We start from the raw sequence: 72089 nt of genomic DNA on the forward strand, positions 1-72089 counted from the left end.
TTAAACCTTTGTTTTAATATCTTGTAACTTGATTCAATCAAGGGATTGAATCAAGGGGTTAAGGTTTGTTGGTGAGCCAAAGGGAAAACCAACGGTAATAGGTTTGTTGGTGAGCCTAGGTTGAAACCAACGGTGTAAGGGTTCGATTGTGATCCCGGAAAAACAATCGGGGTGGTTCTAGTCGGTGAGCCTGGGAAAACCGACCGAGTTCGTTGTGCGCTCGTAAAACAACAAGTTGGGTTGTGAGCTTGTAAAACAACCGGCTGTAATCTATAGGATTATAGTGAAATTCCCAAGAGGTCTTGGGGAGTGGATGTAGGTGCTGGGGTGCACCGAACCACTATATGTTTGTTGTGTTTGTAATGCTTCTTGTTATTGTCTAACGTACACACTTACTCACTTAGATAAATTGCATGCTTAACTATTATCCGTGAATTCTTTAGTAGCAAGCATATTCAATCAAGTCACATTCTATACAACAAACTGTTGCTAAGTTTAACTTTCACTGTGCATCTATACAACTTAGCATAATTAATCAAAAACTTTTAGAAGTAGGTTAAAAGTTTTTAAAAGACCCAATTCACCCCCCCTCTTGGCTTGTATCTACTGGGCAACACAAATCTTCCAACCATATTTTTTATTACTAAAGCATACTTAAGAATTTTTTGAGCAAGATAGAATATCTTGTAAACCTAAGTGATTACCCGTTAATACAGCTTGTCTCACATAAATATGACAAACATCGATTAGGATATGACTAGCATATAACCTACATGATACATGGGGTATGATTTTTTATCTTTTTTTCCAAATGCAATATAATAGTGTAACAAATTATAATAACCAGAATACTTCATTAATTTAATTTATGTTGCACATAAAGTAATAAATTTGAACTCCAGCATTAATACCAACATCGTTAATGCCAGATGGAGAACTCTGTACACGCTAAGGGCTCGTTTGGTTCGCAGGAAAAGAAAGGAGAAAAGTGTGGTCAACGGAAAAGTAATGAGATGCCTTTTGTTTGGTTGGAGTTTTCAAAGGAGAGAGATGGAAAAGTTGTATTCCCATGGGAATATGATTCCCACATTCCATGAGAAAGTCTTTCTCATTAAAAACATGAAAAAATTACTTTCCCATAAGGTGGGAATCACTTTATTTTTATTTTTTCCCAAAAAAACCTTTCAGCATTAAAAAAGCATTAAAGAAATATTAAAGACCTAATTTTTATTAAGGACATAATAGAAATTATACATAACTTTCCTAGGAAAGTGGATGGCCAACCAAACATAAGCACTTTGAAAATTTGTCACTTTCCCATGGTCAACCAAACATGCCAAAAATACTTTCTTAGGCATCCTCTTCCTAGGAATTTGTTTCCCAGAAATCATATTCCTAGAAGGAAAAATACTTCTTGCGAACCAAACGAGCCCTAAGTCTCCATGTAAAATTTTTTATTAATGTTATTAATATCACTCCCGCATGATAGCGGGATATATATTTTCTCTTTCTTTTAAAACTATTTTTAAAAGACAATGTGACAATGCAATAAATTATAATATATAGAAAGTTTCAATAACTTTTATTGCATATTTAGCAATAAATTATGTATTAAAACTAATACCATTAACATATATTATATATTAAGTAATGAACTTTAATGATACAAGTATATTAATATTAGTGTTATTAATATAGGTGCCACGACGTGAATGGAGGGCTCTACCATTATGATACCCCCATTTTAGATATAAATAAAAAATAATAGAATAGATTGGTCAAAGTCCAACATACACAGTAGAAAGCATCTTATGTACACAAGGGAGGTCATATGTGAGGTGGTAAATTCAAGCTCCAAAATGTTAAACTTCATCCTAAAATTAATTCTTCTATACAAAAATAAAAATTTAAAAATACATTGACGATCAACATGACATGATTTGGAAAACAAAATACTAATTGAAAAAAAAAAAATTGCCCTCACAACCTCCAGCCATCATTTTGGAAACAAGCTTTCTTTTAGGGCGCGAAGTCAATAAATAATTCTCCTTGTACTGCCTGATACAACAACCTTTTCTCAGGTCAGAATCCAGCTTTCTCGGCGCGCGTCCAAGTTCCTAGGAAGTTCTGGTCAGTGATTTCAATGACCATAGGTGTATCTTAACCGAGCTTGCACGAACTTGATTTCAACTATCTTATTGCGTTCGGAATGCTATGGGTTTTTTTTTTCCTCCTATGCTTCAAAAGAATACATGTTTTCTCTAACGGCTCGTTTGGTTTGCGAGAAAAGAAGGGAAGAAAGTATGGTCAATGAGAAAGTAATGAGATGCCTCTTGTTTGGTTGGAGTTTTCAAAGAAGAAAAAATGAAAAATTGTATTCCCATGCGAATATAATTTCCATATTTTGGGCTCGTTTGGTTTGCGGAAAAAGTTGGGGGAAAGTGTAGTTAACGGGAAAGTAATGAGATGCCTTTTATTTGGTTAGAGTTTTCAAAGAAGAGAGATGGAAAAGTTGTATTCACATGGGAATATGATCCCCACATTTTATGAAAAATGTGGGAAAGTTACTTTCTAATGAGTCGGAAATTACTCCATTTTTATTTTTTCCTAAAAAAGCCCTTCAGCATTAAAGAGATATTAAATATCTAATTTTTATTAAAGATATAATAGGAATTATACATAACTGTTTTAGGAAAGTGGATGGTCAACCAAACATAAGCACTATGGAAATCTGTCACTTTTTTATGGTCAACCAAACATACCAAAAGTATTTTTCCAAGCATCCTTTTTTTAGAAATCTGCTTCCCAGAAATTATATTTCTAAAAAGAAAAATGCTTGCAGCTCTCCTTTCTTTTGATAAGAGGTTTTCACAATTTTGTCCGTATCATGTTCTTGGTAAATCATCTGACTTGTATTTAGGTTAAGCTTTATTATTAGTTCACCTGTTTGTCTCAAATTTAATTATTTTTCATTTTTCAAATTTTTCAAATTTTTCAAATTTTTCATTGTGTTTATTGCGGTCACTATGTTATCTTTATGCATGACTTACAGAAACATCTACTATCGTACTCTGATGTTAGAGGCATAATGAGGCGCAAGCTGGCTGCATGTCAATTATCATCTTTCCTTTTGAGTGCCCTAAACCAATGCCTTGACCCTACATGAATTGCACTACACCTAATTTATCCAAGAGCTAAGCCTGAAATCGGATCAGATATGGATTTGATACTAGTATATCCATATCCATATTTATTTTGTTTGACGAATACAGGTACGGATATAGATGTTAGTCGGATGCAAAAATTTCTATCCATATTTCTTTTAAACAGATATGGATATAAATGATACCGAAAGTATAGCTATCAATATGGAATAAATCAGATAAAAATTTTATGACTACAAAATTAAAGATATTACTAAGTGGATTATAAATCAAGTTAATAGTATGTTAGCATAGTTACTTATTTTTTAAAAAAATATTTATGAGTGCCATATAAAATTAAATAGGGTTACAAATAAAATCAAATAATTGGATAGAGATTGAATAGTTATCTATTTATATCCATTTTTCTTTAACGGATATAGATACATATATGAATATTAATCGGATGCTCAAATTTCTATTTATATTCGAATAAATTCGGATATAAAAATAGATCTAAACGAATATTATCTGATCCACTTTCATCCCTACTCAGAGCGGTAGCATCTTGTTTATATCATCGCTACCATGGCATTAACATGCTCTTTTGACCTGCACAAGCAGCGGTATAAGTGTTAATAGGAGGAGGACCTGATCTCCATTACAACCTAGTACCAGTTTGAGAATTGCCGAACACTCTAAATATTATGAGGCCCATATGTCCACATGTGCCATCGTTTGGTGGCTGGCATGGCCATCACTTCGCATGCAAGCTGCATGGGATCTTCTAAACTGGTACCGTTAGCCCAGTTATTGGACATTACCTCAATAAACAAACTGATAATATTGTCTCATCCGAATACCCCATCCTATGTCTTTTTTTTTTTTGGCTTAAGGAAAAAAAAAAGAAAGAAAGGGTGAGAAGAACCATGCTCGCGTAGCAACCCACACTGGGCCCTCTCTTCATTGGAGAGTGTTCGATGCAGATAGAACATTTTTTACTCATATTCTTCTCATCCGTGGCAGAGCCCCGCCAGCATGACAGTCCTATTCTCGTATGTGTATGTCACATCAGCACCACGTAAGTAACAGTATACCAAATATTTACTCCAACGAGCAAACCAGACGGAGATATCCGATTCCCACATTTAATCGACGCACGTTTCGAACCTGGGCCACTTAAGTGGACTCAAAGCCCCGTTCCCACCGTGCTACCACCTCGATGTTCCCCATCCTATGTATTCAATCCAAACAAATTGCTCCGAATTCAATTACATCAAGACCATTGCAACAGTGAGCCCATGTGGCATCCATCAGATGGCCTATCAGCAGTCGACGTGCATTGCAGACCGTCCAATCCTTGTTGTCTTCCTCCTCCATCCATAGAATCAGATCTCCCAACAATTTGTTACCACTTGTTTTCTATAAATCCGATAATTGGAACATTAGATTTTGACCGTGGAGTAAACTGTAACTGTCTTTTTCGAAAAAAAGAAAACGAGGTTCGGTGTGCGAGGATTCCCGCCACTGGGAGCCTTGTCCGCGTGCCGAGAGGTCGTTTCCGTGGCTCCGGTTGTATTTATTGCAGCATGGTTTAATAAATTCGGTTTACCAAAAATAAAAAAAACACTGAATCTTGCTGCCGGATTCACAAAGACATATTTGAGAAGTTTCAAAAGTATAATCCCTTCTCCATCTTTTATTCGCGCCCTTCAGGTGGGTTTTTTTCCTTCATTTTTTCCCAATAGCTGTTTTTAGGGTTTTGACAAATTATCGGGCTCAAAAGATACGGTTTTTTAATTCAGATAAGTGGAGCTCGTGATTGGTTTGCTTCGGTTGTTTCAGATCTTCCGCCGCCTTTTGTTTTCTCTTCTTGGGAGGAGAAAACATTTGAGGTATGGTTCTATTTCTTGATTTTTGGTATTTTTGAGTTCAATAAAGGAGAGATATTGATGAAATCGTTTGTTTTGGATCTGAATGCTATGAATTTTTAGCGGATATGCTGCGATTTGTGCTTTGCGGTTCTATTCCTTTTATTGGTTTTAAATGTGATTTTATGTCGTTCAATCTGAAGGCAAAATATTTTTTTCTGTATTGAATTTGGATGATCTGAGTGAAGGTTAGAAGAAACTAGATTGAGAATTGGACGAAAAGCTTGATGGACAATATTTTTCTTTGTAGAGAAACAGTGGCGGGGTGGGATGGTGACCTGTAATCTGGTCTTTGATTATTTTTTTTATCATTATTTGATACAGCAAACTAGATCATTTTTTTTGTGTATTTATGAGGATTTTATATCAGCCTGATGGATTTTCTGGGCCTCACCCATTTTGGGTGGTTTCTGCGATGCATTCGGTCTAGCACAGTGTGCTAGGCCTAGCTTCTCTATTGCTCTGGGGCTGTGCAGATCTTCTTGAGCATTTGAACCATTATGATTTGTATGTGGGCCTCATTTCTAACAAATTTGAAGAAATTTGCAATTATATATTTTTTAGCAATTCCATAAACAGGAAGCTTGCCACTGGAGGACATGTTTACTAGGGCTTGTTAGGGCAGGTTAAGCCTGGGCCATTGACAGCATTAAATTTGGATTCTTGTGCCACCATTTTACATACCTGTAGAATTTAATAGGAATTCAAGGAAAAATAATATTTGACAGCAAGAAGAGATCTTGCAGATGTCGCCGTACAGCTAAGTGAGAGTAACATAGAAAGCCAATAATAGTATTATAGTAGTCATCTTAATAGAACCTTTCAAGCTTTTCACTGCAATGATGCTGTCAATCTCGTCCTGAATTCAGTCCTCCAAGCCTCTCCATTCCAGCAACATGATGCTCCTTGAAAATCCTCACAAGATCTTGTGCATGCTCGCACCGGAGAAGGTCGTATTAAAGTTTCAATCAGTTAATAACATAGTAATTGCCCCTGCCAGTACTGGAAGTGATATAAGACTAGGATTGCTGTCACTAGAATGAACCACACAAAAAGGGATCCTTCTTTTTTATCAGACATGTCTCCACTGGCTGTGTGTACCCGCACATTCACAAGTCACAAACACAAAAATATGTACATGAGCACACAAGGAGAGAGATACATACACAGAGAGAGAGAGAGAGAGGAGGGGGTGAGGGAGAGAATCAAAACCAATCAAATTTGGGAGAAAAAAGGCTAAAACCACTTAAATTAGTTCAAACTGACTGAAACTGAGCAGGACTCTGAAACTAGGTGTGTTTCAAATTGGTCGTGATCAAACCTTAGAACCTTGTACACATGCAGCAAATTTCAGTGAAAAGCAATTTGTATTGTAGATCCATGACTTATCTGACCCTTGAGACTAACATAGCTTAGTGCGATAGCTATCTTATTATGTTAGTATTTGCATGAGTTTCTCAATTTTAACTACAGTAAGAAGTCAAAAAACTTATTGAGTACTTTTAGATCCGTTTTAGTTGTTATACTGTGAAAAACAATCTTTCCTCGATTGAGTGTAGAATTGCTTACAGAATAAAATTCTATTTACACAGGACTTGCCTTATTACACATTGTTGAGCTTGTTTGACAACCACACTTAGTAATTCATTGGAAAAAAATGATATAGATAAAATCTCCCAAAGGCAACAGAAATTGACCACTACCAACAATCCTCTTGATCAAATGCTTGTTATTCTTTAGATCTAATTCCTTCTTCATCAAGCACCCATACCCGGATGTCCCTTGCCAGTTTTGCAGAACATGATCCATTTATCATGGGACATCAGGGTTGGTTGGACTATCTTGAGTTGTCTTCAATGAAAAGAGACATTTTGACACAGGTTATGGTTCAAACCATTGGATTTGATGTCTAGAGTTATGTAAAACATCAAAACTAAAGTAACAATAAAGTACCATAAAAAAGCTATGTGTTGGCAAATTTCTTATACTGTGGGACGGCTTTCTTATTTCTGCTAGAAAATAATTGAATTTGATGAATCATACAACACAAGATACAAAAATCGAAGAAGGAGCCAGGTAGTAAATGATGATATGGATGTCATTCAAGATCTTAACCATGACGAGGATGACCTAATCAGCCACATATCCAGAGCTCCAAGGACTCTATGCAGAACATAATTTCCATATGAAAGGATACATTTTCTTTCAACTTTTCCACACCACTACCAAACCTCCTTGTTCTGGTTTAAGATTTACAGGAGAGCATAAATTTCTCCTGTATATTCTTTCTGTGGAAAGCAGAGTTGAGGTGTTAACATTTTGTTTTCTGCTCATCAGCCAGCACGTTTTCTTTCTTTCTAGGTTTCATTGGCAAACATTCTAAAATGTTTAATACCCTGCTCACCATGAATTTTTATCATGTTAATGAATCTTCTTACTGCATTCTATTTTTTAAATGCAAAGCCTGTTAACTATCTCGTATGCAGTAAAATTGACATGAGCTTTTATTTAGTCTGTAGAATTGAAAGACATCTCATATTGTAATAATTGGAACTTTTTGGGGCATTGTTTACCTGTCTCTGTAGATTTTGCTGTCCCTGCATTTTATGGTGCATTTAACTGTTCATTTCACCCCGAAAAAAAAAAGGAAAATCAATTTCAATGAATTTTTGATAATTTTCTCTATATGTTAGTTTCACTCTATGAGCCAATTTGTTACTCATGCAGTTTATAGCATGAAAAATATGAATGCAGCTATCATATACTTGTCCTGGAAAAGACTTATTTTCTTATATCTTTCAGATTCCTGGTGCGTATGTGCTCAAACACAGACAAGTTAATAGAAATAAGTTTTGCTTAGAGACTACTGTGAGGTGGTTCTAATTGAAGCTAAGATTTTAGAGATGAAGAGGAGACACAGATTTAGGAAATTCTTTTCTTCCATATTTGGGACCCGCATTGCTGCTAGAAAGTCAGAAATATTGAAGAACAAGAAAGGTACTGCTTCTGCATAAGGTCTGCATACTACATTCTTAATCCTTTGAAAGAAATCCTTTTTTTTTTTTTTTGCTGAGATTGATCAAAAAGATGCCTGGCTATGTTTCCAGCTTCTCTCTTGAGTAATCTCTGATATAAGGGTTGGAATCACTACTTTTCCTACAAGCTTAAGCTTATAGGATGAGATAGATTTATTTATATATATTATATTTTCTTACACTCTTCCTCACATGTGGGCCGGACTTCTTTTTAAAGAATGAGCCCAACATATGAAATTTTTTAATAATGGGATCAAAGAGTGCGGAGACAGGGTTCGAACTCAGGACCTCTGCTCTGATACCATGTTGAAATCGCCACTTATCCTAAAAGCTTAAGATCATAAGACGAGGTTGATTTATTTATATATTTTATATTTTCTTACAATAAGTGCGAGTATTTGTTGTCATTTTTTAAAAATTTATTAACTACAATCTACAAGACTGTTGCTGTCATATGGTTATTTCCATTATCAGTTTGTCCAGTTTTGACATGTAAACATATTCCAATTGTTCCAGAGTCTGGTATTGTATATTTCAGTTAACCTGGGGTTCTTTCCCATGCAATTGCACCTTTTTTTTTCAAAAAAACAAGTGTGAGTAGAACAGTTATATTTTTCATGTTGCAGACATTGAGAAGAATATGGAGAAAATAATGAAGCTGATAAGTGAGAAGGGGAGTTATGCATCTGCAAATTCATTTAACAAGTCTGGACTAGCTTCCCTTATCAAGGATTTTCACAATGGCTACCAAACTCTCTTTGAACATTACGACAGTTTGTCTACGAAGTTAAAGAAGAAAGTTCATCATGAAAGTGGCAAAGAAAGCTTTTCATCTACTTTTGGTTCTTCTGAATCAGACTCAGCAGATTTGGGACCGGATGAAATTTCTAATTCAAGCAAGATTCAAGAAGGGAATGTGGAAGTGCAGACCTCATTAGAGGATTTCATAACTTTGCAGGAACAGTTGGAGGATGCAAAAAGGAGAAAGACTGAGCTGCAGGCTGGAGCTGCAACAATGTCTGCAAATCTTTCTGATTTTGAAAGACCCTCAGCTAATTTAGCAGAAAGGCAAGCAGTAGTTGAAAAATTGGAGAACAATCTCCAATCCATGGCTGAGAATGTCAAAATCTTGCAAACTGAGCATGACGCAGAAAAAGATATAGAAGAATGTAGACTTGAAAATGAACAGATGAAAGATGAGATATCCAAATTGGCATCTGATAATAGAGAATTGAAGCAAGAAATCGAAGAGAGAGCTCAGCTGGTGGATTCTTTGATTCACCAATTAAGCAATACAAATAAAGAAAAGGAAGCATTGAGATCTGAAAGCTTCATATTTTGGAGCAAGATACAGGAGGCAGAGAAAGCTTTGGCAGACCTCAGAGATGAATGTGATAGGCTGTCTACTGAGAATGAACAGTTGTTGTCTGAGAATGAAAATTTGAAACTTAAGCTGGAGGACTCTCAGAAAAATGGGGATGAACTGAACCAGAGATTGGCAACTAGTGAAAAAGAGAAGGGAGGTTTGGAGTCCGAGATTCTAAGGTCCTCATATCAGATGCAAGAAGAGGCTGAGAATACCATTAAGAACCAGAAATTGACTGCTGATAGGCTGTCTTTAGAGAAGAAGCGGTTGTTGTCTGTGAAGGAAAGTTTGAAACTTAAGCTGGATGGTTCTCAGAGAAAAGGAGATGAACTGAACCAGCAGTTGGCAGCAAGTGAAGAAGAGAAGAGAGCTTTGGAGTCAGAGATTGTAAGGTCATCGTCTCAGATACAAGAGGCTGAGTACACCATTAAAAATCTGACAATGGACTCTGAAGTGTTAAAAGATGAACGAGCAAAATTGCAGGATATTGTCGATGATCTGCACCAGCAAATAAAAGCTAAAATTGAGGAACTTTGTGCTTTGAAATCCGAGCATAAGGAAGCTGTTGAAAAGGCTCAAGAAGCACGGGATAAAGAACAAATCTTGATGATGGAAATAGAAAATATAAAGAATATGAACTTCCAGTTGTTGCTTAATTATGAGGACCTGAGGCAGGAACTGAAAGCTAGAACCCAGGAAGCATCTGAGTTGAAGCAGAGCTTGGAGGCAACAAATGATGAGATCTCATTGACCACAGAAAATCTAGCACTTTCAAGCAAAACAGAGCAGGCTGAAATCAATTTGATTGATTTGGAAGCTCAAATAGAACAACTAGAAAATGATAAATCTCAATTGCTTGTCAAACTCAATGACCTGGGTCTGGAATTGGAAGGAGCCAGTCTCCAAGTGACTGGTCTGAACAAAGAACTTGGAGCTGCAGCAGACGAAATTAACACATTGACCTCAAAAAATTCAAGGGCTATGAGAGAGTTAAAGCAGGCAGATGCTTGCAATAAGGAACTAGAGAATGAGCTGAAACAGTTGAATGAGAAAAATTCGATACTGCAGGAGCACAAAAGCAAGCTGGAGGTGGCTGAGAAGATCATCGATGGCCTAAAGGCTGAAGCAGAACAACTAATATCTGGTAAATCTCGGTTGCAGATTGAAATTGATGACCTGAATGTTAAATTGGAAACAATGAATCTCCAATTGACTGATCGGAATAGAGAAATTGGAGCTGCAGGGGAGGAAAAAAATGCATTGAGCTCAGAGTTAGAGCAGGCAGAGTGTAATGTTAAGAAACTAGAAATCGAGCTGCAACAGTTGAAGGAAGAAAAGTACATGCTGCAACAAAATAATGAAGATGTGTACAATAAAAACACTGATCTGGAGAGAAGGCTGGAAGAAACAAGAGCTGAAGTGTTATCTCTCAGTGAGAAGCTTGTAGCACTGAAGGAAGCATCCATCCATGCAAATGAACTTCAAATGGAGCTAGATTTCCTGCACAACCAGAAAAACAAAGTGGAAGAAAAGATGAAAATTATTAGGGATGGATGCTCAGAAAATCAGATTTTGATGAACGACTTAGAAAACAAGCCAATTAGTAAAATTTCCATTCAGGAAACTATGCTGGAAGAGCTGAGCAGTAGCTTCCGTCAATTGCTTAAGACATGCAAGCAATTCACAGATCAGTATTGGGAGTTGCATGCAAAATTGCATAGTGCAGAGACTGTTAGCAAAGAGCAGAAGAAACAAATTAGCAATTTGGTGGAGAATCGTAATGAACTCTTCGAAAAAGTCTCACTTTCTGAAACAGAAAGAGCACAGGCCAATAAAGAGATTGCGAAGTTGCACGGACAAGTTCAAACACTCAAAGTCCAGCTCCACCTATCAAACCAGAAGCTTGAAATAAATGAAACTGAAAAGAAGGAGAAAGAAGAAAAACATAAGAAGATGGTGGAAGTTCTGCAGGAGAAATGCGCAGAACTTGAGGAACAGATGTACACATCTGTCAAAAAGTTGGATATCTTAGAAAATGAGCTCATAAGAGTGAAAACAGCTGTCAACTCTGAGATTTTGCCTTTGGATATCAGACTACATGAGCTAGAAACCCTCTTTGAACCAGAACACAGTCGGATCCTAAGTAAATTATTAATATGTACGGAAGAGCTAAAGATCCTGAAGAGTAAGTTGGAGGAGCAGATTTATGAGAAGGAAATGCTGACGAAAGAGAAACATGAGCTGACAGTGAGATTGGAAAGCAAGGATGGGATGATCTTGATGTTAAAAGATGAGGCAGGGAGTTTAGGAGCTAAGTTGGCTGAGAAGGAAAAAGGCATGGAGAAGTTGATGAAAAGTATGCATGAGTCTGAGAAGAAGATGGAGGATCTGGAGAAGAGGGTGAAGGAGAAGGAAGAGGAGATGCTGGCCAAGAATGATGAGAAAAGGGAGGCCATAAAGCAGTTATGTTTATTGATTGAATACCACCGCGAGAAGTGCGATTGTCTTTTCCAATACCTCTCTGCAATGCTCAAGAGAACTGGACGTTCATTGTAAAATTCCTTGTTTTCCCCATCTCTTCTTTCACTGATTTGGATAACCAGTGAGATTGCTATTCTCCCTGCCTGTTGAAATGCACTCACATGAGAAGAGAATGGAGGTTGTGGTTCAGCTCGGCGCCAGATCATTAAAAAAAACCATCACTTTGAGAACGCCGAGGTTAGCTGAGGCATGCTTCCGCAACTCATATGGTCTTACAAACAGTGAATGTGACTGGCATGCTGGGGGACATGATAAGAAGTGCACTTTTCTCTGAGATACTGAAGGTGTTTCCTTTCAAATTGCAAGAATTCATTTATTATTTTTGGGAAATAATGAGGGAAGTGAGGTACTTCCAAGAAATTTATATATCAATATGTATAAAGACGAGAGTGTACAGGAAAAAAAACATGAAAGAGAAAAAAAAATGTAGAGAAAGAGATGAAACCACAATGGTGGTGAAGGTTCATTAGTGTTAATCATCAATGGAGCCAGAGAGCTCCCGAGCTTTCTGCGACTGTCTATCATTTTATCCAAACATAAAATTTGCCACCAAACCGGAAGGTGTGGTGTTTTTTTTGCTGAAAACAATGCTGATAAACAGACTCTTCATAAGGGAGATCCTTGCTTTTCTTTCGTGCCCAATTTGACAGGTAAGAGCCATAAGAAATTGATCCCATGTTCTAATAGATGGACTGACTGCTTGCATCTCTGGGAAGTCCATAGGGCATGAAGGTTCGGGGTTGACCATCCAGATTAAAGGGCAAAATTCAAGCAAACCAAATGCTTGTAGATAACGAGCACCTAATATTCACCAAAAAAAGAGAACGAGCACCTAATAGAAATATCCAACACTATTTCTAAGCTAGCTCTACAAAATGGACAATCAGAGCTCAACCTCCAACCTTTTTTTAGCAAGGATCTTCCCCGTGTGCAATCTGTTTTTCGGTGCAAACTTTCTTTGGCACAGAAGCTTTGTGAACAGCTTTGTAGTAAGGATAGAGTAAACCCTCATTGTCAATGCACCTGTGACTACAGTCCATAATGAAGGTGCCATTATCAGTTAGCTTCCATATTGGAGCATCTGCTAGTCTTGAAGGTATGAAGGTAAACAAGGATCCTGCATCAATTCAAGTTATCTAGATTTTTGAAGAGAGTGTCGACTAGACAGTTTATTATTCCATCTCACATTTCTCCAGTTCAATTGTGAAATGACAGTAGTCTTGACAACCTTGGTATCAAGCCTGCCCATGAGTCCTAGAATCGAATATTTTTTCCATTACCAATGTGGTATTCCAAAATGTATCAAGCTCCTTATTCCAAAATGTATCGAGCTCCTTACTGATGCCCTTCCAAATAGGCGAAACCTTAGCTACAGATCTTTTGTCTCACACTGTTCACCTGATTCATCCATGAAGCTCTTAATCCACTAATCAATATCCAAGCCCCTTTAAATAACAGTGCAATTCCCAAGCCTCCTTCCTCTTTTGCACCACGAATTCATTTACCGTTATTGTGCTGTAAAAATATAAGTTTTGGAGACAAGGTTACTCTAGTAGCTCTCTATAGAGAAATAATAAACTAGTGTAGTTCGTATACATCTACAGTTAAGTTGCTAGAAGTATAGTTACTCTTGTAATATCTAAATTATGCAACTTAAATGAAGCGACAGGTACATACAAGATCTTGTTCTATTTGATAGTGGAATGCAAGTGTCAACGAGCCATCGAACCACTGGAAGTTCTGAATGCGGTAGATAAGTTGCGCATGACCCATTAATAATACGCGCATGAAACCTTACAGATACTTTCCAAAAAGGTTGCATTTCTTCCCTCTCCTCTAGCCTTCTCTGATTATCCTCTACATCTGTTTCCTACGCTGAGCTATCTCTGATTCCCTCCTACCTCTGCTTCCTATGCTGAGTTGAACTGACATCTTCAACTTATACTACCTCGCATCGTTGTTTTGACTAGCTGGAAAACCCAAACTTTCCTTCCGACTTGACTCCTGCCACCAGGAATGGTTGTGCTGGACTGCCCTCTCACACAGGGAAGGGAAACTTAATGATGCCTGTATTTTCTTGCTCATCTGCATCTGTTACTTCTGAAAGCACTTTAATGCATCACACGAGAATCTTCAAAACTCCACATATTTTTATTGAGAGGTGGACAATCTCTATCCCAAAGGATCTCGAGACTTCAGCCATATGGTCAATTACCAGAACCACAAGAAAAGTGGAATTAACGTCTTTAAGAGGAGGCTGAACATCAAAATCATGCAGAAATTAGAAAAATATCAACTACAACCATGGTAATTCATACGCTGACCAAAAACTAAGAATGGGAATTAAACGGAAGCAAATACCTCTTGAACCATCATGCTTACACTACATATTGATTCTAACAAAATAAATAAATAAATAAATAGACCAGCATTTTTTATTATAATAGTAGCTTTTATTTAAGGGTGGGAACACCTATGGCTGTCATCTGGATTAAAGAAAAAACTAGATGGCCCATACTACATGGACAAGCAGAGAAGCGAAACAGCAGACATAACAATCTCAATATAGAGTGAATGGATATCATGGAAGCTACACATATTCTCTCCCTGCCATACAGCCAATTTATTCTTCAAGTTGATGAGATGAAATCTAGATGTCCGGCAACAGGTACTGAAATACTGGTTGGATATCAACACGGATTGAGGCCTTAATACTGAACAGCTTTCCTATCTTCTACCATCCACCTAGAAAAAAAAAGCAGTCAAAGCACCTACAAAATAGCAGTTGGAGTGTTGGACCCCATTTTTCTTGCTTCAATCTGATAGTCTCATATCTACTCCAAGAATATCCTTCACAACCTCATATGTTACAAATGCAATCGCAATGGACGGCACCACCTGAAACAAAGTATAATAGATTTATACTTAAACATACTTTAAATGTAATGTGTGATTCTTTAAACAAGGAGACTCATGGTTTGATGGCAACCTGATAACTTTTGTTAAGCTGATTCTGTAAACACTAACCTTTACTGAATTGGGAACAAGGCCCTTGTATAATGCCCCGAAGCCTTCATTATGCACAGTTTTCCTGAATGCATCAACCATTCCACTATACTCCAATGGTGCTTTGCTTCTTCCTTCGCCTGTCAGAACAGAAGCAGCATGGTTCCAACCCACCATCTGCATTCTTCTACGAATGACATCAAGAGGGTAGGCAACAGTCTGGCCAACAGTTCCAGCAACAGCACCGCAAGCAAGCTTTGTCACCACACTCAGCTCTGAGTCTTCAATGAGACCCAATGGCCTGGATTTGATTAACCAATCTTTTAAGGATTCATAGACAGCAAAGTTGAGGCCCACATATGGGATCTGCAAGTAAAAACAATATTTGAGTTCCAAAAAACACAAAAATTAATGCTAAGAGACATGACATGGGTGTCTAAGCATCCAGAAGAACCTATATAAGCGTGTAATTTGTGTATAGATTAACATCTTATATAAGTTTGTGCAAACATGCACTGATTTGTGCATACATTAGTGTGTCTGTGTGTTTTATTTTTCTTTTTTTTAGGAGGGTGGGGGTGTGGGAGGAGGTCGGAGACTTAGGGTAGGGGGATAGAGAGTGGGTTTCAGAAGGGAGAGGAGGTCAGGGACGTAGGGTAGGGGGATAGAGAGTTTCAGGGAAGGGGGCTAGGGAGGGAGGGAAGGAAGGAGGGAGAGGGGGGAGGGGGAATCATGAGAGAGAGAGGGGAGGGGAGGGTTGGAGAGGGACCTTGGTGTTAGATTTAAATGCATCAATGGGACAACTATAAATATGGATTCAATCAAACTAAATCCTTTTGAAATTAATGAGGCAACATTTACTTTTCAGCAGAACAAGCACATTATTGAACTATGATTATATGAATGTTCCATGGAAATGTTAACAGTGTAAAGTTGACTGCATTTTGCTTTTATTTGTGTCAAATACATATAGGATGGCTAAAATCGAATATTTTACTAATGGAGTTTTTAAACAACAATTTACTAAAAGTAAGACAAAAAAAAAAAAAAAACTAGTCATCCACTAAATTTTACCGACAGAGGCATGAAGAAATATCAGTTTTTTGCATAAAATACCAGACATGTAAAACAGGACACCTGTAAGTCATTGTAAAAAAGTTTTCCAATATGATATCAACACTGCATTAAGACCCAACCATTAATTTTGGCAGTTCAACTATGGATGAAATAGGATTCTTGACCCTGTAGTCGAGAGAGAACCTACCACTCCTATTACTGATGGAAGCCAGCCTCTGTACAGAGCACGAAAGCCTTCCTCTCGATAGACCGTACCTAGCGCATGAAACATTCCTCTGTATTGGTAAGGGGACTTTTCAGTCTGCAGGGGGAAACAAAAAAGAAATAGAAAAGGAAAGAATTAATGCGAGGAATGAAAAACAAGAAACGACCCAACACTTTCACCACACAGATCCAAAGGCAGTGCACCAAATTATTTGAGTTACAATTAATGACAATAATTCACTAGAGGAAACCTGAAGCAGCACCTGCACAGTTATCCTGCCCCGGACCATGTCCATAGGATAAGTAGCAGACATAGCAATGATTCCAGCACATGCTCCAGCTCCAAGGCGCAATACAGGAGTGAGTTGAGCATCTTCTGCATAAGTTAAAAATGAAACAGTTTGACAATTCAATGAGTGCATACTACTGACAAAAAAGAAACTAAAAAATTTAAGACAAAATCAGCAAGTTCATTTAAATATCTCAAAACTTAGTCTCATGTTCAAATATTTGACATATTACTGATCTAGCTCTTCCTTTACTATCACCAAAAGAATTTAATTTGTACACAAGAAAATCACATGAAAAGACAAGTTGTCTGCTGCTTTAGCATGTATGTGGTGCTATAATACACCAGAACAACAATGTTGTGTCAAATTTTAATCAATATAGTACTCAAATCAAAGCATTAGGCGATTCCAAATATCGGCATTGGGCGATTACAAATATCGGCATTGGGCGATTACAAATATCGGCATTAGACCATTATTACAAATATCAGCAGGAATACAATCATTTGAGACTTCAACTTCACAAAATATCATAAGTGTAACAAATTACAGCAACTAGAAACCCAATGCAAAGTAAAGCATTAATTCCTTCTATAGAACAGTGTCAAAATGTTCTTAACCACCATTAAAATTGTAACTAGCACTGATGAATGCATAGAACTGAAAAAAGAAAAAGAAAAACCTAAAAGTTTGGAACTTCTTTAAGTGGCCATTATCTTTTTTTTTTGTAAGGAAGAAGAGATTAATATAAAGTGTTTAGAATTATTAAATACAGCTTGGTTTTCCATTATTTATATATCTGTAAATATTGATCCAAAACTTCGACATACAAGATCATGCCTTTGTCTACATGCTTATGTGCATAGATACATGTGCCATGCTAGAGCAAGGGGCATGTCTTGCATAAACATTCAAATATCAGGATTAGTGAAGGTTTGCAAAACAAACAAGCAATGTAACATGATATTAGCTAATAAATCATTGACAACCTCACAAAATATGGCCTGCATAATGTTAAAAAGGTCCTAGAAAGAAAAGGATGGTCATACCATTGCCTGATTGCCGTCGGTAAAGCCACAAAATTCCACTGCAAAAAAATTCAAATATTAGCAAGAAAGAGGAAGAAAATAAATTGGTCTTATATATCTTATAAATTTACTACTTAATAAATACCAAATGGATTCCATACTTGTATATGAACTCATTAGATTGTGTCTTGTTTAATGACCAGATCAACTTTTAACAAGCATGCATAGCCAGCACATGAGTTCTGAAGCATACAACTTCTGCACATGCATGTCCATGTACAAAATCATTTCTTCCATCTTCTAGCAAAATTTGACCATAAACAATGCATGGGAAATTTGTATTGCACATACAGTCACACATATACAATAATCTAGCTGTTAATGCTGTAAAAGGAGCTGTTATCTCTGGGGTAAAGCGAGAAACTAAGAGTAATCATGTGTCAACTAAGAGATAGTACATCATATTTGTCGCACAAACTAAGAGTAATCATGCGTCAACAATGTCAAGAAATTAGTTGCCTTGCTGTCTACATTGCATTTGTCCCAGGATTTTGCTTATTAATTCCAATCAAGAAACCTAGGACATGGGATCCATGCTTTAACTTCGACTGCAGCAAGATTTATCCCAAATCTCCATTTGAACTTTATCTAAGGATAACAAACAACTGTATGTAGGAGAAGCATAACATTAAGTGCATTTCAAGCATTTGTACTACATGATTTCAGTGCTCTGCCAGTCTGCCATGCTAGAGAACACAAAAGGATAGACAACATGAAACAAGAGTAGACATAGAAGTCAAAACAGCAATGTAGCAGTACCTCGAAATAATTTAAGCTTATAAAAGCATGCATTACTTTCATCTAGCTAATACAAAAATGAGATGGTGTGTTTCACAATCATACCTGGATGCTTGCTCATAGCTAAAGAACTTGACTGCCGAGTTTGGGACAATACGTGCACAGTTAGTACCATTGCCTTTGAATAGTCCTCGAACACCTTCAGTTCTCCATATATACTTAAGGCCTTGAATCGTTCCATTATACTTTATATTGTGAGGGTTTTGGACCTGCATTTTGCCAGCAATACCACACAGTTAAAATGATTAATACTGCAAATACAAAGGCCAAAATGACATGTCATTGTCACAAGATATTCATATACTCCAGCCAAAATCCTAGCAATCCACCCCAAGTATTTCACACTGGCTCTATAAATCCTTATTCTTCAAAAATTCCAATTTTGGCTACCTTAGATGTTATTCAATCCTTTCCATATCCTTTACCACATCTTCCATCAATATCACCTTAGGTTTTTCCATCCTGTTCCTACATTCTTCAACAAAGATTAAAGTACCACTACTTGCCACTTTAGATCATCATTGTACATGCCCATACTGTCTCAATAAATTCTTCATCACAATAAAATACTCTTTCCAATTAAAAAAACAACATATGAATATATCATGCATGCATGATGTGTTTGTGTGGCTTAACCCTCTAGCACCATGTAACGTGCTTAGCCTTGAATAAAAGAATTTTGCTAGGAGCCTAGGACCATATCATACACAAATATCAAGGCCTTTTAAATGTTCGATTATATGAAGATTTTCGACAGCAAAAGAAAATATGTACTTGTAAAACATTGTCTTTATTTGATATTTTTATATAGTAATTATGTATATCTGACACTCAATAAGTTGTGTGATTTCCCATTAATAGAATAATACTATCTAAAATATGGTATGTTGTACCGGTCGGTACCGTACCCATACCGATGGGTACCGGTATCGGTATGTCAATGTCGGTACGCCTGACATACCGCATACCATACCGTACCGACACTCGGTATGTCTATACTAGTGCGGTACCGGTACGGGGTTCAGTACCATTACGGCGAACCTTGATCTGAAACATATCTCAAGGACTTCAATGTCACAAGAAGTTACTCTAGCCTACTTAATTTCCCAACAACTATTCATCATCATGGAACAGATTTCTTTTATGCACAGTACTTCCTTGCTTCCGAATAGGAAATAAGGGACAGTAACTAATCAAGTCTTATATAACCAACTATTTTAACGCAATTTTGTAAGTTCAATCCATCTCTCAACTTCTCTAAATGATATTGATGTCAAGGATCAAAACAACGTTGACCATAAAAGAAGGCAAAATAGTTTGTTAAAAATTAACTGCTAAGCTTTCAAGGAAATTTTTTGCCAATTCCTTGATGTCCCACCTAGAGTCACTTGCTTTGGAATCTCATACAACAGCAAATCTTTTAGTACTCACCTCCATCAAGCATCTGTAATGAAGACAAATTATTACGACCACCTTTGTCTTATATACTCCTAAATCAATATTTCGCAAATCAAAACAACATCAAGCATAAAGAAAAATTAGTTTGTTAGAAATTAACAGCTAAGTTTCCAAGGCAAAAAATTGCCAATTCCTCGATGTCCCACCTAGAGTGACTTGCTTTTGAATCTCAACAACAGAAAATCTTTTAGCACTCACCTTATCGAGCATCTATATGAAGACCAATTATCAAAACCACCTTTGTCTTGCATACTCCTTAATCGATATTTCAGAAACCATGGTTTTCACATAGTTTTGTGTCCATATGCAATTATATATGCATATGCAAGGAAATATTAAAGTGATTAGTTAACACATTTTATAAAGTATTTAAAAAACAGAACACAAAAGGCTTCTCTTGAACATTAAAGAGCAAATTGATCTATTGAACATTAAGAGTATGCATGAGAAAGAATTTCTTCAAGCCCATCTTGATGTTCAGATGATATGGCAAGATTTTTTTTGCAAATTGTCAAAACAGCCAGAGTCCACTGAAACATGTTAGTCCAACAGAGATATATTTTAAGTCCATATACTCCATGTTTATATGTAATAAACTTTCCTCCACAATTTCATTTTAGAATTTAACTTGATTTCATCTTCTTATTTTAACACCGGTCCTTCCAAAAATATAATAATATCAGTGCTTGATTTTAATATTTTCTTCATTTTCGACAAGAGTAAAGAGATTAAAGACTGGCCCCAGGTTCAGTTCCATCATGACTAAAGCTCATCTATCTAAAGAACTACTGCAACCACTTCTGTTACTCTTTCATAAATGTGGAGTAAAGAAACAGTCAAGCTACATATTGCGTTGAATATCAAATCTTAATCCTAAATACCAGCTCTCCTGCCAAGGTCTTTCGTGTTAGGCAAAAGCATAGTGACTTGCCTGGGTCAACCATGCTTCATGACTTAAACTAATTAATGTGGAGTAGAATTATAAGGGGTTCTATAGTATGTAATGCGAATAAAAGGTTAGCATCTTTAATGTTCAAAAGAGAACATACTCATAATGAGTAGCCTGTGGTATTAAAAGCTTTTATTTGTATAAATTTAGTATCTTCTCGAAGGCCAGTGTTTCATTCATTTTATTGCATTCAAATACTTGCAATGACACTGAAAGGTATATCTTAGCTTGGAAAAAAAGGGGCAGAATATCGTGATGGATCTTGACCAAAATACAGAAGGATTTGTAAAAGCAAGTCCAGATAATTACCAGCAAAGGAAAAAAAGAGACTATTCCTTCTGTTAATGTAATATACACAACCAAAATATAGAAAGATTTCTAAAAGCAAGTCCAGATAATGACCAGCAAATGAAAAAATGGATGATTCATTTTGTTAATGTAATGTACACAAGTGCATTTCTGTAATTTTAGACATAATAGGAGGAGATATACTAATAATTTGATATAGCTTCTATTCCCTATGAGACAGGTAGGGAAACAAACACAGAAGGCTTAGTCTATGGGAAAAAATTGCCATCATTAAAATTACAATCTAGCAAGATTCTCCAGAACAGGAACATCACGCATAGAAAGCTTCCCATCCTTTATTATTATGTAAATTGTTTGAGCTGATACACTCAACAAACTACCCCATTCAGGAGACATGCAATAATACGCCAAAGAACTCGAGCTTAATCCAAATTAGATTATGCTGCAATACTAATGATCGACTATGTGCTAACATTAAAATTTCTGAACCAATTTTAGTAGTTGGGAGGAAAGAAGGAACATGCCATATACAACAACCAGTAGTCAAAAACCCAAGAAAAGAAAGGAAAAGAGTGAAAAGAAAAACGTACCTGAAGCAAGATTTTTAATCGCTCAAGTGGAGCCACAGCAGTCCGTGACCTGCACAAATCCCATCACACTAAAATGAAATTTGCAAGGAATAGCATGCTATCAGAAAAACATTATTAATATGGAACAACATTCCAAATATATGTTAATGCAAAACGACAAATTATAACACTAGGCTTACTTAGGTCACTAAGTGGCAATAGGTTCTAGATTCTCAAACTTAATATCATGGGAGAGGTCAACGGAATGCTGAAAACGACAACATCAATAGATGAAGACAAAGTATATTTCCTGCACAGAGTGTCATTCCTAATCAATATGCTATGGTGAGGGCTTCTAAGTGAAAAAGGAAGTTTTGGATCTGTGCTTTAACAAATTTGCCTTCTTGTTGCATTAGAGGAAGGATATAGGAACCATATAGGTGAATGCATTCATGCAAAAGACTTGGAGAATTAGTCTGCCGGATCATTGCATGAGAAGCCAAAGGTGATAACAGAGAACAAATGGTAGCAAAATACAGGTCAGTAAATCATGTGATCATATGAAGATCAAAAACAGACACAGACCGTACAAAACCGGCAAAATAGTCCAATTGGACCTGCTGAACATATTCCCGACAAACCACTTTTGACGGCTGACCATCCAACAGAGGAACCATATAAAGCGGTTTACATGGAAAAGGTGCAGAAGTTCAAAATTACCATATAATTTGGGATGTCAACTATCATATTGTACTTTTAGATGCTGGTACAAATAAAGCAACATGCATTGCATTACAAGATTATAACTTTTGGAAAGATTCAAGGGATCTGGGGTAATTTTACGTCTAATTTGCCACAGAATTTAAACTCATAAAAGAAAAACAATTAACTTCAAATGTTTCCACAAATTTCAATATACACTTCATCTTGTTCATATCTCAGCATTGCACGTTTTGGAATTTCATGAGGAACAAAAGTTATAGGTGTGCTTCTCGTAAAAATGATAAAAAGCGTGCCAAAGCTCCCTTTTTCAGGGAAAAAAAAAAGAAAAAAAGCTAAAGATGAATGGCTTTCATGCCACCAACATAGCAAGCTTCAGCAAATAATGAGAATCGCCACTCCTCTCCTTTGATCATTGTTTCTCTTGCAGTGTTCAAAAAGCCATGATTCCTTACCTAGTCTGATGTCATACTAGACTGGTACATCTTAGTATATGCATTCATATACCTAGGGCATAAACCTGCTCTGACACAACTCCATCAAGAATCATCCATCTGTTTCTTAACTTCAGCAAACAATTCTTGTGAAACATATTTTTCCCCATGTTCCTATATATCGTGTATGCATAAAATACAACCACCAGATAAATAATTTATGATGATCTAAGTTGTTCCAGAAACATTAACAATCTGAACAGAGAGGGTTGACCTAGTAGGCTACGATATCACAAGTTATGAGATGTCCATGTCCCCCAGCATAGTTGTTGATATAGTCAATAGCCGTTTACCATCTCAGCAACAAATTATTATCCTAAAGCAGCTATCAGAATGCCACGATGCTAGTGACCAAAGACGAGAATCAAGAGCTTGGTTAGGGTTTAATACCAAACAAGGAAGCAACTAAAAAAATTAAAAATTTAGAACCGATAAGGAATATATACATATCATGAAAATTTGCAGTGAAAAGAACTCGAAAATCAAACTTAAAAAATAAATAAATAAATCACCACAACTTGTTACTAAAAAAATGCGAATATAGGGGGAAAATTAAAAAAAAAAATCATCAAGAAAAAGAGAAATGTTTGCCAAGAAAATTTGGAAGAAGCGAAGTTTTCAATAACTCACACTCCACCGGCGACGCCGCCGGCCACGAGCGACTTGCAGATGCCGAGGATCGCGTGCCCGGGAGCCCTGACACCCTCTCTGGCGAGCTTCGCTTCCTCCGCCAGATTCACGATCGTCTTAACCGCGGACTCGCTCGTGCTCTTCACATCCTCCGATGCCATCAGACCCTACCAAACCCTAACCCGGACCCAAGAGGCGGAAAAGAACGCACCCTCCCAAATCCCAGTCCCACAGGCGATGGCGGCAGCGGCGGTCGAATCGTCCGCGAGCGAGCGACCGAGCGAGCGAACGATCAGATCGGACGGATCACACAACGACAGTCTCCATTTTCTTATTCTTGGTTCCTTTCTTTCTCTTTCCGCAGCTCGGCGGCGGCGGCGGACAGAAGAGGAGGAGGGCAACAAGGTTGTTCTTCTCGGAGTTATCGGTGGCGGCGGGGGTATACTTATATACAGATAGGGTGAGGGAAGAGAAATGGATCCACGCAGTCCGCCTTCCGTTCTCTTCCCTTTTTTTTCCGCTTTGGTTCCCGAAACGGAAACCTAGATCCGTCGTACGAGCGAGCCCTTCCGACCGTTTACTTGAGCCAGTCACCATATTAGGCGTGGAGTTACGGATTCACCCACCAAAAAATAAATGAATGGAAAATATTTGGAAGAAGATTAGACAAGCACAAGCGTATGCCGGATAATATTTTAGATATTGCAAATATGACAAATATTTATGGCAGAAAATAGATTTTAGAGTCATATTGATGGGTAAAGATAAGGTTGGAATGGAATGGATGGAAAGTTCCAAGATAGTGTTTGTATTTAGGCATCTATCTACCTGTATCCTAGATGCAAGCATTCTCTATCATCTATTTGCAGCATTTATTTTCTTTCAACATCTGAATTGATGGATTTTTCAGAGGATGAAAGGTTCTGTGGCTGATATTAGAAGTTCTTCAACTTATCCAAGCTTTTTCCAGACCCTGTCAGAAGGAAAGGGGTGGATAAGATGGAAGTTCGGGATCCATGTGAACCATTTATTCATGCAAGGAGAGCAAGCGGGTTGGATCCAACTTGACTTTATTTGCTAGGAAACTTACTTCAGGCCTAGGATTCAAATCAACGCCCAACCTATTCTGTTGATCAAGTGGTACTAACTCTGAAAAGCCGAAAATATTCAATATCTAGCTTGCAACCACTACCGACTATTTTTCTAAAAATAGAATTAGAATTTTTCCATGATAGACCCAAATTGTTCTACCATATTCGAAACCAAGATATTCCAATTTGGAGTTGGCATTATCCTCGGAGCATATTTTGTATTGTAAAGAGCTGCGAATGTTTGGATAGGCAATACATACTCATCTCAATAATTCATCTCACAGCCTACTATATTTGAAATACTAGATATATTTGGCATGTAAGACATTTCATATGAGTGATTTTTTTTTTTTTTTTACAATCTAAAATGAGTAGTTTGCCGCCTATATATATATATATGCGGCACAAAATATGCATAGGAGAGAATTCGAACTCTCTAATTTGAGCTTAAACTTACAATTCAAGTTGAATAAAACATATGACAACTGCTCATAAGTATATGTAATAGGCATATATATATATATATATCTTATTTTTTAATATATATATATATATATATATATATATATATATATATATATATTACAATTTGTATGAAATAAGATGGTACCAGGGAATATACCTTAATAATTTTCTATCATAACAAATATTCTCTTCAGGCAGCATCCGCACAAAATTGCCACTTGGCAGCCGCTGGGTCCATCATTTTTTTTCTATTTTTTATATCTTTGATGGGGATGGGGGAAAATTGTTATAATAGGAGAAATCTGATGGTATTTTGGTGATATTCGATAGGGAAAAGGATGGACGAAGGCATCAGCAATTCAGCAGCCCCGGTCGCTTGGACGGTTGGGTATGTGGTCTGGGACGTACACGTGAGGGGCAGGTAAGGGTGACGTGCACCTACGTTGGTTCGGAAATTTAATCCACATACGTGCCCACCAGCACCACCAGATGATTTTTGTCGGTTATATCACTTTTTTTTTTTTTTTTTTGTTAGATGTGGTTTGCATCGGTTTAGAACCAAAGGAGAATCACCGAAGTGGTAGCAGAAACGGAGCTTTGATTTTACTGAAGTGCCCAAATTCGAAATGCATGGGCATCGATTAAATACGGAGATAGGATGCCTCCTGTCTGGTTTGTCCGATGAAGTCGCTATCTAGTCTGCCGTTTTTTAGATGGTGCTGGTATAACGTACTCACACGAAAATAGGGTTGCCATGCTAGTGGGGCTCTATCACAGATGGAAAGAATATGAGTAAAAAATATTCTATCCACATCAAATACTTTCCAGCGGAAAGAGGGCCCGGTGGAAGTTGCTACGCGGGTGAGGTTTTCCTCACCCCCTCTTCTCTTTTTCTAAGAAAAAAAAACCTAGAGGGAAAATAAAAAAAATTTTATATCGGCAGCCTATACTAGCCGAATACGAGTGCAACCAATAAAATTAAAAAAAAAATATGACAATAAGAAAAAGAAACAGACTCGTGATTTTTTTAGAGGATCTCTTTCAAATAATGCACATCGTAGGAGGTGATCCAGTCGGCTAGGTGCTGGTCATCACAATTGTACCAATTTTGAATTCATTCGATCATTATAGCCGAATCTCTTTTTAGATAGATAACGTAACTGTAACGAAAAGAGATAAGCCATGACTGCAATGGGTTAGATTAGGCTGTTAGGCATTAATGTCTACCAAAAATAGTAGCGGTTGATCTCTCGGGAGTGACATTCGTAACTTTAGATGTTAGACTGGAGGGGAGAAAGAAGAAAGAAAGGTCCCAAGTTCGAATCGCTGCGGCGACGATTAAATTGTGGACCGGAGCTTACTACTTTGGCCACTGCTTGGACTTGTGGTGTAGGACCGCTCTTGAACCGCTAGTAGCCGGGGTGGTGCCGGGTGTGACGTACTCACACGTGGGACTCGAGCCAGAGCTCAGAGGAGTAGCTGAGCCGGGCCCACGGGTGGGGAGGGTATGAGTAAAACCGGTCGGGGTGCCCAACACACGGCCATTTCTGCCCGCATCGAACATTCTCCTGGCGGGGCGGGGGCCCAGTGGGGGCTGCTACGCGGGGATGGGCTTGTCCCTTCCTCCCCCCCCCCCCCCTACCCCTTTTGTTTAAGCAAAAAAAAGAAGAAGAAAGAAAGTAACTGCAATAAGCACTCTCGAACTGAATTTGGCAAGACCTGTTTTTTTGGCTTTTGCTGTCTATGACTTTGGTCCACTCCCAAGACTTGACAAATTTTTGCATGATCCAATCCAATCCATTTTATTTATTTATTTATTTATTTATTTATTTATTTATTTTTGTGCAGAATATGGGGACACTCCCCGTATATCATTAGCTCAAGACTCGACCGTTACATTCTCTTGAAAGAACAAAGTGATTTTGACTTAGGGAGGTGAGGTGAGGTGAGAAGTCCAAAACACAAAATGACAGTACACGAAGCAGTATTATCATCTAAATGAGTTCCATGGCTCCTCTAAGGGAGTCCATGGAACTCATTTGTGGAATCTATCCCATCTTTGCTTGACCCGCCCATCCAACTCAACTTGCTCACTTTGATCCATATCAACTCCTGGTGCTTGCACAAAAAAAATTACACAACCAATAATAAATTGAGTACCAGCTGATCTTAGACAACCTAGTTGGTCAAGCCAATTTGATTCTAAGTGGTTTTGGTTCATCTGAGTCAAGAATTTTTAGTGTCATAAATTATCTAAAACATGATGGAAAATTTAGACATTTCCCTAGCTCAAATCGAAACATATAGAAGAAACTCCATGCGAATTGGATCAAATTATTGATCTGGGCTGGGTTATCAAGGGAAGCGAGTTTTGGCCACACCTAGCTGAAGGTATCATTGTATTAATTGTTTGCTATCGATAATCAAATTTGATATTTTTGTAGTTATGACGCAAATAATAATATTATGTATTACAATTTAGAATTATGCACAATCTCGCCTATTATAGTATATATGATATTGGATATCATAGTTACTATATATTGCACGCACAATTTTTGTATGATATCATAGCTACCACATATTACATGCATAATTTTGGAATGATATTACATTTGCCACATATTGCATGCACAATTTTGATGCATGTTAGCTAATCAAGGACATTTGGTGTAAGCAAGGACAATTATTGTGAAACTCGCCTTTTTTTTTCTAACCTTTATTTTATGCATTTTGAAATAAAAAACAGGATTTCATCTGTTCTACCGGTGCCAATTCACCATCTCATGGTCTCACTTCGTAGCTTGTTTATTCGTTGGGGGTTATCCTGGCTCTCTTGTTTTCGCTCGGTTCCATTGAAGGTTTTTAAAAAAAAATCAAGAAAACTTTCAGCAGAGGTTGGCGGTATCAGTCATGTCACTTTGGTGTCTCGTAAGAAAAAAGTGTTTTTTTTAATAAAAAAAAGAAAAATAATTCTGCTGATGACATTATCGAACAGCTAAAATCCTTCTGTTGGGGGAAAAACCCCAAGTCATACCGCCACGGAGGCGCTCGGCCAAAGGGTGCCGACCAGAAAGGCGCTCGGCCAAAGGGCGCCGGCCAGAAAGGCGCTCGACCTTTGAGTGCCGACCAGCAGGGTGCTCGGCTAGAGAGCACCGACCAGAGAGAGCGCCAAGAAGAGGCGCCCAACCAAAATGACCAAGTAGGGATGCTCGGCTAGAAAAAGTCGACCAGAGGACGCCGACCAGAGAAAGCGCTCGCCTAAAAAGCGCCGACCAGGAAACCAACCAAAGAGCGTAAGTAAAGACGCTCGCCCAAAGGGCGCCGAGCAGAAGTACTATGAAGCGACCCCGCCACAGGGCGCCCCATTGGGCGACCAGCTCGGCTCGGCATCCCTGCCGAGCCGATTGCCTTGGACCAAATGTTCAACTTCCGCCTAACCCTCTAAGCCTGAGGGACCTGACAACTCCACTACAACCTGCCGCTATCTCCAAGCCATCAAGGCATAAGATCTCCGCAGGTATTCGGCACGACCTGCCATTAATGCATGAGACCCCCTCAAGTCTCCGATGCACTCAGTCATTTAATGAACACGGCTCAAGGCGATCTCCGGATCACTGAACCATCAAAGCGTATGGCTCTCCCTGACCGCCGGTTCACTCGGTAATAAATGCACTTACCATCCACGGACCCCAGGCCTACCACGGCCGGCGGTTCAACCACTCCAATAGGTCCGATCGACCGTGACAACTCTCTGGTTCCGGTCTGATTCGGCCTTATTTTCCACCACGCCATTAATGGGTCAAATCGTGCCCAATTATTACAAAACAGGACAAACCTCCTGTCACCTCCCAGGTAACAAAAATCCTCCTATAAAAGAAAACCTGGGGGGAAAAGGGAGGGGGAGGAAAAACCCGAAACCCGGGACCGGACCGGACCGGGATAAGAGAAAACAACACAGACACAATTGAGGACATAATCCTCTTCATCTTATCCAAATATTCTCTCTGTCTTCTACACATACTCTCTCCCTTGCTCTCTCCACATATCTGCCCCCTCTGACTTAAGCATCGGAGGGCCGGCGCCGGAGAGCCCGGCCACCGGCTTTCTTGCAGGACTTACGCCCCCCAGGAGGACGCCACCCGCCGGCACGCCATCGACCACCGCTCCTGCGACGGAGCTCCACCCTACAGGAGAACGCCAGTAGCCGGCGCACAGTCATCCACCGTCCCTGCGGCGGAGCCCCTCCTTCCCCGGCTTCGCGGCGGCCCCCGGGTCCAATTTCCAGCAACAGTTGGCGCTAGAGGAAGGGCCCGAGTTCGCTGCCATGAAGCTAAGGAGCAAAGGGGCTTCTAACGCCTCTCGACGTCCTCCACCAAGTCCAGAATGTTCCGTTCGGAACTCACCACCTCCGGCCGAATCAGCTCCTCAAGTTCGGCCGGAGCAATTTGATGCCCTGGTGCAACAGGTGCAGGCCTTGGCCACCGCTGTCCAAAGCCTGCAACCCAGGGGCATCCCAACGGCACCGCCTCCTCCGGCTCCAATCCAACCGGGGCCTCCTACAAGCGGACTTCCCCTTCGAGGTCAGGACTCTCAAGTCCAGGCCTCCCTCTGGAGAGAGCACCCCGTCAGAGGCCATGGAGGCTGGCCACAACCTTCAGAAGCTGAGTCGGTTCCAGGGCAACCAGCACCCCAACAAACCGCTGCGGCGATCTTCCAGAACGATGAACTCGACCGGAAGGTCGAGAAGCTGGAGCGCCAAATCCAGGCACTCCATGGCAGGAAATTGGGGCGCGATGGCGACTTTGAGTTTACTACGAAGTCGCCCTTCTCCCCGGAGATTGAAGATGAACCGGTTCCGCTACGGTTCAAGATGCCCCAGGTGGAGCCCTACAATGGCAAGGCTGATCCCCTTGACCACCTGGAGAGTTACCGGGTCTTAATGGCCCTACAAGGAGCCTCGAAGACCATGATGTGCCAAGCTTTTCCGGCGACACTCCGAGGACCAGCCCGGCTTTGGTTCACCGGGCTGAAGCCGAGTACTGTCTCCTCCTTTGAGCAGCTCGGCAGACAGTTTGCTGGCAATTTCGCCGCCAGCCAGCCCCAGCGGCGGACATCCGACTCCCTCCTCGATATCAAACAAAAGGAGGGAGAATCCTTTAAGGAGTACTTGGACCGGTTCACCGCCGCAACATGGGAGGTCCGGGAGCTTGACCAGTCCATCGCCATGTCAGCACTGAAGGCTGGAGCCCGGTCCTACAGATTCCTCTTCTCGATTGAGAAGAATTTCCCCGCGGACCTCACCGAAATGTTCGCCCGGGCACGGAAGTACGCCAAGGCGGAAGAGGCCGTGGCAGTTAGGCGAGGCGAGACCGAGCAGAACTCCAAGAAGAGACGCCGCGAGGAGCGCGGCCAGCCCAGAAGCCCGTCTCCGCGACGAGCTAAGAATCCGCCCCGCCCAAAGAGTCCACCCCGGTTGAGGGGACCGCCACAGCAGAAGTCGCCACTCCGCCCGAGGTTCCCACTGCGGGCCGGCGCACCCGAAGGGAGGTATGAAAGATACACTCCCCTCAACGCTCCTCGGGCTGAAATCCTCATGGAGATTGAGAGTCGGGATCACATCCGGCTCCCACCTCCGAAGCCAGACACCAGAATCCGGCGTGATCCCCGGAAGTATTGCCGTTTCCACCGGGATCACGGCCATGATACCGAGGAGTGTTACCAGCTCCGAAACGAGATCGAGGCACTCATCCGCCGAGGGGTGCTCAATCGGTTCGTACAAGGCCGGCGTGAAGGGAAGAAGCCAGCCGAAGGAGCAGCACAGCCTGAAGGTTCAAATGCCAACAGGCCCATCGCCGGCGTCATCAACACTATCCAAGGCAGGGCCTCGGCTGGAGAAGCTTCGGAGGAAGAAACCTCCTCAAAGCGCCTGCGCGCCTCTGAAGCCATCTCCTTTTCAGATGATGACCTAGAGGGAGTCGAAACTCCCCACGATGATGCCGTGGTCATCTCCATGATCATAAATAGATTCGATGTAAAACGCATCTTAGTTGATAATGGAAGCTCGGCGAATGTTTTGTACTTTGGTGCATATTGTAAAATGGGGATGACCAAAGAACAGCTCCGGAGGATGAATGCTCCGTTGATTGGATTTACTGGGGATTCAGTCCCAGTAGAGGGCGAGATCGACCTTCTGGTCACAGCCGGGCTCGCCCCCCGCGAAAGTACTGTGGGGATGAGCTTCCTCGTGATACGCCTTCCCTCGGTCTACAATGCCATCCTCGGAAGGCCAGGCCTCAACGCCCTCCGAGCGGTGGTCTCAACTCGCCACTTGCTTATGCGATTCTCCACCAGCCAGGGAGTCGGCGAAGTTCGAGGGGACCAAATGGTGGCAAGGCGATGCTACCTGACGACCCACGAGGCAAGACGATCAGCCGAGGTGCCTGCCCCAACAACTGACCAGCCCTCAACTGAAGTTATGGAGGCACGGGTCAACCCCCAGAAAGAGCGGGTAGAGCCTGGTGAGTTACTGATCCAAGTTCCCTTACGAGAGAACTTTTCCGAGCTAACCGTGCAGGTCGGCTCCGGCCTCGACGAGCACGAGAGGGGTCGCCTCGTCAACTTCCTGCGAGACAACACGGATGTTTTCGCATGGTCGCCTGCGGACATGCCGGGGATAGATCCCGAGATCATGGTCCACCAGCTCCAAGTAAAGCCAACCAGCAAGCCCGTGCGGCAGAAGAAGCGAGGCGCCGCCCCTGAACGACAGCAAGCAGCAGCCGAGGAGGTCAGCAAACTCCTTAAGGCCGGCTTCATCCGGGAGATAGCCTACCCGGAGTGGCTCGCCAATGTGGTCCTCGTCAAAAAAGCCAACGGGAAGTGGCGTATGTGCGTGGACTACACCGACCTGAATAAAGCCTGCCCGAAGGACAGCTTCCCACTTCCCAGCATCGACCAGCTCGTGGACTCCACCTCGGGTCACGAGCTGCTGGCATTCATGGACGCCTTTTCCGGATACAACCAGATCCGCATGGCGCCAGAAGATGAGGAAAAGACAGCCTTCATCACCGACGGGGGAACCTACTGCTACAAGGTGATGCCATTCGGCTTAAAAAATGCCGGGGCAACTTATCAAAGACTGGTCAGCCGGATCTTCAAAGACCAAATAGGCCGAAACATGGAGGTCTACGTGGATGACATGCTGGTGAAAAGCAAGGTGGCGCAAGACCACATAGTCGACCTCAATGAAGCATTCTCCACACTCCGAAAGTACCAGATGAAGCTCAACCCAGCTAAATGTGCATTCGGGGTCACCTCCGGCAAATTCCTCGGCTTCATCATTACACAACGAGGAATTGAGGCCAATCCAGAGAAGATCCGAGCCCTCCAAGAGATGACGCCTCCTAGGACGGTCAAGGAGGTACAACGGCTCACAGGCCGAGTCGCAGCTCTCGGGAGATTCATCTCCCGTTCGGCCGAACGCTGCCTTCCATTTTTTGCAGCCCTCAAGAAGCCAAAGAACTTTTAGTGGTCGGACGAGTGCCAGCAATCTTTTGAGGAGCTCAAGCATCTCCTGGCTTCCCCTCCCCTGCTCACAAAGCCTCAACAGGGTGAGATCCTCTACTTATATTTAGCTGTCTCCCCTGTTGCAGTAAGCTCGGTCCTGGTCCGAGAGGAGGGCAAACTCCAGAAGCCAGTATATTATACCAGCCGGGTCTTGAGGGACGCCGAGACCCGATACTCCAAGCTTGAGAAGACTGCCTATGCTTTGATCATCTCGGCTCGGAGGCTCCGACCCTACTTCCAAGCTCATACAGTGGCTGTGCTGACCGACCAGCCGGTCAAGCAGATCCTACAGAAATCAGATCGCGCGGGCCGGATTACCAAATGGGCCATTGAGCTCGGGGAATTCGACATCAAGTACCGACCCAGACCGGCGATCAAAGCACAAGCGCTCGCAGACTTTATTGTCGAGTGCACTATACCAGATGAGGCCAAGCCCGAGCCCGAGCCCGAGCCACCCACGGAGCAGACCCCGAGTTTGACATGGACTCTGCATGCCGATGGCTCTTCAAACTCGGGGGGTAGCGGAGCAGGGCTCATCCTCACCAGCCTAGAAGGGGTGGTCGCCGAGCAAGCCTTGCGCCTCGAGTTTCCTGCTTCCAATAACATGGCGGAGTACGAAGCACTCGTCGCCGGGCTCAAGCTCGCCAAGGAGCTAGGAGTGAAGGACTTGAAGGCCTTCAGTGATTCTCAGCTCGTCGTCAACCAAATTGTGGGCGACTTCGAAGCTAGAGACCCGATCATGCAGAAGTATCTTCAGAAGGTACGGGATCTCGCCTCGACCTTGGACTCTTTTCACATTCAACATGTTGCCAGGTCGGAGAATCTTAGGGCCGACCAGCTATCAAAGCTGGCGTCCTCTCGCATGAGCGAGCTTCCCAAAGAGGCGGTACTGGAATATCTCCAAAAGCCCAGTACAGACGAGCCCGAGCAGACCCTCTGCACCGAGTTCGAGCCAAGCTGGATGGACGAGCTCATCAGCTACCTGCAAGATGAAGTCCTCCCCACTGATGAACAAGAGGCTCGCCGAATCAAGCGCCTCGCCACTCGGTACATACTGTACGAGGGAAAGCTCTATCGGAGGTCCTTCACCTCTCCCCTCCTCAGATGCCTCCGCCCAACGGAGGCTGATTATGCCATGCGCGAAGTCCACGAAGGAATCTGCGGAAACCATCTAGGAGGGCGAGCACTGGCCCACAAAATTCTGCGCCAAGGATATTATTGGCCGACACTCCAGAAGGATGCTATGGACTTTGTCCAAAGATGTGACCGGTGCCAAAGGAACGCCAATGTTCAACGCCGGCCCTCGGCTCCTTTGACTTCTATCAGCTCCCCTTGGCCTTTTGCCCAGTGGGGAATTGACATTCTCAGGCCATTTTCACTGGCCACCGGGCAAAGGAAGTTCCTGGTCGTCTCCATCGACTACTTCACTAAGTGGGTAGAAGCCGAGCCCCTTGCCCGGATCACCGAGCAGAAGATGCGGGATTTCATCTGGAAGTCCATTATCTGCAGATTCGGGCTTCCCCGCATCCTTATCTCTGACAACGGTCGCCAGTTCGACAACATCCACTTCAGAGAGTTCTGCTCCGAGCTTGGCATTGACCATCGCTTCACCTCGGTCGCGCACCCTCAAACAAACGGAGAAACCGAGGTAACAAATCGTACTATTTTGCAGGGTCTCAAAGCCAGGCTCGACAAATCCAAAGGACAATGGGTCGAAGACCTATACAATGTCCTGTGGGCTTACCGGACCACATTCCGCGTCCCCACCGGCGAGACTCCCTTCAACCTAACATATGGGATGGAGGCCGTCATTCCACTGGAGATTGGGCTCCCCTCTCCAAGAGTCGAGCATCACGATGCCAACTCCAACTCTTCGCAGCTCAGAAACAACCTCGACCTGATCGAGAAAACAAGGGAGGCCGCTCGAGTTCGTATGGCGAGGTACCAGCAAAAAACAGCTCAGTACTACAACGCCAGGGTCAAAGTCAAATCTTTCAGACCAGGGGAGCTTGTCCTCAGAAGAGCTGAAGCCTCCCGACCAACTGAGCAAGGGAAGCTGGCCCCGAACTGGGAAGGACCATACCGAGTCACGCGCATCCGCCGACCCGGGACTTATCAGCTGGAGTCCCTAGACGGGACTCCCATTCCACGGAGCTGGAGCTCTGAAAACCTCCGCGTGTACCACCAGTAGAACCCCCAAGGGGTCTCTCGTTACTCAATTATTGAATTTCATTCTATGAACTTTATCTCATAATAAATCTATGGTCCGCGCACTTATTTCGAGCTCACCGATTCTCCTGATTATCTTACGGTGTCAGGTGTTACGGGGGAACTTAGCCACCATGCCCCACGTGACCGGCACGCGCGCCCAGGAAGACTACGGCTGCCCCTTGATCCAGCAATCCGACCCCGAGTCGGACATCTTCGGCTCCGCAGCCCGACCCCGAGTCGGCTGCCCCTTGATCCAGCAATCCGACCCCGAGTCGGACATCTTCGGCTCCGCAGCCCGACCCCGAGTCGGCTGCCCCTTGATCCAGCAATCCGACCCCGAGTCGGACATCTTCGGCTCTGCAGCCCGATCCCGAGTCGGCTGCCCCTCGATCCAGCAATCCGACCCCGAGTCGGGTATCTCTCGACAACGACAGGCTATTCCCCAGAGGCACCCCGCGGCCTCCTGCTCCACTACTCCCTGCAACGGCTGTATCCGATGCTGCTCCACGATCTCCTGTAACAGCCGTACAAAGCGGAACTCCACTACGCCCTGTCATGGCCGTACCCAGCGCTGCCCCACGACGCCCTGTAACGGCCATGTCAGTGGCCACTCCATCGTGCCCCACGATGACGAACCCCCCTGGAAAGACCCCCCAGCCTAGTATATATGCGGCTGGGGGGAGAAAGGGGGGGGGTAAGCAATCCCTTCCAGAGCATCCTCTTACTTGCTACTATCGTCTTTCCTTCTCCTCCAATCTCCTCTGACTTGATCGTCGGAGGGCCCCCACTACCCCAGTGGTGGTGCGAGGCTTGCTTGCAGGTTTTCTGGTGGAAGGTGGAGCGTGATCAACACCAACCAAGGCAACTCAGGCGGAACCCCGTTCACACCGCAGTGCCAATCGTTCTCGGTTTGGACCACCAGCAACAGTTGGCGCTAGAGGAAGGGCCCGAATCTCAGAACGATCGTAATGGCACGGCGAGGTGGTCGTGGAGCTTCCAATGCTTCCGGTCGCGGGGCCTCTCGCGCCTCCGGCCGGGAGGTAGCCGCATCTCCAACACACTCTCAGCAACATTCCACCGCCCCACCTCCCATTCAGATGGTCGAAGCCGCTCAGTTCGACCAGCTAGCCCAGCAGGTTCGCACCCTCGCGGAGGCAGTGCAGAACCGGCAGGGTGTGATGTCTCGAGCGCCGCAGCGGGCCCAGGAGCCGCTGCTCCCGGAGTGCTCACCTGTCCTCCTCAACCCGCGTTCCTTCCTCTCCCATGGGGAGGAGCGCCGGCGCGAGGAAGATTCTCGAGCACGGTCCGTTCTGCCGGGACCTTCTCATCAGAGCTGCGCGGGGTACGAGAGGCGGACCCGGGCGCGTTCCCAGACCCCCCAGTCCTCGAGGAGCCCGCATTCCAGTCGGTCCCCCTCGCGCCGCTCCTTGTCTCCCACCCACCGGTCGCGCTCCCTGGACCGGCGGGTGGACGATCTCCACAGACAACTTCAGGTCCTGAAGGGCCACTCCAAAGATCCCTTCGCCGACTTGGAGATCTCCTCCCAGCCAGCGCTTGCCTCGAGGATCCTGCGGACCCCAAATCCGCCGGGGTTCAAAATGCCGGCGATCGAGCCCTATGACGGGGCAGCGGACCCGCGGGATCACGTCGAGAGTTTCAGGACCCTTATGCTCCTCCATGGAGCATCAGATCCTCTCCTCTGCAAGGCCTTCCCGGCGACCCTCCGTGGCCCGGCTAGGGCGTGGTTCGCCGGACTGGAGGCTAACTCTATCCAGTCCTTCGACCAGTTCACTCGCCTCTTCATCAGCCATTTCACCGTCAGTAGCCGGCGGCGACTGGTCTCCGACTCCCTCTTTGATGTCCGGCAAAATGAGGGAGAAAGCCTGCGGGATTACCTTACCCGCTTCAACAAGGCTACGCTGGAGGTCCGGAACCTGAGCCAGGAGGTGGCTCTTTCAGCCCTGAAGCGTGGTTTCCGGAAGGGCAGACTCACCTTCTCCTTAGACAAACGCCTGCCGCGGAGCTTCCCGGAGCTGTTGTCTCGGGCGAACCAGTATGCGGACGCCGAGGAGGCGGCCGCCCACCGGAACAAGAAGGCCGCCGAGACCCCTCTAAAGCTCGGGAAGAAAAGGCGAAAAGAAGCACGCCAGAGGAGGAGCCCGACGCCTCAACGTCGGCGCAGAAGCCCGTCACCGGCGAGGAACCACGGCGCCCCACGCCCTCGTTCTCCGCCCCGACGCTTCAACCGGTACACCCCACTCCTGACTCCCCGGGCCCAGATCCTTATGGAGATCAAGGGGCGGGAGGACCTCCCGGTCCCGAGACAGATGAAGAAGATCCCTGGGAGGAGGCCCTCTCGGGCGTACTGTGAGTACCACCGAGACCACGGCCACGACACCGAAGACTGCTTCCAGCTTCGGGACGAGATCGAGGCTCTCATCCGCCGAGGACGTCTCGGTCGATATGTGAACGACCGACGTCCCCCCGCAGACCCGCGTCCGGCCGACCCGGCCCCTCAGGAGCCTCGGGAGCAGAATCGACCCGTCGCGGGCGTGATTCACACCATCACTGGGGGCTGCTCTCGGCCCGTGAGGAACGCAGGGGGCTCGGCAGAAGCATCAGGGGTGGCCGTCGCGAAGAGGCAGAGGGTCGGAAATGTAATCACTTTTTGTGATGAAGATGTAAAGGGGGTTCAGACCCCCCACGATGACGCCATGGTGATCTCCCTCACTATGGCGAATTATGGTGTAAGGCGTGTTCTTGTGGATAGTGGAAGCTCAGCTGACATTTTGTTTTACGAGGCCTTCCAAAAGATGAGCTCGTTCCGACAATTATTGCACAAAACATCCACCCCCCTCATAGGATTCACTGGAGACGCTATCACGGCCGAAGGTGTCGTTGAGCTGCCTGTGACTGCGGGCGTTGCACCCGCAGAAGCCACGGTGCGGCTCGGATTCTTGATCGTCCGTGTTCCCTCGGCCTACAACGCTATCCTCGGACGACCCAGACTGAACGCCCTTCGTGCGGTAGTCTCTACATACCATTTGCTCATGCGGTTCCCCACGGCGGCCGGGATTGGAGAGGTCCGAGGTGACCAACCGACCGCACGGCAATGTTTCCTAGCAACTCTCAAAGGGAAGAAGCCCGTGGAGGCCCTAAGCGTCGAGTCCCTTGACGCCAGAGACGAGGTGGCTTTGCGGCACGGGGAGCCGGCCGAGGGTGTGATCGAAGTTCCCCTCGAAGAAGGTCGCCCGGACCGGACGATCCGGGTCGGTGCCAATCTCGACTCGGAAGCTCGGGCCCGGTTAGTGGAATTCCTCCGAGCCAATGCCGATGTATTTGCCTGGTCGGCAGCTGATGTACCTGGGATCGACCCGGAGGTCATTTCTCACGCCCTCAACGTCGACCCGACCCACCGACCCGTAAAGCAGAAGAAGAGACACTGTGCCCCAGATCGGATCCGGGTGGTCGACCAAGAGGTAGACAAACTCTTGGAGGCAGGCTTCATAAGGGAAGTGAGCTACCCCGAGTGGCTGGCAAACGTCGTACTTGTCCGGAAGGCGAGCGGGAAGTGGAGGATGTGCGTCGACTACACCGACCTGAACAAGGCGTGTCCCAAGGATAGCTTTCCGCTTCCACGAATAGACCAACTGGTCGACGCGACTTCCGGATATCAGCTGCTGTCTTTCATGGACGCCTTCTCCGGCTACAACCAAATAATGATGGCTCCACAGGACGAGGAGAAAACCGCTTTTATAACAGACCGAGGGTTGTACTGTTACAAGGTAATGCCCTTCGGTCTGAAGAATGCTGGCGCCACTTACCAGCGCCTCGTCAATAAAATCTTCAAGGGGCAGATCGGCCGGAACATGGAGGTGTACGTGGACGATATGCTGGTGAAGAGCCGCCATGCAGACCAGCACATTGCGGATCTGGAGGAGACTTTCGCCACCTTGCGGAAGTTTCGCATGAAGCTGAACCCAGCGAAGTGCGCCTTTGGTGCTTCGGCCGGGAGGTTCCTCGGTTTCATTGTCAACCAGCGGGGGATCGAGGCCAATCCGGACAAAATCAAGGCCATCCAAGATATGTCCCCTCCGACCAAAGTGAAGGAGGTTCAGGAGCTCGCTGGAAGGGTCGCCGCGCTCGGACGATTTGTGGCAAAATCGGCCGAACGCTGCCAACCATTCTTCAAGGTATTGAAGCGCCCGAAAGACTTCCTCTGGACGGCCGAATGTCAAGCAGCATTCGACCAGCTCAAGGAATATTTGGCGTCTCCTCCCCTGCTGTCCAAGCCGCAAGAAGGGGAGATGCTCTACCTTTATCTGGCGGTCTCCCCAACTGCAGTCAGTGCGGTACTGGTTCGGGAAGAGGCAAAGCTTCAGAAGCCTGTGTACTACATCAGCCGAGTCCTGCGGGATGCCGAGACGCGGTATACGAAGGCTGAAAAGATCGCCTTCGCGCTGCTGACCGCGACTAGGAGGCTTCGCCCCTATTTCCAGGCTCATTCTGTCACCCTCTTGACCGATCAACCACTGCGGCAGATCCTCAGCAATCCTGAGAATGCGGGACGGCTGGTGAAGTGGGCAGTAGAACTTGGTGAGTTCGACATCCGCTACCAGCCCCGACCCGCCATCAAGGCCCAAGTGCTCGCAGTCTTCCTCGCTGAGTGCACGGTGCAGGAGGCGGAACCTAGGCCGCCGGAAACACCCAGCCTCGACCTCCCGATCTGGACGCTTCACATCGATGGGTCGTCGAACCCCGAAGGTGGAGGGGCCGGGCTGGTCCTTACCAGTCCCGATGGAGTGATAGCCGAGTATGCCTTGAGGTTCGGATTTCCAGTAACCAACAACGAGGCGGAGTACGAGGCCCTAGTCACGGGACTCAAACTCACCAAGGAGCTCGGCATCCGGCGCCTGAAGGTCTTCACCGACTCCCAGCTGGTGGTCGGGCAGGTCCGTGGGGAGTTCGAGGCTCGGAGAGCACTCATTCCCGACCTCGGCAGTGTCGACATTCAGTAGGTCCCAAGAAGTGAAAATGCCAGGGCCGACAGGTTGTCCCATTTGGTGGGCGCAGACGCGCACAACTTGTCGAGGGCAATCTACCTGGAGACCCTGGATGCTCCGAGCATCGGCGAGGCCGGAGCGGTGATGGCGATTGATCCGGAGCCGTCTTGGATGGACCCGCTTGTCGCCTACCTCGCCGAAGGGATTCTTCCTGAAGATGAAGATCAAGCTCGGCGACTTGTTATGAAGTCCGCCCACTACGTACTCTATGAAGGGAGGCTGTATCGGACCTCGTTCACCGCCCCCCTCTTAAGGTGCCTCCGCCCCTCAGAAGCGGCCTACGCCCTCAGCGAAGTCCACGAAGGCATCTGCGGATCGCACTTGGGGGCTAGGTCCTTGGCGCATAAGATCATGAGGCAAGGCTATTATTGGCCTACCTTGTTGGAGGACTCAAAGGATCATGTACGGAAATGCGACGCCTGCCAGCGCCACGCCAACGTCCAGAGAGTCCCTTCTGTCCCCTTGGCACCAATCACTGCACCCTGGCCCTTCGCCCAGTGGGGAATGGATATCCTCGGACCATTCCCCGTCGCTTCAGCTCAGCGGAAGTTTTTGATTGTTGCAATCGACTACTTCACCAAGTGGGTGGAGGCAGAGCCGCTGGCCACTATCACGGAGGCGCAAGTCCGGAAGTTCGTGAAGAAGAACATCATTGTCCGATTTGGGGTACCTCGGGTCCTCATCTCGGATAATGGTCGACAGTTCGACAACAAGCATTTCCGTGACTTCTGCGAGGAGTTCGGGATCGAGCATCGGTTCACATCTGTGTCGCATCCCCAAACCAACGGCGAGGCCGAGGTCACAAATCGGACAATCCTCCAAGGTATCAAAGCGCGAATCGGTCGGACGGGGCAAGCTTGGGTCGAAGAGCTCGAGAATGTCCTTTGGGCGTATCGGACCACGCATCGGACCCCTACCGGAGAGACGCCTTTCAGCCTAACCTATGGCACGGAAGCCGTTGTCCCCGTGGAGCTCGGACTCCCCTCACCTCGGGTGGCCGCGCACCGACCCGAGGCCAATTCGGAGCAACTCCGAGGAAACCTGGATCTCTTGAAAGAAGCGAGGGAAATGGCGCAGGTTCGGATGGCGATGTATCAACGGAGGGTGGCCCGATATTACAACTCCAAGGTCCGACCGAAGCTTTTCAGAATCGGAGATCTGGTGCTAAGGCGAGCTAAAGCATCTCAACCCACGGAAGGTGGGAAGCTAGCGCCAAATTGGGAAGGCCCGTATAGGGTTCACTGGGTAAACCGACCTGGCTCCTACCAGTTGGAGGCCCTAGATGGTCGAGAAATCCCAAGGAGCTGGAATTCCGCTAACCTGCGGATGTATTACCAGTAGAACGACAATGCCAGAAAGACAGTTCAAAAATGTACAACACTTTTCATTTCAATAATTTCTGGTTACAATGGCGTGCTCGTGTGATTACAAGGAATTCCCAGAGGGGAATTAGGGAGTAAAGAAAGTAAAGAAGAGGTGGAGCCTCCGAGGAACTGAAGATCTGGGATCCCGAAACCTCCATCCGAAGCAGCTGCAATCCCGCCGGAAGTGGGTGCTTCCAACCGGAGGCGCCATCGACGTCTCACGAAAAAGACGTAGAGCCGGCGCGGATGAAGAAGAAGTGGACGAAGGAGAAGTCCACACTGCTTCTAACCAGAGGCGCCATCCACGCCTCACGAAAAAGACGAGGAGCCGCCGCAGAAGAAGCTCCCGCTGCCCCCAGGGGAACGCCACCTCCAAGGGATATTCCGGTCCTCCCCAGTGTTAGGGGAAAGAAGGAATACAAGGGAGAAGAGCATATGGAGGCGCGGTCCCGGATCAAGCGTCTGGCGCAGAGCTCAGTCGGGAGGCTGAACTTCAAGGAGGGGAGACGTGATCCCGGATGAAATGCCTAGAGCGGAGGTCCGCCGGGGAGAACCTCCTTATTGATCCCAGATGAAACGGCTAGTTGGCGGAAGTCGCGAGGGGCGCGCCTCCCGTTCCTTCGGCAGGAGTCTCTCAGCCATGCGCCAGAGAGGAGGTCCACGATCCATGGCAACCTGAACAGTTCCGGCTTGGCAAACTCCATCGCACCTGCACCTGTATTTATAGCCAAACTGCGGCCCCCCGGTCGTTCCGATGCGGGTGGCTCCCATAAATGCGGGCGCATTGAATCCGGAGCCGTTCCGGCTCTCGAGGCGTATCTTCCCGCGATTTCCTAAGCGTCATTCTCCTTAATCGCATTCTTTGTGCAGGACACTCCGGGTGGCATGTACCCCTAGGTCCACGTATCTCCGCTCGCGCTCAGGCCGCATCCGCCTCGAAGAACACGCGTATCGCGGCCGCTCAACTGACACTCCTCGCAAGCAGCAACTGGTAATCCGATTTCCCAGGTAACGCATCAATTAGCGTTTAATGCCCTTCTGGTGTTCCCCAGGTGACGCTTGGAGAAGAGGAGAAACACGATCGCAGCTGGCCACGGAGAAACCCCGTCGGACGGCAAGCGACAGGCGCACGACCAGCGAGCGGAATTTCTCGAGGCTCGGCCCTCGGATGCCAGGCTAACCCGATGATCATCCCGGGAGCAGACTAGCCTGAAGCCCCGACCGGTCGCCTCGGCTTGCGCCAGCCTTGACCGACCAACGAGCGGAATTTCCCGAGGCTCGGCCCTCGGATGCCAGGCTAACCCGATGATCATCCCGGGAGCAGACTAGCCTGAAGCCCCGACCGGTCGCCTCGGCTTGCGCCAGCCTTGGCCGACCAACGAGCGGAATTTCCCGAGGCTCGGCACTCGGATGCCAGGCTAACCCGATGATCATCCCGGGAGCAGACTAGCCTGAAGCCCCGACCGGTCGCCTCGGCTTGCGCCAGCCCTGGATGACCAACGAGCGAAATTTCCTGGGGCTTGACAACCCTCAGATGCCAGGCTAACCCGATGACCATCCCGGGAGCAGACTAGCCTGAAGCCCCGACCGGTCGCCTCGGCTTGCGCCAGCCTTGGCCGACCAACGAGCGGAATTTCCCGAGGCTCGGCCCTCGGATGCCAGGCTAACCCGATGATCATCCCAGGGGCAGACTAGCCTGAAGCCCCGACCGGTCGCCTCGGCTTGCGCCAGCCCTGGCCGACCAACGAGCGGAATTTCCCGAGGCTCGGCCCTCGGATGCCAGGCTAACCCGATGATCATCCCGGGAGCAGACTAGCCTGAAGCCCCGACCGGTCGCCTCGGCTTGCGCCAGCCCTGGCCGACCAACGAGCGGAATTTTTTGGGGCTTGACAACCCTCAGATGCCAGGCTAACCCGATGACCATCCCGGGAGCAGACTAGCCTGAAGCCCCGACCGGTCGCCTCGGCTTGCGCCAGCCTTGGCCGACCAACGAGCGGAATTTTCCGAGGCTCGGCCCTCGGATGCCAGGCTAACCCGATGATCATCTCGGGAGCAGACTAGCCTGAAGCCCCGACCGGTCGCCTCGGCTTGCGCCAGCCCTGGCCGACCAACGAGCGGAATTTCCCGAGGCTCGGCCCTCGGATGCCAGGCTAACCCGATGATCATCCCGGGAGCAGATTAGCCTTAAGCCCCGACCGGTCGCCTCGGCTTGCGCCAGCCTTGGCCGACCAACGAGCGGAAGAATTTCCTGAGGCCTAACCCTCGGATGCCTGGCTTAGCGCCGGAGGAATTTCCTGAGGCCTAACCCTCGGATGCCTGGCTTAGCGCCGGAAGAATTTCCTGAGGCCTAACCCTCGGATGCCTGGCTGAGCGCCGGAAGAATTTCCTGAGGCCTAACCCTCGGATGCCTGGCTCAGCGCCGGAAGAATTTCCTGAGGCCTAACCCTCGGATGCCTGGCCTAGTGCCGGAAGAATTTCCTGAGGCCTAACCCTCGGATGCCTGGCTTAGCGCCGGAAGAATTTCCTGAGGCCTAATCCTCGGATGCCTGGCCTAGCGCCGGAAGAACTTCAAGAGTCAGGAGTTGGCGAGATGCTACCAAGAGTTAAAAAGAAAAAGGACAAAAGCGAGACGAAGAAACATTCAACTTGCATTAACTTTCATTGTTTCAGGGCCGAGACCCATACAACTTGGCAAAACGCCGACATACAAAGAAAAGGACAACAAAGGTACAGAAGGTCAGCTTGGAGGAACCCCCGGGTCGGGAACGTCGGGCTCGTCCGCAGGGGGTAGGGAGGCGGTTGGAGAGTCAGCAGGCAATGGCGCCGGAGAGGAGTCGAGAAGGGAGATCCCACTCAGGTCAACTTCGGGGAACTTAGCCGACACCCTTGCCAGGCCTTCCTCGAAGCCTAAGATAAAGGAGTCGGACCCCGCGTCCGACGCGTCACGGACGAACTCGTCAGACTGACGATAGGCCCGTACCGCCTCCGACATGTCACGGGTGAACTCGGCGGACTGACGATAAGCCTGCACCGCCTGACGCCCGATCTCCGCACTCTTCTCGGCCAGCGCCGCCTCCGCTCGCTCCGTAATCTGAGCTTTAGCCTCCAAGACCTTCGCCACAATCCGGTCGTCAGCCTCGGAGGAGACCCTCAGCAGATTAGCCTGAGCCTCCTTGTGCTTCGCCTCGGCAGCAGTGCGAGCGGCCATAGCTTCCTCCAGGCGCGAACGAAGCTCTTGGTCGTTCGCGCGGGACTTCTCCAAGGCCGACTCTAATTCGCTCAGTTTGGCTTCAAGAGACCGGGTTCGGTTACGGGCATTGTCGGCAGACCGCTGGGCCTTCTCCCACCTCTCTCGATAGTCCGCGATCTTCCGGGACTGCTTTTCAGCTCGTTCCTCCGCCTTCTTGATCTCGCCTTCGAGGCCCGAGGCAACTTTGAGTTGCTCCTGAGCCTCCAACAGTTGCTTCTCGAGGGCGGCGAAGCCGAGTGCCCGCTCTTCGGCCTCCCAGAGCCTCGCCTCGAGGTCCCCGGACGTCCTGCCCGCCGCAGCCTGGCCTCCCTCTTCCATTGCTTTCAGTCGGTCCTCGGCCTTCGCCAGAAGCCCCGCCTGTTCCTTATAGCACTCCTCCAGACGGATCATGTACTGGGCGAGCTAAGAGATAGGAAAAATGAGGGCGTCAGGCGGAGATCAACAGAGCCAATAAATGATGAAAAGCGGCCAGAAGAGCACTCACCGACATAAGACAGACGCAGCTGGCAGCCCCGACATCAGGGACCCTCATCTCCCGGACCTGCCTACGGTCCTTCTCCAGCAGCACCGTTTCGATAAGGTTTCGGGCGCCGTCGGAAGTGAAGGCCGACCCCGATTTTTCCCCGGAGCCGGACGGTGGTTCTGCAGCCTTACCCTTATCCATCGCCTGGGGAAGAGTCCTGCTGATCGTGCTCGGGGCGGGGGTCGCTCCAGGAATTGACAGGGTCCCGCTCGGCCGGGGCCTCGGCGCGTCCCTCCTCGTATCATCCGGAGCCGATTGAGTCAAAGGCCGGGCTGGGGACCGATCACGTCCGACCCGTCCGTCTCGAGCGGGCTCGGATGACACCTCTGGAATAGCGGCAGTCTCACCACCGGAGGGCTGATACAGTGCCAGCTGCCGGTCCGCGCCCGCGGCGTCCCCCTGATCGGCGGGCCCAGACTCGTCGGTCGGCGTCGGAGTCGCCTCCTTGCGGGACTTCTTCGCCGATGGGGCCCCGCTCGGAGGAGCTCGTTTCTTCCTCCGGACCGCTTCCAGTAGGGACGACCTACCAACAGCCGGTCCCTTCTCCGACCGCATGACGTCGTCAATCTCTGCAACAAGGACGAGATGGTGGGAGGCTGAGAAACCGAAGGAAAGAACGAGACGAAAGAGGAGAAAAGAGTCAAAAAAGAAATGGTGGCGGGCTCACGGTCGGCGGGGACCGAGCTCAGACCGACATTCACCAAGGTATCCTCGGAAATAAGGCGGGCCACCGGGGGGAGCCGGCCCTCGGCAACCAACCCCTTCAAGGCGGCGAAACCATTGGATTCCTCCCTCGACAGCCTCGATAGGCCGATCGGGGACTTCATCGGCGTCTCCCAGGTCGCCTTGATTCCCCAAGAGAGATCTACATCAATGAAAAAGAAACGCTCCTTCCAGCCGTGAATGGAGGAAGGAGCCTCCTTGACGAGGCCGCACCCTCGCCGCGCCGCAAAGCACCACCACCCTTTGTCCTGGGGGTGGCCATTCAGGCTGTAGCACTCCCAAAAAACATTCAGGGTGGCGGGAATCTCGTGCATGCGGCAGAGAACCTGGAAGACCGTCAGGGCGCGCCACGAGTTCGGCACCAGTTGCGTCGGCGCCACTCTTAAACCCCGGAGCACCTGCACGACTAAGTCCGAAGGGAAAAAGCGGAACCCGGCCTGGAGGATGCCCTCATTGATGGCGACCTTCCCTGGAGGAGGATGGGACATCCTCTCCTCAGGCCCCGGAAGCGTAACGTTGCAGGCTTCGGGAAGGTGGTACCGGGCCACGAATTTGTCTAAGTCTTCGGTGACCAGCTCCGACTTAATGTGGTCTGCTCTCACTTCGCCCATCCCTAATGGCCAATAAATCTACGGTCAGGACGGGGTCAAGAAGGGGGGAAAGACCGGAACGACTGGAGTACACTAGTACGAAAGGAGAAAGTATGGAGAGCCCTAAGTAGAAGAATGGGGTAACTCACCGGAAGAGAAGGAAGAACGGCTCCGAGAGTATCAAAGGAGGAGCAAGCGAACAGTCCGACGGCAACGACGGCAGCGCAAAGGAGAAACTCGAAGATGTCTGTAGAGAGAAAGGCGGACGGGGGAGGGCCCCCGGTTAAATAGGCGGAAAGGCGGGTGACGCCTCGGTGACGCCAGAGGACGCCAGGCTGCCGAAGGGTCGCTCGCGCCCCAAAAGCGAATCGGCGCCATTAAGGAAGGATGTCCGCCGAAATCCGCAGACTGCCAGATCAGCGACAACCGCCATACGCCACAAAGAAGGCGGGAAGCTCAAAGAGCGCGCGCCTTTCTGAGGGATGGTGGCAATCTCGAAGCATCACTCCCTTCACCCGTTCCCCTTCTGGTTCCAGGCTCGGGAGTGGGGGGCTACTGTTACGGGGGAACTTAGCCACCATGCCCCACGTGACCGGCACGCGCGCCCAGGAAGACTACGGCTGCCCCTTGATCCAGCAATCCGACCCCGAGTCGGACATCTTCGGCTCCGCAGCCCGACCCCGAGTCGGCTGCCCCTTGATCCAGCAATCCGACCCCGAGTCGGACATCTTCGGCTCCGCAGCCCGACCCCGAGTCGGCTGCCCCTTGATCCAGCAATCCGACCCCGAGTCGGACATCTTCGGCTCTGCAGCCCGACCCCGAGTCGGCTGCCCCTCGATCCAGCAATCCGACCCCGAGTCGGGTATCTCTCGACAACGACAGGCTATTCCCCAGAGGCACCCCGCGGCCTCCTGCTCCACTACTCCCTGCAACGGCTGTATCCGATGCTGCTCCACGATCTCCTGTAACAGCCGTACAAAGCGGAACTCCACTACGCCCTGTCATGGCCGTACCCAGCGGTGCCCCACGACGCCCTGTAACGGCCATGTCAGTGGCCACTCCATCGTGCCCCACGATGACGAACCCCCCTGGAAAGACCCCCCAGCCTAGTATATATGCGGCTGGGGGGAGAAAGGGGGGGGTAAGCAATCCCTTCCAGAGCATCCTCTTACTTGCTACTATCGTCTTTCCTTCTCCTCCAATCTCCTCTGACTTGATCGTCGGAGGGCCCCCACTACCCCAGTGGTGGTGCGAGGCTTGCTTGCAGGTTTCCTGGTGGAAGGTGGAGCGTGATCAACACCAACCAAGGCAACTCAGGCGGAACCCCGTTCACACCGCAGTGCCAATCGTTCTCGGTTTGGACCACCAGCAACAAGGTTTATCTCTCCTCCCTCGACCACGGTTGGGATGCCCCGATGTCTCGGGATGATGGAGTACCTACGTGGACTCCCTGAAGATGTTCGTGAGTTTGTGGTGTGCTCTCCATCGACCAAACGAGCTCGGCTCGTTCTCCTACCCTGACCACGGTCGGGATGCCCTGCCACAACGGGATGCCCCGATCCGTCGAAATGGCCCGAGACGTCGGGGTGCGGTCTTAAGTGACCAGACGAGCTCGGCTCGTTCTCCATCGACTTCCACCGACGAGCTCGGCTCGTGCTCCATCGACTATGAGTTGCGGTCCTCTCTGACCAGACGAGCTCGGCTCGTTCTCCTACCCTGACCACGGTCAGGATGCCCCGAGACGTCGGGATGCCCCGATCCGTCGGGATGCCCTGAGACGTCAGGATGCCCCCAATATATTGGGATGCCCTGCCACAACGGGATGCCCCGATCCGTCGGGATGGCCCGAGACGTCGGGGTGCGGTCTTAAGTGACCAGACGAGCTCGGCTCGTTCTCCATCGACTTCCGCCGACGAGCTCGGCTCGTGCTCCATCGACTATGAGTTGCGGTCCTCTCTGACCAGACGAGCTCGGCTCGTTCTCCTACCCTGACCACGGTCAGGATGCCCCGAGACGTCGGGATGCCCCGATCCGTCGGGATGCCCTGAGACGTCAGGATGCCCCCAATATATTGGGATGCCCTGCCACAACGGGATGCCCCGATCCGTCGGGATGGCCCGAGACGTCGGGGTGCGGTCTTAAGTGACCAGACGAGCTCGGCTCGTTCTCCATCGACTTCCACCGACGAGCTCGGCTCGTGCTCCATCGACTGAGTTAGCGGTCCTCTCTGACCGGACGAGCTCGGCTCGTGCTCCTACCCTGACCACGGTCAGGATGCCCCGAGACGTTGGGATGCTCCGATCCGTCGGGATGCCCCGAGACGTCGGGATGCCCCGGCTATAGGGAAGCTCGAGACGTCGAGATAAGTTAGCGGTCCTCTCTGACCGAACGAGCTCGGCTCGTGCTCCATCGGCTATGAGTAGCGGTCCTCCCTGACCGGACGAGCTCGGCTCGTGCTCCATCGGCTATGAGTAGCGGTCCTCTCTGACCGGACGAGCTCGGCTCGTGCTCCATCGGCTATGAGTAGCGGTCCTCCCTGACCGGACGAGCTCGGCTCGTGCTCCATCGGCTATGAGTAGCGGTCCTCTCTGACCGGACGAGCTCGGCTCGTGCTCCATCGGCTATGAGTAGCGGTCCTCTCTGACCGGACGAGCTCGGCTCGTGCTCCTACCCCGGCCTCGGCCGGGATGCCTCGAGACGTCGAGATGCCCCGATTTGTTGGGATGCCCCGATACGTTGGGATGTGGTCTTTATTGGCCAAACGAGCTCGGCTCGTTCTCCATCGACTTCAACCAACGAGCTCGGTTCGCTCTCTATTTTTGGATTTCTCTGCCGACATCCCCAAAGAACGGAGTCCGAGCAGAGGAGCGTCTCCAGTCGCCTCGGCGCAAGGACGCACACGGTACAAGGTACCCATTTATTTAATATTTTTACATTATCTTATCTGCTTTTGGATTTCTCTGCCGACGTCCCCAAAGAACGGAGTCCGAGCAGAGGAGCGTCTCCAGTCGCCTCGGCGCAAGGACGCACACGGTACAAGGTACCCATTTATTTAATATTTTTACATTATCTTATCTGCTTTTGGATTTCTCTGCCGACGTCCCCAAAGAACGGAGTCCGAACAGAGGAGCGTCTCCAGTCGCCTCGGCGCAAGGACGCACACGGTACAAGGTACCCATTTATTTAATATTTTTACATTATCTTATCTGCTTTTGGATTTCTCTGCCGACGTCCCCAAAGAACGGACCCCGAGCAGAGGAGCGTCTTTTGTCGCCTCCGCACAGGGACGCTCACAGTACGAGGTACCCATTTATGTTTTTACATTAACGTTTCTACATTTATCTATTGTCCTCGGATCTCTGCCGACGTCCTTAAAGAACGGACTCCGAGCAGAAGAGCACTTTCAATCGCCTCGGCGAAAGAATGCTCACGACACCAAACTATTATACTATGGAGAATCCCCGTCACAAGCTGACGAGTATTCAACCCATTTGTTGGAAAAGAATCTGGTCCGCCCCGATAACTCAAGGCTCGGACCCAGAGTTCACTAACTTCGCTAAAATTTAAGTCCTAGAGACCGCCTTAGGGCTCGGTCGAATTCTGGACTAAGCTCGGAAAGACTCTCCGAGCCCAAATCCCTTTGGCATAAGCGTTGTTATGCCGCTGGTCGAAAGACTGAGCAATGAAGCTCGGCAAGCCGAACCTAAAACCAAACCCTGTGGCGGGTAAAGCTGAGGCCATAGAGCCCATGTCCTTGGACCCTAAAATGGATCCGAGCAGAAAAACTTGGGACTATAACAGAATAGTTTCCAAAAATATGTATTCATTTCAAAAAAGCCCGCAGGCTAAGTACAAGGATTCGGGCTCGGCCCTTACAAATGTGGTGACCGTCCCGATTTAAAAATAACAAAAATTACATCAAGGCTCGAGCTCGACGACTTCGGTCTTGGCAGCGTCGGGAGCGGCAGGCTCAGCAGTCGAGGCTTCAGCAGCCTCGGCAGCAACAGGAGTAGCCACGGGGGCGGCTTCGGCCGCCTCGGCCAGACCTTCTTGGTCGGCCCCAGGAGTTTCTGCCTCCGCCTCCGCCTCCACCTCTGGCCTCTCGACCCCTGCTCCTGGTTGGAGCAGGTTCACATCGAAATCCGGGAGGAGCTGCCGCAGCTGGTTCCGGAAGTCCCGGAAGCCCTGAATCAGCCCGTTCACGCCCTCCTCTGCTAGGAGGTCGCGAAACTCCTCCGACTCACGAAAGAGCGCCACTGCGCTCTGGGCTTGCTCCCGAGCCTCGAGCTCCCGAGCCTCATGGTAGGTGGCCTTCCGCTCGAGGTCCCTTAGCTCCCGCTCGAGCTCTAAGTGGCGAACGCGGGCGTTCCCCACCTCCTGCTCGCGGGAGGCCAGCGCTTCCTCGGCTTTGGCCAACCGAGCCTCTGCGGCGCGCAGCTCGGACCTCGCCAATGCATGCGCGCCTTTCTCCTCCTCGGGCTCGGCGGTCAGAGCTCGGACTCCCTCCTCGGATGCTCCAACTTTTCCTTGGAGCACCTGACGTTCGGCCTCGGAGGCCTGGTACCTCTCCTCGGCGGCCAGGTACCTCGCCTGGGCCTCGTCATAACCGCGCTGGCACCTCCGGGCCTTCTCCCGGTATTCTTGAACTAGGTGCATCAGCATCTCCGTCTCGTGCAAATACTGTAGAAGAGACGAGAAGAAAAACATAAGGCGCCACTAGTAAAAAATCTATACAGATTACACAGGTGGAAAATTTTACTTACCCGGACGGCGTTGCAGCGGGTAATGTTCATGAAAGCATTGTAGCTCATGGACTGCATCGCGGCCCGGTCGGCCGGGAGCAGCGCGACCCGGAATATCTCACGCGCTACTCGAGGGTTTTCGAGGGCCGAATCACCCTCGAATACTGACCAGGTGGGTGCAAGGGGCACCCGTTCCCCCGAGCCCGATGGGCCCGGAAGGCCAGCATCGGCTGGCCTAGGCGGAGCCGACCCCGAGGCTCCCTGACTGCTCCCCGGCTCGGAGCTAGGGGGCTGGGGTCGGACGGGCGGCCGATCTGACCGCCGCACAACTATAGCGGGGCGTGCAAGCACGGAACCCGCGGATCTCCTCCCCTGATCGGCAACTGAAGCGTCCTGCCGACCAGGAATCTGCGCTAAGGGCGCTGGACATGGGGGTACCACCGAGGCTCCCCTGGAGCCCGAGCCCCCGGAATCCGCGCCCTCTCTCCGACCGGCTTCGGGGCGCGTGGGCTGAGAAGGACCCGCCTCGGAGTGAGCGGGGCGAGAAGGACCCGCCTCGGCCACTGCTGCCGCCAGAGGCGCCGGGGTCGCCGAGGTCGCCGAGACCTTTTGCTTCTTTCTCGGCTCGGTGGGCTCTCCCGAGAGCTCGGCCGCTCTCTTTTGGAAGCGAGCGTAGAGGACTTCACTTTTTGTCACCATCTTTGCGATGTCTGCAAAGACAAACAAGATTAGAACATTAGAACAATAAGGAAATAAAAGAGACATTGCGACTATCCTTACCCTGAGGACGTGCCGAGCTCAGGCCCACATTCACCAGAGCGTCCTCGCTAATGAGGCCGTTCAGCAAGATCCTGTCCCCAAGGCCGCGGATGGTGTCTAGGATCTCCTGCTCACGCGGAGAAAGCTGGGGGGGCCTGTTGATGGACTTGAGCTGGGCCGGCCCCCACCTGGGGTCGAACCCCCAGGACCGTTCAGAGCCAAGGAAGAAGAATTTCTCCTTCCAGCCATGAATGGACGAGGGGGCACCATGAAAGAGTGGCCGACCCGCCCGAAGGGCGATGTAAAGCCACTCCCCGTCTCCCGGATTCGACTTAAAGATAAAAAGTCGCCGGAAAACGTTTACAGAGGCCGGAATCCCCTGCAGTAAACACAGTGACAGGAAGCCCGTCACTGTCCTCCAGGCATTCGGAGTAAGTTGCGCCGGAACCAACTGGCATACCGTCAGCAACTCATTCACGAAGCCGTGAAGAGGAAATCGGAGGCCGGCCCAGAGTGATTCCAGGTGCACTCCGATCCGGCCTACCGGAGGATCGGTTATCCGATCCCTTCGCCTGGCGGGCTCCAAACGGAACCCGTGAAGAGGGAAGAACCACTCTTCGGTCATTTCGACCTCCAGGATGCTCATGGTGGACTCGACTTCGCTAGGGAGAGAACCCATTGCGAGAAAAAGAAATCAAAAAGAAGAGGGACCTGAGGGAAATGCCGGAGAAAAGGAACTTCGGTCTGAGGAAGGCAAAGAAAAGCTGGAAGCAGAAAGCAATAGAAAGAGAACAAGGGGCCAGGGGAGAGTTTAAATAGACCTCCCCAACGGCCCAGATCAGCGAGAAAAACGCTGTATCCTGTTTAGATGGCGATGCGTGTCGGCCCAAAAGACAGAACGACGCATTTAATTAGGGCTAGCGCTTCGGACACCGAAGCGCCCCATCGGATCGTGCGGCCCCATCATGAGCCCACGACGCGAGGACGCTTCGCAAAAAGTATCCCAATAATGAGACTTTTCGGGAAAGGAGAGACGCCGCCTATTAAAGGCACCTCAAAACGCTCGATAATTCAAAATGCGCAATAAATTAGGATTTTCGGAATCCATAATGACCCAACTGAAGCTACTTCCCACGCTCCAGCTGGTAGCCAACTGGAACTCGGAAGTCGGGGGGTAGTGTTGGGGGAAAAAAAAACCCCAAGTCATACCGCCACGGAGGCGCTCGGCCAAAGGGCGCCGACCAGAAAGGCGCTCGGCCAAAGGGCGCCGGCCAGAAAGGCGCTCGACCTTTGAGTGCCGACCAGCAGGGTGCTCGGCTAGAGAGCACCGACCAGAGAGAGCGCCAAGAAGAGGCGCCCAACCAAAATGACCAAGTAGGGATGCTCGGCTAGAAAAAGTCGACCAGAGGACGCTGACCAGAGAAAGCGCTCGCCTAAAAAGCGCCGACCAGGAAACCAACCAAAGAGCGCAAGTAAAGACGCTCGCCCAAAGGGCGCCGAGCAGAAATACTATGAAGCGACCCCGCCACAGGGCGCCCCATTGGGCGACCAGCTCGGCTCGGCACCCCTGCCGAGCCGATTGCCTTGGACCAAATGTTCAACTTCCGCCTAACCCTCTAAGCCTGAGGGACCTGACAACTCCACTACAACCTGCCGCTATCTCCAAGCCATCAAGGCATAAGATCTCCGCAGGTATTCGGCACGACCTGCCATTAATGCATGAGACCCCCTCAAGTCTCTGATGCACTCAGTCATTTAATGAACACGGCTCAAGGCGATCTCCGGATCACTGAACCATCAAAGCGTATGGCTCTCCCTGACCGCCGGTTCACTCGGTAATAAATGCACTTACCATCCACGGACCCCAGGCCTACCACGGCCGGCAGTTCAACCACTCCAACAGGTCCGATCGACCGTGACAACTCCCTGGTTCCGGTCTGATTCGGCCTTATTTTCCACCACGCCATTAATGGGCCAAATCGTGCCCAATTATTACAAAACAGGACAAACCTCCTGTCACCTCCTAGGTAACAAAAATCCTCCTATAAAAGAAAACCTGGGGGAAAAAGGGAGGGGGAGGAAAAACCCGAAACCCGGGACCGGACCGGACCGGGATAAGAGAAAACAACACAGACACAATTGAGGACATAATCCTCTTCATCTTATCCAAATATTCTCTCTGTCTTCTACACATACTCTCTCCCTTGCTTTCTCCACATATCTGCCCCCTCTGACTTAAGCATCGGAGGGCCGGCGCCGGGGAGCCCGGCCACCGGCTTTCTTGCAGGACTTACGCCCCCCAGGAGGACGCCACCCGCCGGCACGCCATCGACCACCGCTCCTGCGACGGAGCTCCACCCTACAGGAGAACGCCAGTAGCCGGCGCACAGTCATCCACCGTCCCTGCGGCGGAGCCCCTCCTTCCCCGGCTTCGCGGCGGCCCCCGGGTCCAATTTCCAGCAACACCTTCTAGTCAGAGTGTTATCAGGGTTCATCCTACAAAAAAAAAAAACAAGTATTTTTTGCATGCTATAAAAACATTGTATCTTTTCTTAGATAATTTAACCAGATTCTAAGATTCCTCCAATCCTTCAAATTCTCTCACTTCTTCACCTCTTTCTTAACAGAAATTTGAGTGCCGGATAGCTAATCACTCCAGCGGACCACACTCTATTACAACAACAACAAGCAACAAATAAATTTTTGGGGCTGCAATTAAAAAGAAAAAGGAAAAAGGAAATGAAGACATGCCATTGTGCTCAATAAGATTTGCACCTCTAACTTCTTAAGACTACTGAAAGAAAAATTTGCAGCATGGTGAATGATTCCCGTGGGGACTAGAGGAGGCAAGTCCATTGCCAGGGACCGGAAAAAAAAAAAAAACATTTGCACTTAAGCCGGCTTTTGGTATCATGTAATAAAAACGTATCGCTACTTGATGACGGATGTCACTGATACGCTTATGGCATGCAGGTTTACCAACCCTACTACCTCATCAAAATGCAGGCGTGTGTATAATCTTATATAGGCTATTTGTCAAGAAAATTTTGGATAACTTATGCACGACCAAAAAATCTAAATAATAATTTTTGGCTAGTCTTTTTGAATAAAATTCTGGATTATTATAATTGGCATTAGAGCGAATTCGGTAAATAGCCTATATGGACTATAAAATACCATAGCATAGGATTATTTGGATCGATCGTCGTATTTTTGATTGGATTTGAATGGATATGAACTCTTAGCTTGGTAAGGATGCCAGGACTTAAATGGGCAATGCATGCGAGGACCCTGCAAGCATGTGTACAATCCCATATCGGTTAGTCATTGGAGGGATCTTGAGTATTTATATAAAGCCAAAAAATCTAAATAATTTCTTCTGCCTAATATTTTTTGATGAGATCCTGAATTATGACAAAATCACATGTATTGCACTAATATGTGACTCGTGAGTTTGCCTCGATAAATAATGATTATTGTAAAAGTGCTTTTATTGATCAACAATCCGTTCGGTGTCAGGGCCTGAGGACGTGACCATTGTTCTGGGCCTTGGCCCAAGTGGGATAGCTTGTAAAATTACAACAACAAATTTTATTTTCTGGGCTTTATTAGCAAACAAAATGTCTAATAGACTACGAGGCAGATCAAAAATAGCCTGAGACTAATTTTTCGACTGCAGTCAACTGACGGGTGGGAAATAATTTATCCTAGATTTCGCAAACATTAATTTTTCTCCTGTTTTACATGGAAGATTCTTGAATCAAAACTGTATAGCATGCTTAATATCCCTTCATTGACGCATGATATCTTGTTAGTATGGGGGTATATTGTTGAATTAACATGTTCATTATATTAATTGTAATTATCTGTTCATAATACCCAATGTATTTGTTTTTTGTGGGGTTCGATCATTTTGCAAAGTCTCGTTTTAGAGAACAAAAAAAAAAAAAAAAAACTTCAATTATATCGGTAGGCTTTCTTATGCCAGTAATGATGGCTAGGCCTTTCTTCTTCTTCTTCTTCTTCCTTCTCCTCTTTTGCTGCTGCTCGCGGTGCTGCCGCCATTTTCCTTTCCTTTCTTATAAATGCGTTGTGTTAGAATTTTTTGTATTTACTCAGCCCAAGTCAATAGCGTTCCTAGCCAAAGCACTGGCCAATATTAACCACTTCAATTGAACAAGCTTGGATTTCTCAACATCCATGTGACCAGGTCAGCCCAAGTAACCAGCCAAGCCATTTTAAAGAACTGAACATCCGTTTTAAGTTTAGTGGGCCGCGGCCCATGTGCCCGTCTACTCTCGTGCTTGGATAAGAGGCGATTCCAAACCCCACGGATTAACCAAAGTTTAAAAGTTGACTGCTCTGATATAGTATCACAGCAGTCACACGTGTCCATTATGTCACACGTGTGTACTGCACGTGCACGTGAACCTGCAGGGGTAGGCACACTCTTTTATACATGGAATTACGACGACAGCACCAGGGGAGGTCATAATTGATTCCATCGTACCAACCATTACCATTAAACATTTGCAATGTTCATATGAAAAAACAAATATTTCTTGCATAATTTAAGTCTTTCTATCAGTTAGTTTTTTTTCCCTATTTAAGACCCGTTTGGTTTGCAGAATTCACCAAAATATTTTTTTTGGAAAGCCGATTACTGAAAATATGATGTCTAAAAAAATAGTTTTGCATGTTTGGTTGATCATAAAAAAGTTGTACATTACAGAGTGGGTTATATTTAGTTGAGCATCTATTTTTCTGAAAAAGTTGTATGAAATATCTATTATACTATTAATAAACGGAAAGGCATTGTTTAGAAATTTTCATGGTTTAAGAATAGTTTTAAAAAATAAATAAATATCTCAATTTCCAACCGACAGAAAAGTAGCTTTTTCATATCCTTAATTGATTTTTCTTTTCCATAAAATATAAAAAATCTTATTTCAATATGAATGCTACTTTTTCATCTCTCTTCTTCGAAAACTCTAATCAAACAAGAAATCTTTTTTTTATTTTTCAGTTGACCACATTGTCTCCCCTTCTATTCTCGCGAACCAAACGAGTCCTTAAAAGCAAGTGGTGTGAGTTGCCATCAAATCCACTTAAAATATTAATGCACTTTTTTTGTCTTCTAAAAATAAAGTTACATGACTAACCCTTAAATGGCTTAAAAGCAACATCAAATTAACATGATACTTTTCTTTTCTCTAGGTAGGCAAATAAACCATGCATGCATGCTTAATTCTCATGTTTTTCTCTTTTGGAAATGATAAGAGTACTACACCTCCTAAAACTCCTATCAAAACATCTAGCTATGTAGTTGAAGTATAGGTGATGTTAGGAAGATCCTCGCATGGTGATCTTAGTATATTACATAGAAATTAAGCTTGCATGTATGTCTGCAAGTCTCCTGACTGACCTGCAACTGTTATTTTACCACATGATATCATGTTGAGTAACCAAAAAATTATAGAAGTTTAAGCAGATAGAAAAAGAATAAGCAATACATATCAAACATTTTTCTATCACATTAATGAGTAATCAATCAATCAATCAATCAATCAAGAGAGTTGCTTGCAGGTATCGATTCTTTTGGTGAATTGATGCCATCATACGTGCAATCGGGTGTTTCCCGGTTGTTCCTTCTTCTCCTAAATTACACCTAGTTGTGTGTCTTGGACCTGAGGCGACACCATTTGCTTTAGAAACAGAGCATTGAATATTTCCAACCTGAACCCATTCAGTGGCAGGTAAGCTTTCCCTTTTTTTTTCAAGTTGGCAGAAAAGAGGTCATGCAACTACTGTAGAAGGATTACTGACTGCCAACTAATCTGTCATGCTGTATCTTTTACTTTAAAACTCGATCAACACCTGAGCTTGTTTAACTTTGTGGTAACATGGGACTTTTCTGCATGTCTCCAGCATCATTTTTATGGTTTTGTATGTGTGAGGAGAGTACTGCACTATGGTCTCTGGGAGAATGGCTTTCTAGCTGGCCTCAACAAGATATACTTAGAACCTTCCAATGGGATGACATCAAGTTCCATTTGGCTTAGATCTTTCTTGCTAAAGTATTTTCATGAGCAAAACGTGGCCGCTCATCTGAGAACTTTTATTTTCTCTGGTCTCACCCAACATGGATTTCGTTGAAACATTCACTGTAATTCGAAGTTTGCTATATTCTCTTTTTGTCCAATTAATAAAGTTCGCTATATCATGTTGCACCATATTATAGGTTAGAAGTTTAGGATGTCTCATGGTTTCAAAATTTTCTTCCAAAAAGTTAAAATTTGTTCACATTAAAATCTTTTATCCTTTAGCTAGAAGCTAGTGCTAGAAGTCATTGCGATCTCAAGGACAGCCTTTGCATGAATCCAGACCATAGCTCTGGTAGATTGGATTGGAATGTGGACTGATTGGACATTGGATATTTGGTTGCATTCCACTTACAGGGTATGCAAAGCTGCCAACCTGCACCATAAGCTTAACTTGGCCTTGCCTTTTGTGTGGCAGTGGAATCCACGTAATGTTGGATACTGGACCAACTGAATTATTTGGGGAATGATTGTACCTAACGAGCATGCTCTCTTAAGATCCTAAAGTTTGATCAAAATGTCTTTGTCCTTCCAAGTTCTTGGTGGTTGTCCAATTCCAAACCCACTACAAGTGCTCTGAACTTGCGTTCCCTCTCAATCACGCCTTAGCTTAAAATATTAGGCATTGGCTGAGTCTTTTTCAATATTGTAAATTGGGCAGAACTGTAGATCTAAACTTTCAACTAGTTACAAGCCATATCTTATCTAAGAGAAGCTCAGCTTTAGGGACCAAAGTATAATCAGTTAATGTTTTATGAACTTTCTAATGGTGCCACTTAATTGACCCATTACACTAAATAATTGATCATGATGAGTTTTGAAAAAGCTAATGATTATGTGCAAACTTGACACACTAGATACACCAGAACATAGCTAATTAAGTTATGTCATTAAACATCGTCTTATATATAACATCTCGGATTTGAAAATAGTCCAAAAGGCAAGTCAGCATGAATTGCTTTTTTTCTTCAATGAACATTATAAAATAAAGGATATTTTTGTATATATGTATTACATATTTACGCTTTCTCCATTTTTTTTTTTTGAGAATGCAAATTTAGCAACTTCAAATAATTCTTCAAATAATGCAAATTTTGAATAGTAAGTAATTATTTTAAGTAATAAAAACTCTTCAAATACAAAATAAATGCTAAAATTCTTTAGGGTATTAATACGAAAAAGCAATAGAATTATTTTACGCTTAAAATGGATGCTTGTTGCCTCTGTTGCCCAAAAATCTAATAGAAAAGGGTATCTTTGGAAGAATCTGATGAATAAAAGTGATTTTTAAGAGGTAAATATGCAAAACCATATATTTGCAAGGGTATAGATGCAAGAAAAACCCTAAAATAAAAGGCCTCCTAAATTAAATTTAGTATATAATAAAAGCTTTAGTCTTCACAAATGGCCTCATGCAGCTTAGTTCTTCCTGCTGTTTACTCCCTACATTGTAAATAATCTTTTATCTTCAAAAATAAGGGGAAGCTTCTTGCTTCCTCTGTGTTGTTTCGCTCAAAGCTGCGTGTGGCTCACATGCATAATTGACTAAGTTTGCAGAAGATAACAAGTGGAAAAAGGAACTAAGCATGAGAGCCGAGAGATAAAGGAGCATCCAAAGGAACGGTGGAAAAGGACTTCAAACTTGTTTGGTAGAAAACGGCATTCAAATTGCTCAAAGGACTTCAAACTTTGCGGCCACCCAAAAGGCAAAGAATTAACTCTGCGCATGGAAATTAAAATTTGCATGTACATATTTAACGTGATGTATCTGATTTGAAATCTATATCGGTCGGCACTTGTATACATACTTCAATGCAGCATGTAATAAATATCATAAAGCTTTCACATATATTTCTTAGGTGCACCGATCCTCTCCGGTGTGCAGATGTGCATGGCTGTAATCAAGAGATGCATGGCTATGAAAAAATCGCAGACTATGAGTATGTGCTCAATGCGCATTGTTTAATGGCCATCCATCTTTTGATGTACTCGTGTGCGGGCTGCACCATAGAGGATTCTGGTTGATTTTTCGGACCTTGTAGTACGGGTATGGTAAATCATGATCCAATCAACTCCTGTGCATCGTACTATAGGATATTGCGATTTGTTTGGAAATCTAGTGTCTCACCTGCTTCACACGTTCGACAGCATTCAAGTTTTTGGATGGCAATTTATCACCGCTCTTGTAGTCATTGTTTGCTAATGTCGCGTATATGGTTTTGAAAGTAGTGTAAAAATGCCACCTTCTTGAGTATGTGGCAGTTAATTTAATTTGTAAGTAAGAGTTTGGCTTCGTTTCTCTAAAATGTGATAGCTATTTGCACTAGCCTGTGAAAATGATGGATTATATTTTGCTAGCAGTGGTGGCCATATAAAATCTGCCAAGTATGATTACCCAAAAAAGTAAAAGGTGAAATGTTTTCTCGTGTAGTATCTCACTGGAATTTCATTTTACCCTTGCCATTGTGCAAAAAAAGAAAAAAAAAAAAAAGGAAAGAAGAAAACTTTATGAGTCCTTTTGTTGTGCCAAATTGTAGGAGAGGTCTGGGGTTCAAATGATAATGTTGTGACGGAGGACTTGAAACACATCTATCTCCAATAATTCATTTTATTTTTTTGATAATACGGATAGATCATACTACTTTAGAATTAGTATATCCATGTAAGTCAGAGAATACTATAATTCAGAAAGAAAAAGAAGTAGCCTCAAGTCCATCCCACAACTAACCACCAGAATACTGAGCCATATAGAAGGCAATCTAGTCAGCTATTATGTTCGCCTCTCAATACACATGGTTAACCTGGAATGCAGCAAACCAATCGCCATTCTGCAAATGTCTTGCAATAGCAAATGCTCACAATCAACTCCCACCAGATTCTAAATCCAACCAACTACTATCGCCAAGTCTTTTTCAAGTTGGATGCTGTCAACTTTTAATATAATTTTTGCATAGGTGATTCGTTTTCATGCAGCTGTTAGCTATGCTCCAATGATTCATTTTGCAGGAGACTCTGTGGCTCCAAATTGTTTTGTTGTGGACTGGCTGATTTGGGCTCTCCTCTCCCCCAGTGCCAATGAGGGGCACGTGCCGGTCGATGCTCAACATTCCTGGTCTTCTCGTTTTTCACGTGGGAGAATCTTTGGCTTCCAGAAATGGTCTGACATGACACAGAAATGCATGTGTATGTGGCCATGTTCGCGAATCCTTTCCACAACCCAACGCCGTAGCAATTCAGTAATTATATCCATCGAGGAGGGTAGTTCCTCAATCCTCATATAGGCTGTCCGAGAGGAAAGAAAAGGGGGATTTAAAAAATAGAAAAGAAAAGAAAAGAAAGCGGCCAACCATATTCGCAGAAAAGTTTTTTTTTGTTTTTTGAAAGAAAAAACGTAGCGGGAAGGGCTCTCCACTCTTGTGTCCTGATCGGCGGACGCAGGAGTGGCAATTACGTGATTATCTCAAACGATGATGGTATTTTTCATATCTCCAAGGATCCCGAGCGCCACAGTATCGTTGTCCCAGGGAAAAGAAACAAATCATCAAAAAGGAGGGAAAAAAACAAAACCAAAAGATTCGTTTGGTTAGGATGGACTCGAGAAATATTTATGTAAAAAAATAATTATAGAGAAAAATAAATTTTAACATGCTTGGTCCGTAGAAAAATCATCCGTACAAATAGTATAAATTTTTTTTTACCATATTTGATTGGAGGTAATCAAATATGAGAATACTACTAAATTTTAAATAATGCTCTTGTTCAAGTAATAACATTTTTTCGCAATTTATTTATTAGCCATTTATGTCCCTTTACATAAACTTTATCAATATTATCTATTTCGAATATTAAAATATTTTTAAATTAATTATATATATTAGAAATTATGTTTTTTATTATAAATAAATTTTAGTATGTTTGGTATATAGATAAATATACTAATTGCTAATAAATCCTATGTTAGACTTATAGATAATTAATAAATATTTGTTAATTATTTATTAATAACTAATATTTATTAATAAATATATTAATATATTACTAAATATTATTAATCACTATATCGATATATTTATAATATATTAGTATAATATCAATATAATATATTCATATAATTAATATTAACTATAATAATATAATATAAATAAGGATATTTTTGTTACGAAATGATAATTTCAGATTATCTTAACTCGGTAATCCAACATGAAAAAATAAATACCATCTTTCTGATAGTATTGTTTTACCTTCTCTTTTAGAAAAATAGATATAAGACTCATCATTTATTTTTTTATTTTTTCAATCTATTTTTCGTATCAAATAAGATAATATAATAGAGAACCAGAATATCCCCAACTAAACATGCCCAATAAAGAAATGCCCAAAGAAGTAGTTGACTAACGAATGGTACTCACCAATCACATTTTCTAAATTTCATGCTCTCAGAATGAATACACACTGAGTGAGAGAAGAAGTCTGTGATAGCAAGGGTGATGACCCAAAGATTGATTTAAAGATTGATTTTGATGATCACAAAACCTTGAAGTATAAATACTAATGTTTGTGTTGCAAGGAGAAAGATATTTATTTTGCAAGGAACATAGCAAGTTGGAAGAACACAAGAAGGCCTCCAAAGCTCTCAAGAAAAGTTGGAAGAAAGCTACAATTTATTGGCCCAAGTCTCAAGTTCAAAGGATTCAATTTAGAAGAGCAAGTTTTAAGAAAAATTCAAAGGAAAGGCACACGAGTCGACTCCTACAGTTCCGAGTCGACTCCAAGGAGCAACAGACAGACGGACAGAAAGATTCATCTCAGAACTTGTCAACGAGTCGACTCCTGAAGAGCGCGAGTCGACTCCGATGTTCACCGAGTCGACTCCAGGGTAGTATGAGTCGACTCCTAGGAGTCACAGGCAGAAAAGTCAGAGAGCAGTTTTTGGGTCTGAGATTCGAGTCGACTCCAGTGGAACGCGAGTCGACTCCGATGGTTGGCAAGTCGACTCCAAAGAAAGTGAGAGTCGACTCTCAGAGGAACACAAGGAAAAAGACAGAAGACCAATTTACTGACTCTGAGATTCGGGTCGACTCCCGCAATACGCGAGTCGACTCCTAGACACCGCAACCCAAAGACAGAAGACGGTATTTTCGTCTCTGAGAGGCGATTCGACTCCAAGACAGTTCGAGTCGACTCCAAGGCAGCGCGACCCCAAAAATGCAGAGGATCAGTTTTCGGGCTCTGAGAGCCGAGTCGACTCCAAGAGAATCCGAGTCGACTCGAGGAAGAAAATCAGAAAGTATGTCCTCTGGACTCATGGGATGAGCCGACTCCGAAGATGCCAAGTCAGCTCCAGATGTTGGCGAGTCGACTCCGGGTTAAGTCGAGTCGACTCCCAGTCAAGGCATGCACTTTAATTCAAATTTGGAACAGTGGCCGAGTCGTCTCCAGTAAAGCACGAGCCGACTCCTGCAACAGGCGAGTCGACTCCTGATCGCGCGAGTCGACTCCGATCCCAACGGTAATATTGTCAGGAAGTGCAGACTGTGTCCAACGGCTCTATTTTTGTCTCTAACGGCTATATTCTTGTTTCCACGCCATCTAAAGCTATAAAAACAAGAAGAGAGCTAGGGGAGAACTTATGGAAGTGGGAGAAAACATTTAGGGAAGAGATTTGAAAGAGATTACAAGGAAAATCTCCCATAAGCACAAAAGGGCCATTCAAAGTAAAATAGAGAGAAGAAGAGCATCCAAGTGAATCCCAAAGCTTCCTCTCCATCCGTGTGCTGCCTCGGAGATCCTCTACTTCGTGCAAAATCAGAAGAGGGGCAAGTGAAGAAGAAGCCGAGTTCCTCCATCTACAAATTAGTTTTAGGGCTTCTTCTCTTTTCTTTACTTATTTACATTTGCTATATTTGCTTATTTGAGAAGCTTGTATTTGATTTAAACTCTTGTTCTAATATCTTGTAACTTGATTCAATCAAGGGATTGAATCAAGGGGATAAGGTTTGTTGGTGAGCCAAAGGGAAAAACCAACGTTGTAAGGTTGTGGTTGGTGAGCCTTTGGGGAAAACCAACTGGGTTGATTGTGAACCCGGAAAATAATCATTGTAAGGTTGTGGTTGGTGAGCCTTTGGGAAAACCAACTGGGTTGGATTGTGAGCCCGTAAAAACAATCGGTTGGTTCTAGTCGGTGAACCTATGAAAACCGACCGAGTTCGTTGTGATCTCGCAAAACAACAAGTTGGGTTGTGAGCTTATAAAACAACCGACTGTAATCTAAGGGATTATAGTGAAATTCCCAAGAGGTCTTGGGGAGTGGATGTAGGTGCTGGGGTGCACCGAACCACTATACATCTTTGTGTTTGTAATGTCTTATCTCTTGTATTTCATGCCTTCCATTCATGCTTGATTGTGTAATATCTCTAGCTTTGTTTTCTATAGAGTTATAAGTGATTTGCTTAGCTTCCACTCCATTCTTACCATACACATAGATTAAGATTGATCATACAACTATAAGTTAATTTTAGATCAATTGCACCCTAAAGCCATAGTATAATTGCTCTAGCTTAATCTTCCACTGCTTTACTTGTAATTGCCTAGAGCTTAAGTAAATAACATCCTATTATTCTGCTGCAGTCTATTCAAAGTAAAAATTAGGGAACATAATTTTTAGAAAACCCAATTCACCCCCCCTCTTGGGTTGTCACCTTGGGCAACAAGTGGTATCAGAGCAGGTGCTCTAAGATTAATTATTGATCTCACGATCAAAAGCCAAAGATCATGACAACTCAAATAGATAGTCTTCTAGAAGAGGGACAATTAATTGATAGGCCTCCACTATTTAATGGCATAGACTACATATATTGGAAAGCACGCATGCGCATTTTTATTCAATCACAAAACTATTATTTATGGAAAATCATAATAAATGACCTTCACACACTCTCTCAAACTATTAATGAAAAGGACTTAGCACAATTGAATGCTAATGCTATGAACATATTATATTGTGCTATTCATGAAACGAAGTTTAATGAAATTTCTGCATGCTTATCTGCTAAGGAGATCTGGGATACATTAGAAAATATTTATGATAAATCTCAGATTAGCTCACATGTGCTTCAATTACATACTAACAATGAGACTGCAGAAAAAGGTGTTGAATCCTCCACAGTAGCCGAGTCGACTCCCCGTTTGTCCGAGTCGACTCCTAGAGAAGAACAGTCTGAAAGGCAGAGACACAGTCTTGAAGACCCTGTGAACGAGTCGACTCCAAGTATTTCTGAGTCGACTCCCAAGTTAGCCGAGTCGACTCCAACAAGGCTCGAGTCGACTCTGAGGCAGATTAGTTCAAAAAACAAAGAGTCCGGTGATGGAAACAAGGATCCATTCCCAAACACCGAAAGATTCAAAAGCTTCCTAAAGACAAGGAAGAAGAGAAAGCAAGAAGAAAGGAGGAAAAAGATAAAAAGCAAGAAAGTCTTGACCAAAGAAGAGTCAAGCAAGAAATTGAAAGCTAGAAGCAACAATCAACTACAAGAGGTAACTAACTTATGTTTTATGGCACTAGAAGATAAAGTAGAATCTGAATCTAATGAACTTCATGAAGAATTTTCTTATGATGAACTCTTAAATGCTTTTCATGATTTGTATGGTGAATGTAGAAAATTAGCTATGAAAAATAAAAATCTTAAAAAGCTAAATTTGCAAATTTCAAAAGAAAGAAATTCTATTGCTGAAATACAAGACAAACTAAATTCTGAAAATGAAAGTTTAAGGTTAAATTCAGAACAATTGATTCAGAAAAACCAGTATTTAATTAAAGAAAATCAAAAGTTAAGTGAAGAAATTAACCAATCAAAATCTCTTATTAACAGATTCACTGTAAGTTCAGAGCGATTAAAAATGATGTTTGAAAGCCAATATGTTGCTTATGATAAATCAAAATTTGGCTTGACTCCTTTACTTAACAATAAATCTCTAGAGAAAAAGATTATCAATTCACCAAGCAAATCATTAAATAAGATAACATATTTCAAACATGAAAAGAATGGACATAACAACTTTACCTATCGTTCTAACATAATTAAATCAAGTGGTAAAGTTATTACAATTAAACAAATTTGGGTTCCAAAAGGAACCATATGTCCTAACTCTCAAGGACCCAAGCAAGCTTGGGTACCCAAAATGAAAATATGAGGATGTAGACATAGGTGTGCCAAGATACCCATGGAATAAATAGAACTTTCATACAAATGGGTGTTCTAGACACACGTCAAAAAATGAAACTTAAAACATACTTATGAAAAGTAATTTTAAATAATAAAATAATAATAATAATAATGAAATCAGTAAACCTTGCATTTCATCATTATTTTTGCTTTAGTATTTGATTAAAATATGAATTGCAAGTATTGACCAATTTTGTGATATAGAAAATACTTTTGGAAATATAATCAAATCACTTCATTTTATAGTATACTTTACTCACTATTGGATAAGTTGCTAAAAGATTAATCAATTTATTAAGAATAACTCTATGAATTCTCTATATGCTTGATTGAGAGTTTTTATCCATGGCATTATTATTTATTGATCATAGATATGATAATGTGTACTTGGTGTGCTTTTGAATATATGCACTATGAATACCAAGATTAAAGAAACCATCTTTGGCATATAAAATCAACTCATGCTAGTATGTACTTAATCTCAAAAGATCTTGCCATTGGCTTACTTAGATTATCTTCTGAAAGGTCAAAGTTTACTATGCATGCTAACTAAGGAAACAAACAAAAATCAATTTCTAAATCTAAAGATGTTGTTTCCATCACTAAGTTTTCAAAAGCTTACATTGGATGTGTTCTTGGCAAATAAAATTGAAATATTTTCTGTATTTGCTAAATCTTGTAAAAATGTTTCAAATGATAAAGGTTTCCAAACTGTGAAGATAAAGAGTATCATGGCACAGTGTTGAAAACCAAAATCCTGATAAAGTTTATACAGAAATTAATTATTTCAGCACCAAGGACACCTTAAGTAAAATAGGGTTAATAGAATTCTTGAAGAAATGAAAAAGACAATTGTGTATGATAGTCATCTACTTAAATGATTTTTTTTTGGGGCTATCATCACTGCTTGTCATACATATGACTTCTATTAGATCTATTTTTGATGAAAACTTCTTTTGATCTTCTGAAGAATAGAAAATGAACTATTGCATATCTCTCATATTTTTCAGTCGTACATACTATGCTTGATATGTTCTTATGAAAAAAATGCCAAATCTGATAAAGATATTTCTATCCTTGGATATCATTCATCAAGCAATGCATATAGAACATTCAATGAAAAGATTCGAGTTGTAGAAATATCAATTTATTTTGTTCCTTATGAGATTAATGATTTATTATCAAGATACTAAAATTAAAATATATATGTATATAGTTAATCTTTTACATATAACAATCTGAAAACTTGTTAATAATTATAACCAAATTGAGTTTTTCAGAAATGCACTTAATGAAGAAAAATTGATGACTACTAAAAGACTAAATTAAGAAAAGATGAAATAGATCTTGATTCTTGCATGATTAGAAGTAAAGATCACCATTATCATTTGCTTGCTTTATGAGCCTTATATTCTATCAAATGAGTGTGTAGAATGTACTCCTATGTGCTTACTTTATTAAAGAAGATATATGTTAAATTACCACCATATTTGAAAACACTCATTACAAATATGATAAAGCAATATATAATTTGGAACAAGCATCAAAAGCATGATATAAGAGCTTAAGTAACCTTTTTGATAGAAAGTAAAAGTGATAAATCTATGCATCAAAAAGAAGAATTTGTGATATCTTATTTGCTCAAAGTATGCATTGATGACATCGTTTTTGGTTCTACTAATGAAGAGTTATATGAAGATTTTACTTAGTTCATGCCAGGTGAGTTTGAAATATGTATGATGAATGAATTAACATCTTCTCTCAAACTCCAAATTAAGACAAACAAGAAAGGGGATCTTCATTGACCAAAGTTAGTCCACAAGAAAACTCTTATAGAAGATTGGCATGAAGAAGGTATGTCTATGACCCCATCTTGTAGAATTTGAAAAGGATGAGCAAAGTAGATCTATTGTTTTAAAGCTGTATTGAAGCATGATAGAATAATTATTTTATCATACAACTAGTAGACCAGATGTATGCTAATTATGTGACCTTGTGCAAGACTTCAATCTAAGTTTAATGAATCATGTCTATATATATATATATATTGATTGACTTATACTTTTAGAAATTGTTTCATGGTTTGCCCAAACTATAATATATCTTTGCATATGTCATAACCATGAAATACACAAGTTTATGCTTAAAATTTTGATTTAAAATAACTTGTGAGAAATTATGAATCCTTGAGCACAATGAAAATGTTGTTTGTATGATATACATCTATATGATACATAAGATTATTTCCTTATTCTGCTCTTTCATGTAAATTACTTGAGAATAACAAAAAGAGAGAGAGATAAAGAAAAGAAAATGGATATTATTTAAGAGATAAAAAATCTAAGCAAAGGCAAGTACTCCAATCTTAAGGAAAAGCAAAACAAGCATAATATATTCGGCACATTTGGAAGGGATAAAATCCATAATTAATTACACTTAAACAGGGAGAGTTTGAAGTGAACATTTTAACCTTTCTATATTGCTCATCATAGGGATGGTGCCAATGGGGAGGCTAGTGGTAGTACCCGGCACTATTTGACCCAACTATTCGGTGTAGGGCATATTAGGGACGGCACAAGAGGGAGGCTAGTGGTAGTACCTCGTGCCCCTTCCAACTCCACCGGATAGGGAGCAAATAAAATATAGAGCATAAGAAAGTAAAAATGAAAGACAAAGTTAATGAAAGTATATAAGAAGAATCAAATCATTTTTTTTTTTCACTTGAAAACACAATTTAAGGATGAAATCAATGCAAGATTATATTTAAATAGGGGGAGTTTATTTGAAAAGTATTGATTTGGATCCTTGACATGCTTGTTCTTATTATTTTAATGCATGACTTAACACATAATATATTTTGCATGTGGCATGATGTCTTGAATTATGGGTTCTCAATATTTTGTAATGCTTCATGCTTGGATAATTTGATTGAATGTTTGAAATACTACATAAAATTTTTGTTTGGTATTATTGAAAAGAAATTTCAGATTTGTCATTCACAATCATCGTTAAAATCTGAAAGTTGAATAAGTTTGTAAAAAGGAGAAGAGAAGGATATCTCTATTTAGGCAAAAAAAATGAATTGATTTTGCTTATCTTTCAACTTGCCTAACCTTGGTATATAATGTTCTAATTCATACCAAAACTCAACATAAATACAAATATTCTGAATATGCTCTTATATGTTTGAAATATGTGTTTTCAATCGTAATAATTTAAGATGAGCTACAATGTGAAAGATACATATCTCAAATTATGACTTTGAAAGCCTCTATTGAAAATCTTTATGAAATTCAGAATTTGATTTTGTATAAAAGCTTAAACTCAATATGATTTCTAAATAAAATCTTAACTTAAGAAAAATAGAATAATTCGATGATCTTTAAAGTGTACTAAAGATCTGAAACATATCATTATAAAGTGTACCCAATATAATGCCTTGATTGCTTGCCCCGATACGCATCTGAAACATATCATTTCTTATCTTTAAAGTGTACTAATATTGGTCCAAATGATGTGTCTTTCGATGATCTTGATTGCAAACAAATATTTTTTTAATATATGATTTCATTTTGATATTAAAAAATTTATTGGGCTTCATGTATACATTGCTGAAAAACTATGATTAAGAAATTGAGATCTATAACTATATATATATATATATTATTAAAAGAGTGAATGATCTTAAGTCTAAAAATATTTCAGCTCACTCAAATGACTCTTAAAAGAAAGAAAATGTAAGTGCTTTTGAAAGAATTTGAGCTTCAAATGAATCATTTTTTTTGATTAATATTTCAGTACATTTTCTCAAAGATTAAGAGGAAGCATAACTTGTTCTTGAAAGATTAAAAAGAGTGATTGCTATAAATTTTGAATAGTTCTAGATTACTCTACATTCTCGATATCATAGAATTTCAGTTTTATTCACGCTTGTCATTAAAATCTGAAATTCAACAAAAGAAAAGAATGATTAAAGAGGAGTGCATCTTTTGAGGGGGAGCTTTAGATATTCAGTTTCTTATCCTAAAGTTACTTTAATTTGATGCATACCTTGATTTTTATGGATTGATTTTGATGAACCTCCTTATATAGCAAGACTTGCTTTAATTATATAATAAGTTTATACCTTGAGATGAGTTCTATAAAGGTTGTCTTATCTCAAACCTTGAGTCTTATGAAAATAAGCTGAAACTTATAGAAAATATATTTTTGAGATTGACAATTTTATTGAACATTATCTTCAAATTCTAAGCTCTTAAATGGAATGATCAATTAAGGGGGAGAAAGAAAATTTCAAAAGGAGAGATCTTATGGAACTTAATCGCATAAATCTATAACTAAAGGAGAGAGACAGAATACTAAATGAAAAGTGATCCTAATACTCTCCAATATGTATCATCTGAAATTTAAATCTGAAAATCTTTATGATACATCTTGAGGCTTGTTATTTGGTTAATATATCTTATGCATAAATCATGAACCAAATTGCAAGTCAAACAGTTGATCTTAAGAGCCTCTAACTTAATGAAAAAGGAGGAGAATAATGTGTTGAATTTTCTTGAGTATCTCTCAGAAAATCTATTTTGGAATTCACTAATGAGTCCTAATTGGCTTGCTCTTTAGAACTTCAATTTTGTGCCAATTCATATTTTTATGTATCAAATTGTGCTTATCTTTTTAAGGAATAAAAGAATAAAGTCTTTAAAAGAGCTTTAAAAGAACCTTCAAAGCTTTGAACTTTATGTATACTCTAAGATATATCATAAATTGCATGAATTCATATTTTGGTATTTATGCCACAATATTTTTACACCATAAAAGAACTTTGCAATCATACTTAATATATTGGGCAAAAGATCTTAAATGAACAAGCTTTCATACTTATTATTGAAGAGAGGTCAGATTTCCATTCGTGCTTTCCTTGAATATTATTTGTGGTACTTCTTGAATTAACTTAAGAAAGTTTCCACCTACACTTGATTTGAAAACTATCTTTGGAACCACATTCGATGTGTTCTCATTATAATTGGCTCTGATCTATGCTCATTAATCTTTTTCTAACATTATTGCCTTGAGTTATATGATTCATATTCTTGCAATAATTTGACATGCAAATCAGAGTACAAAAAGAAAAAGACATATTTGAGTATTCTTATCTTTGTGCTTAATGTTTCATTATATTACAACCATTTTGATGTTGTCAAAAAGGGGGAGAAATATCTGAGTATATGCTCATAATGCTTTATGTGTTGGTTATGTTAAGATTAAATTTAAAAGCATTATCATGAAGTATATTTTAAAGATATATATTTTCTACTTCAACTTAGCTATGCATTACTTCTAGAACACAATATGTTTTATTTTGCATATACTCCAAGTTTTGTCATCATCAAAAAGGGGGAGACTGATGACCCAAAGATTGATTTAAAGATTGATTTTGATGATCACAAAACCTTGAAGTATAAATACTAATGTTTGTGTTGCAAGGAGAAAGATATTTATTTTGCAAGGAACATAGCAAGTTGGAAGAACACAAGAAGGCCTCCAAAGCTCTCAAGAAAAGTTGGAAGAAAGCTACAATTTATTGGCCCAAGTCTCAAGTTCAAAGGATTCAATTTAGAAGAGCAAGTTTTAAGAAAAATTCAAAGAAAAGGCACACGAGTCGACTCCTACAGTTCCGAGTCGACTCCAAGGAGCAACAGACAGACGGACAGAAAGATTCATCTCAGAATCTGTCAACGAGTCGACTCCTGAAGAGCGCGAGTCGACTCCGATGTTCACCGAGTCGACTCCAGGGTAGTATGAGTCGAC

General features: G+C 44.3%; 2 protein-coding genes and 1 long non-coding RNA gene across 4 annotated transcripts; 2 read left to right on the forward strand and 1 right to left on the reverse strand.

Annotated features, from left to right (window-relative positions):
• Window positions 1–4684: 4684 nt before the first annotated feature.
• Window positions 4685–8078, forward strand: LOC149768809 (uncharacterized). Its single transcript, XR_016397877.1, has 3 exons — window positions 4685–4859; window positions 4949–5038; window positions 7877–8078. It is a non-coding gene; the product is annotated as an uncharacterized LOC149768809 (long non-coding RNA).
• Window positions 8079–8749: 671 nt separating this feature from the next.
• LOC103713503 (uncharacterized) lies at window positions 8750–12395 on the forward strand. The gene has a single exon (XM_089928248.1). It carries the CDS (start codon window positions 8750–8752, stop codon window positions 12029–12031), a length of 3282 nt encoding a protein of 1093 aa, XP_089784374.1. The 3' UTR covers window positions 12032–12395.
• A 2052-nt stretch (window positions 12396–14447) lies between these two features.
• On the reverse strand, window positions 14448–24385 carry LOC103713472 (mitochondrial adenine nucleotide transporter ADNT1-like). Of its 2 annotated transcripts, none has more exons than XM_008800414.6 (8): window positions 23609–24385; window positions 21786–21834; window positions 18525–18688; window positions 17643–17680; window positions 16567–16679; window positions 16287–16400; window positions 15044–15388; window positions 14448–14914 (listed from the first exon to the last, which is right to left on the reverse strand). In XM_008800414.6, exons 1-8 carry the CDS (start codon window positions 23767–23769, stop codon window positions 14831–14833), a joined length of 1068 nt encoding a protein of 355 aa, XP_008798636.1. In that variant the 5' UTR covers window positions 23770–24385; the 3' UTR covers window positions 14448–14830. The 2 variants fall into 2 exon arrangements, with proteins under 2 accessions (XP_008798636.1, XP_089782464.1); XM_089926338.1 differs by having other exon boundaries at window positions 16555–16679; window positions 23609–24184.
• Between the last annotated feature and the right edge of the window lie 47704 nt (window positions 24386–72089).

This window comes from Phoenix dactylifera, chromosome 1, assembly GCF_051530095.1.
Source record: "Phoenix dactylifera cultivar Ajwa chromosome 1, Ajwa_hap1_PhDact_Kaust_v1.1, whole genome shotgun sequence".
Lineage (NCBI taxonomy): Eukaryota > Viridiplantae > Streptophyta > Magnoliopsida > Arecales > Arecaceae > Phoenix > Phoenix dactylifera.

Excerpts from the sequence above, each read along its gene's own strand:
- LOC103713472 (XM_089926338.1), bottom strand. The coding sequence starts at position 23,769 with ATGGCATCGGAGGATGTGAAGAGCACGAGCGAGTCCGCGGTTAAGACG. Across the intron at positions 16,401-16,554 it reads CTGTGCAGGTGCTGCTTCAG|ACTGAAAAGTCCCCTTACCA; the intron begins GTTTCCTCTAGT and ends TTCCCCCTGCAG. Across the intron at positions 15,389-16,286 it reads TTCCATCAGTAATAGGAGTG|ATCCCATATGTGGGCCTCAA; the intron begins GTAGGTTCTCTC and ends TTTTACTTGCAG.
- LOC103713503 (XM_089928248.1), top strand. The coding sequence starts at position 8,750 with ATGGAGAAAATAATGAAGCTGATAAGTGAGAAGGGGAGTTATGCATCT.